We start from the raw sequence: 63,482 nt of genomic DNA, 5'->3' as shown, positions 1-63,482 counted from the left end.
AAGATTAACATTAGATAATAATCAGAAAGGTGTACGAGAAAAAATGCATATTTTTAATAAAAGCGAACCAAATAAACGATCAATCAGGTCTATCCCACACGACTCCGTGGAAAAGACCAGCACAAAAATATAATGCGAGTACGGGTAACGATTAAAAAAAAAAAAAAAAAAAAACGTATATGTTTCCGTGGTAGAAGAAGCACTCGACCGCCACGGAAGATCTCCGATCCTCTTTTACAAATTCGCTTGATCTAATTAAATGCAATTATCGCTAACGTGTACTGTTTTTCAATCGTTTTATTACGTTCTAAAATGCTTGTACCAACTGTTTTCTATTGCGAAATCGATGCGCGAAAATTGTTCGATACGTCTTGCATATTTCGTGTGCTTTATTTTGTATCGTTGGTGTTGCATTTAATGCACGCATACGTGTATAACGTACATGGTTCTAGGCTGAAAAAGCGAAATAATCAATCGCGAATTGATAGTAGCGAAAATAAAAATTGCGAATTTTAAATTAAACGATCATGCATAATACCAAAACCGCGGTTTTTTGTAATTTCTATTTCGAATACTATAAGTTTTAATATAATACTCGGGTATGTTTCAAAACTTATAAAACTATAACAATTAGTATTTTTAATAATATAATAAATATACTTTAGAGGGAAGCCACCCTATTATACATTGTACATGGAAATTTATTGATGTAATGGAAAAAAATTCGAAATTCAGAACAATTAAAACGAGAACAGTATAATTCTGAAGGACAACCAGAGATAAAAAAAAAGTTCAAAGACTGTGCTAAAAGATTTCATTTGTTGTTTACAAATTATAATACTAATGAATTTGTAAATGGTATAGCATATAATTTATCACTAAATGCCTAGTTGTTTTTTCAAAATTATTATCATTCTCAATGTCTAATTGTATATTTTCGCTCTTTTTTAAATTTTGCTGTTTCTATTTTCGTCATTATTAATTCGCGATTCTTACATTCGCGGTTATTGTTTCGCTATTTTGGTCGTATACCAACGTACCGTACGTTTCACTTCCGTGGCGTTAGCGGCCCATTGCCCATGCGAACTCGTTCTCGGGAACGCAAAATAATCCTCTTCGAACGATATTTTAGAACTTGGGGGTGCTAAGCGTCCCCTGGCACCACCCCCGTGTGTGCGTCATCGCAACTCGCCGACTACCGTTCGGCGAGAGCTTAATTATTATTCCGCGGAGACAAAATTCACCGTCTACTACATCCATTTGAGTGTCTCGGTACCGCCGTCCTGCGTCCACGCGTAATCTGCTCGATTATGTTTTTCCCGACCGAACGATTCGTTCACACCATCCGTTTTCAGGCGACCGAATACATTCGAGATCGTATTAATGTGCACGCGGCCGCGATAGAAGCGTGAAGCGAACGAAATTCGATGTACTCGAGAGCCCTCGAAGCACCGCTCGTGCGGAATCAGGGCGGCGTAAGCGCAATTTGGGGGGTGACTTGGGTGCGATTAGCACCCTTCTCATTTTCGAAATTATTACCCCCGAATTTGTTCATTTTAATTTACATTTAAACATTCATTACTCATCATGCATAGAAAAACAGAGTTTTTATTGTATAAATATATGAATTTATTATTTAAACAATGGCGGTGGAAGTTCGTTCTTCGTCTCTTCGGTCTTTGTTTCATTCGGCATCTAAAATAGTGTTGTTTGCAATTAACAACAATTATTAATTTATGATTTTAGATTAATCTGTACTTTTAAAATTTGATGATTATAGCCTATAACACATTTTTAGTATTTATAAATATTTATAATTTTATTTATATTTATAACCCTATAGACTATAAGAGACTATAAATAATATATTTGTTGTATCATTTAAATAAATTATTTTGAATAATGATGTGAAACTTCTAGATTTCACAATTTTTTTTTTTTTTACAGCTATTGTCAATACAAATACATTTATATCAATATTCAGTCAAATCAATAATACATTATAAATATACCAATATCAATGCATTAATTATTAAGTTTATGTTCACCACAGATATTATTGATATTTATACGTAAAATTTATATTTTGAAACGTATACTGTATTTTAAGTTATTCGTTTTATTTGTACGCCATACCTAGGTATATTGGAAGAAGTATGTAATTGTCTTACTTCATTTTCAATTGATTCATTTTCGGTCACAAAGGTTTTAAAAGGACTTTAATGAAGAGAAGGTTCTCTAACACAGTGCTTTTCAAAAATTTTTGTCATAAGGCTCCCTGAATTTAATGTAAAACGGTTAAGGCTCTCTCGATCAAAATTATTAATTATATATTAAGATTACATGAACTATATCACAAAGCTTAACTATTAATATGTATATTAAATTAATGTACTATAATACACTTTAAAAAAAAAAAATATTAGTATAGTATTAAACTTTGTACAAATACAATTAATTTAAAGCCCAGAGAAAATCGTTTAAATAAAATCAATTTTCCACAACCCTCCAGTAATATAGTTACGGCCTCCTAGAGGGTGACTCCTAGTTTGAGAAGTACTACTCTAACACATAAAATAAATTGCAAATCAAATATTGCAAATGGCATCATATAATTTAAGAGTTAGAGACCTTTGATTTAACTATTACACAATATTACAGAAAAATTGAATGTAAGATTTATTTGTTTAATGGGATCCGCCGAGAAAGTTAATTTGATGTAGTTTAAATTAGTGAATTCAATGTTTATTTCAACGTGTTACCAGAAATTACTTACTCCGTTACCACATTTTGTGTTCAGCGCGTCCCTGTCTTGCGGTATTTCGATCATCGCGCAGACCGTTTTAATTAACGTCGCGTTTGTCCGTTCGGTTGTCGTATTTTCATATTGTTGTGTATCATTTGTACTTCGTTTTCGACGCATTGCATCCAATTATTCGCAATCGTAGTTAGATACTAACTGCCGTTACTTTTGAAACCGTACGTGAACATATTTTAAAGTTGATAGCTAAACGCGTAGATTTCCTAAATATAAAATAATCTCTAAGCGTTTAGTCCATTACTTTTAAGGCGTTTATTTAAGAACAGGGAAAATGCGACCTTTACCTACACACATATTTTCCTTGAATATTTAGACACGTCCAGGGGCTACGCTTATATTTAGAGTATTAATACGGTCGTCACATATCTTGTAAGTTCAGTTATGGTTTTCAGTTATCTTGAACAGTTGATGTGTATGCGCTCGACCCTGCCAGTGTTTGTATCTCAGTAAATAAATTATATTATAAAGTAAAAGTGCTCAATTTAATTTCTTAAACAATCTTTATTCCCTCGGTCGTCAACGTTGGTAGCCCACTTTACTAGACATAGGCACGGCAGTTGAGTTGCCTACTCACACCACATTCAGGCACGTTATTATTATTTTAATTTTTATCATTCCATCGTCGAGACCGATCTTCCGTTGCTGCTGTCGTTTCCTTGTATAAAATATTGTACGCATTATTCTGAAATAACTGGAATAATTTTTTTATTTTATTGTATACTCTACGCGGTTTCATGATTGCAAATTTTGCAAAAATCTTAAAAGACCTAAAGTGGATTGTACACAAAGCGGTTCTAACGCGCGCGCGTCGGCGTTTCAAAATCGCAAAAATCGTTACAAAATATTAATGGGCTCTAGTAATAACCAAACCATGAGCCAATAGTAATTTTCACGCATTTTATACAAGTGTCTAGGAGGAGTGCCCTTGACTATAAAAAATATGCTTCGCACCAGATCCCTTGAATCCTTGAGCCGACACTGAGGAGAAGACGTGTTAATTAAAGGGGTCGTCTGTAACAGCCGTGTGACTCGACCGCTACGGAAAATATATGCGCTATTTCAAGTGTAACCTTAATTCAAGTTGTGCGTTTGTGTCAACACGTACGATTCGATCGGCGTACACGGCCAAGTGGTGCCCGCCGTGGGGCTCGAGCCCACGACCCCGAGATTAATATATAACATTATACAACAACGTATATTGTGTTTTATATGTCAGGACATAAAAAAAATTCTCATCACGCGGAGGCCCCTTTTCCCCGGATAAATCCAACCGTGGCCGTTGACATTGTCGTGGGCAGTTATGTAGATCGACTTCGCGCATTGTCGTTTCTAACTGGACTTCGATTCCAGAAGCTTGGCGTACGGGTGTGCTTGATGTAAGAGCACGTGATAATATTACATTATCACACAGTGCATATTATGTACTGCCGGCGATAGCGCGAAAAAAAACGAAAAAAACGCGCGTTTCCATTGACAACCGGGCCGAACGCACTATGTGTCTACGGGGCATTGTCGAGCACGCAGACGAATTTAGTACGGTATTTCAACGCGCTTGCACTCATAATATTCTTGCGTACCAGTTCTCGGGCCGCCAACGATTATCATATCACGTACACAGGCAGTTTACGAATATGTGCCTAATCATCAATTTTGTAGCGCCCTTAAAATGTGAGCCTCCCACGCCGTAGGGGCAAAAAGGTATCAAAAACGACCGGATTAATAAAATTACAATCGTCAATTAATGATGACAGCCTGAAAGCAGTATTGTGGAAGCACCACCCTCTGCAATTTCGGTTCGAGATAAAAAAACAAAAAGTATACCATCATGTACATGTCCATCACATATTTTCCTCGCTTCTTTGCACATATCATAAACTTACCCGATTAGACAGAAATCGTGTTTCCAACTCAAACTCGTTTTGGTAGGCAAATCGTTCATTATTTTCTATTCGTGTATACGTTGCAGTGATTTTGACGAGTATAATAATAATAGCTCATACACATTTGGTTATGTACGCGGGCAAGCTTCGGACGGCATTATAGCAGCTCTGAATTCTTATGCTTGAGCTCTTTTCAGGCATTCGTTTCGTATTTCAACGTCCCTTTGTCCAAAGCGTAGCCTATGTTTATTAATAATTTTGTCCAACGACGACAAATGACAGTAACAATCCGCGCCGATTTAAAATACGCGCTCAACAATAACTGCTCAGTTTTTCCATTGAAGTTTACGAAACCGTAAAATTCGGTGTTACTGGAATTCCAACGCGCCTAAACTATATAGTAATAACAGTAATATTAATATAAAATCTTCGTGTCCTATGACGTCTATATAAGGCTGTATTGTGTGTGTGTGTGTTATTTTATGATCTCGGAGACAGAAGACACGCGTGTTATAGGTACACGGAGTTGGACAGTCGTGTGTGGCCCGGTCTGCGGGTGTCGTGCACATGTGCACATTTCTATCGATTACGTTCATAATAGGTACTGAACTTGAGCCGCGGCACCGGCGACTCTACCGCGACGAGAACAGTGGTATCGCGCGACTGTTGTCGCAACATTTATATGCAATCGTTACTGTTTTTTTTTAATTCTAATACTGCAATATCAAATGTCGAACACTATTGTGTCGAAAGATGTTTATTTTTACCGGAACGCGAGGAAATACTCGTCGAAGAAGTTCGGCAAAATCCCCGTTTTATACTTCCTCCTCCTCTCCGAGCGAATTTATAACGATTTTGTAATTATTCGCAACGCACGCGATTTCAGACATCCTGAAATTGTATGGCTCGCCGTTACTCCGCAAAATTCAAAGTATTATTACAAAATACGTAAAATATGTTTAGAGACGCTGCGATTTCTATGTTTACGAAACCAGTCACGGTTCAGCGACTGGTCGCCGCGGTCAACCGCGCCTAGAAAACCTAGTGCACCTCTAGGGTACGATACAACGGTGGATAAGGGGCGTATTTTAGGAGGGCGAAGGGGGAGATCCCCCCTGAATCCGTATTTAAGGAATCGATTATACGAGTATGTGAGATACGCACTACAAATGTTTTTAATGTGGATAATTTTATATCGAAATCAAATTACGCGTGACTGTGAATACTGAATTAGGCTTTTTTTCGAGTCCATACTTAATGAAAAATTAAATAAAACACAAGTTTAACTTTCAAAACACAGACAGGTGCTGAAAAAGAACTACACAAAAGTCGATTCTAAGCGGATCCGACATTCTAAGTAGATTAAAAAAAATCAAAATTATTGAGGATTCACCCGATTTAAATATTACCAAAATTTAACTTGTACATTTTGAGCCTGGGCTGAAGAAAAAATTTAAGTTGCCTTCCCCACCCTAAAATTAAGTCTAAATACGCCCCTGTGGTGTATTGGATCGCGAAGCTCGACCAGACGCATAGGTGTGCGCAGAGGGTATGCAGAGTATGCAACTGCATACCCTAAACATAGAGCCTTCTTTCTAAAATTACAAAAAATAAATAAAAATTACGACTTATTTTGTATTACATAATGATTTTTATTATATTTTTATATTCAGTCCCTGACAGTTTATTTTTGAAACACAAATCATATGCTATAACAACGATTTAATGTGTTAATGAAATTAAGAAGTTTTAAGAATTTAAGCGAGATTAAATAGCTATCAAGAAATGACTATAAATTAAAATCCCGAAACCATTATTGGTGATTTAATAACTCAACGCAGAATCGTTTTATGATTAATTTTGATTATTTATCAAATTTATTTTGTTTTTCATTTAAGTATATAATTACGTTTTTATTTACTTACCCTATTTAAGCGTATTACTCAAACCATGTATTTAATTTTTTTTTTTTCGTAATTTATTTTAAATTTTAACTATGAAGACAGTTATAACGATCAAGAAATGGCTATTCCGTCACATTTTTCGGGGAAAAAAAATTAAAATTTTAAATTAAATAGTTGTTGTTAAGACCAGAGTTTCGAACGCTTGACTTGTTGTTACTATTAACGTTCGGTTTTAGGATGGTGGGGGGGGGGGAGGCAGCGGCAGCCTTTTGCATACACCGAAAAAGAGGTCGCCTATGACCAGGCGTCGGTGTGACGCGCGTCGTAAAATCGGTTTCACGCCGACCTACTGCCCGTTTAATGTCGCGTCGTACCGCCGTAAGACGTGCGAGAGTCAACGGCGAGCGTGCGTTGTGCATTGTGTCTGGTCGTTTCGTTATTATCATTTTTTCCCGGACGGTCCCCGATAAAACGTGCGCGCGAACACGCGCACACGTTTACACGTACCCGCGTCATTGTGTCGCGTGTAGCGCGTAAGGGTGTACGCGATGCTGCCCGGCCCTGGCGGGCGAACGCACCGAGACGACGTGACGACAGCCGCGGACCATATATTACGTTGCGCGCGCATTACCGGGTAGTGTTATAACGCACCCCGGTGGACAATGGAAAACACTCGTCTCGTCGTTATGCGTTCTGTTGTTGTGTACAACCCGACGTAACGGTTGGACGCATGTGCAACGCAACGAGAAACGTAATGTAATACGCGGCCGCATCGGGCGTTACGAGTGGGCGAGGAGAGAGAGAGAGAGAGACATCAATGACGATTGTGTTCGGACCCGACAAAGGTCCCCCGGCAGCGTCTCCGGCGTCCCTGACCCTACCCCGCAGGCTCCGGTCCCCGCCGATGACGTTCGTCACCGCACATAAAAACCCCGTGCATCGTCACGAGCTTAGGAGCACGATACAATGCGCATAGCAGTCCGTATCGAAACCTGTCCAATGAACTTGCACGGTCGTTGCGCAACACCGCTTTCTCGATCGGCCGGACATTGCGTTTGGCGAACGTTTCGAGTTTTGCGCCGCTAACTCCCCGTTTCTCGGATTTTTTTTTTACTTTTCTCTCTTTCGGCTCGACCCCTTTCTCCGCGAGTGTGCCCGTACTGACGGAACGTGCAAATATTATTATTACACCAAAGACGTTAGTCACGTTATCGAATTAACCGTGATCAGGTCGGACCGTCAACTCCCGTTAGCTACCGCGCGTACTAATGCCAACAGTCACATTCCGTTCGACTTGTAACGTTCAAGAATCAATTATCGTATAGTAATAGTATAATTTTATATAAAATTGTTCGTGCAAAACTGTGCGCGCTGCGAGTACCTACGCGCTGATTATATTATTGTAATTATATTGCTCCGACACACGGCCACGGTTAGCAGATAACGTAGCTGATAACGCACGGTCGCGAATCCCCCTCCGACATTACCACGATACTGAAAAAATTATAGATATTATCGGCCAATCAAATTATACTAGATAATTTGAAAAAGTTATTCGTGTCTCGGCGGGCTGCTAAGCTCCGGAGAGCGAATGAGTGTGTCCACCATCGTCCAACGGCCAACACATCCGTCAGCCCAGCGGCCCCCAGCCGTTACGGATGTCACTGTGGATTTGTGAAATTTCTGGCTGTTTTTCAATCCTCAAGATGTGTGGCTAAGGCCAATCAGTCCCCGTCGTTGGAAAACTTTTTTTCCCGAACGGTAAAAAATATTATGTAAACCTTGTGTTAAATCGTCTTGGCCGACAATATTTTTTTTTAGTATATTATTTATGTTAATCGTTATTTAATCTAAGCTTAAAATTATTTATAATAACCTGACTGACGTTCCTTGTGTCACTATGGCGTTCAATAACAATGATCATATATCTATAACTATTATTATTATAAATTCGCCCTGGGTGCTTATCCGTATATTTATCCCAAACTCGTCGGGTTATGTGGTAGGCCAAACTACGGACTTTTGTTAAATAACAGATCTGTAGTCGTTATTTAACGACATCCCCTTATTGAAATATATTTGATAATAAATGGCGTGGCAAACCATTTTCCCGACGGAGTCTCCGAAAATAAAAATAAAAAATAAATACTTGTGAAAATTACGATCCGTATTTTCACCGTCCGTCTCTCCGGTTGGAACCCGAGAAAAAAAAAAAAAAAGAAAAAAAAACGATTGATTTTTTTTTTAGTTAAATAATCTTACAACAAATTCTATTTTAAGTGTGAATGCGCCGATACTTCCCAAACTCCTTCCTTGAATATTCTTACATGTGATCTGTATTATATCTTGTGTATATTGTGACATAACGATAGTTCTATCTCGGTCGTGTCATTTGGATTATTGTTAATTATTTATATTGTATTGATACTTACTCGTATATACCATGCCTTTGTATTATCCCCCCCCTTCGATGTTTGACCGAAGTTTTTATGCCACACGGCTTTTCTTCGGTGTTAATTTAATTATATAATAAAAAGTTTTTTCTTCATCCCGTAACACCATGGTTATTCGTCCTTGACCATATATATATATTTATATATTTATTGTTACCTACATCCCCTTTTCAGGACTAGTATGTTTTTTTTTTTATGAAAAATGTAGGATAAAACCTTATAGCTCCGGCAGAAATGTCTCGGCTGTAAGTCGGCAGGTAACCACATAGGTATCTGTCGACGTGCGCTCGTCCCCGTGGAGCCTATTACTACGGCGCCACCACTCGATAGATGTTCCCTATATAGCATCTAACGGGCAAAGCGGGAGCGGGACGTCACAAACTGGATGCATGGCAGTTGGTGAAGTTAGTTTATAAGTTATTACCGATGATACGGTCAAAGCAGTTAAACTGTAAGCACAGCGCATAGATCGGTTTCGTACCAGTACGGTTACACGACAGACACGTGCGTGCGTTCAGACGTGGCTCTAGAGCGTGGAAGTGTTCCTTTGCGAATAATTCCCTAAAAAGAACAACCGCGAGTTGTAGTTGTTCTGGGTAAAACGCGATTCGTTAAAGCAATCATTTGGTATACCCAGTGCCGGGTTAAGAGGGGGGGGCAAAGGGGGCAGCTGCCCCGGGCGGCAAATTTTTATGGCGAAAACATAATATTTAAAGTGTTCTGAAATGAATGTATAAAATACTAATAGTGTGCTACAAAGTATGAATTGGAATGATCTTATAAAAGAGTTTGCGGCACAGAAAGCTAGAAAAAAAAAATATAAATTTCTAATATTAAATTTACAATTTGTATTTAAATGTTTATAAAATGTTTATAAACTGCACTGTAACCTTTATTAATAAAGTTTTATTAACCAAAAAGCTACTGGTGTTTTATGTTACTTTTTTAAAATTTATATATATTCATTTAACAATCTTAACGTTGTTGTGACATATTTTATTTTTTAGAATGAGTGCAAAGATACAAAGGGTATTGAGGGGCGGCATTTTAAAATCTGCCCCCAGGCGGAAAATTTCTTAACCCGGCACTGGGTATACCTATGTAGAGTTCTGATTCTCATTCATTAAGTTCTCTAACAGCACGAACAAGTTAGGTATTCCGTTGACCAAAGTCGAAAGTATCGATAAAAGAGTTCGAGCTCCCCGTCCGAAGGTTTAAGTTATCCAAGAGAGATAAAAATCATTAATAACAACGCTCGAACGTGTTCTTATTATCGAAGTAGTGTTTGTATACATTTAAAAAAAAAACACAACGGTTTGCGTTTCGTTTGGTCGAGCGCGGAAACAAACGCAACCGGAAGTTTGGAAAACTATTCTTATACGTCGTCAACAACAGGGACGGTTCAACCGGGGAAGAAGAAAAGATCAGAGTTCGGACGAAATGATGATATTCACTCGGTTCCGGCGTTTCCCCGAATCGGGATATCGTGTACCCGTGGCATTGTGTCGACATTGCGATCGGGCGTGACCGGATTGAATTTCAACAGCGTGACCAGCTGCGCGATGGAAATGTTCACGCGCGAAAAAAACACAGTTTTCACGGACGCCGCAGAAATGTTCGCGGAAAAGCGCGCGGTCGCCGTCGGGCGATTGTACCGCGTCGCGCAAATGATAACGCCGTACCTGAGGGGCGGCCGCGCCGAAAACGTTTGACCGTATCCGCCGCAGAATGCGTGTGCGCGACACGAACGACGGGTAAACGCGCCGGGGCTAGAAGACGAAGGGAGGAGAAAATCGTGGCGCGTAAGAAAAGAAATTCCGTTTGGCGATTATAGTTGCGTTCACAATACGTTACGTTTTCTGAGCGTCACACAATGGAAATAACACGTACGCCGCTGCAGGCGAAGGGCCGAAGGGCCGAGGTCCGGTCGATTTTTAGCCGACCGACAAACGGCCCCGCGCGCGCGTTCCAAACGCGTTGACCTTTGGCGCGCACACGCACACGCGCTCGCGTGAGAAGAACCGACGTCCCTTCGCGTGCGCGCGGACGGCCGCTGCCAGGAATTTCGTCGGGGGGGGGGGGGGGGGGGGCATTATATGCGCTGACTTTTGATGATTCGAGTTCAACGCGTAGACGTGTTTTTTTTTTTTCAAATTGTACGTGAAAAACCATTTCGGGTTTTTTTCGGCGGCTACGAAGCAACTGGACTGAAGTCATGGACTACTCTTGCCCGTCGATGTGCAAAATATCGCGGGGCGATAAAAACGCGTGCCGGTGTTGCCGTGCAGGGCCCGTTTCGCGTGGACGCGTGTCTCGCCGATCGGGTTTTGAAAAATATGGTTTTCGTCGAGCCGGTTGTACAATTTACCAGTTACTAATCCGTACGGCTTTATGGCGTTACTGAACACGTATACGTACGTCCTATAGCGGGATTGTTGAAGGTTGAAAGTCGAACCCGTTGCGTACAATATGCTCGCCATTAACTCGACGGACACGGGATTAATAACGATTGCGTTGCAAAAGCCAACCCTTAATCAGGATTACTAATACACGTTTGGAATCGTGCTAATGAACAGCACAAGGGTCGAGATTAAAATCCCGAGCGGACGTGACGCGACGCAGGGAGTAGCGTCAACACGTACGATATCGCTTCGACGCGATACGCGTCCGCAATGAATATATATATTTCTTCAGAAATGTAGATATTTTTTTTTTTTTTTTGTTATACTAAACATTTTATTTTTCGACAGCCTGGTACAAAAGAAGAGTTGTCGAGTATCGAGCGCCGCACGAAAACCATTATGATTATTAAAAAAAAAAAAAAATCATCACGCAGTGCGATGTCCATTTTCGTCGTGATTATAATCAATAAAAGAAATGCGTTTTGTCTCAATTTCATTTGTTTACTTTAGATTTAATATTAAAACGAGTAAAAAAAAAAAAAAAACAAATGCGTTTTGCCCGCGAACCTTTGACGTAAATACAGCCCGTCGGTAATTCGTGTTCGAGACCACTGGTGCGAACACCACCGCCACGCTGCGGTGTCGCGGGTTCGTCCGAATGCCATTCGTATTGTACAGTATTATGATTTATATTTCGACGGGCGACGGTCGTTCGTGTGCGAGGTCCATTTCACACGGAACACGCGGCCGAACATTGTGCACGTGTACAACGGATACACACGTCAAGCATTACACAATATAAACCCCACGACGTTATATTATTGTCGCGCGAGAGACAATATTATTATTATTAGAAGTACATCGGATACTGCCGAGGAACGTCGCCGAAGCCGTTTCCAACGCTGTTGTTTATTGTGTTTCAACAACTGAAAAGTCACTTTGTCGCACGTACCCGGGCCCCGGGTACTTAGGTAGGTAGACGCGTACGCGCCGTATACCTACATTATGCTACGTAGGTTAGCCTGACCCCGGCAACAATGCGATTAAACCAAAAATATTATCACCGTACGCAATAAATCATACGCGCCGCGCACGAGGAGATTACGTATTTCGTGTACATCGGACGTGGTCTATAAATATAACGTGCACAATGATCATAATAATACGTCTCGATCTACGGACGGTGTCGTTCAATAAAGAAATCGTGATATACGTGTCACCACCACCACCACCACCAAGTGACCGAATAATACGTACATGTACTCGCACGATCGGTGCCGCGCTTTCTGTTTGGACCGTTCGTCCGACCCTCGCCCACTAGCACGCACACACACACACCGATCCCTAACCGTCCAAGCGGATTCACAGAGAAAACGTTTTTATGTTAACTAACGAAACCCACAGAAAAATGTAATTCTTGAAAAATCAAAAGCTACAGGAGTTTATATAACAGGCCGAATTTATTTATTCCATGTATATTAAAAGTAAACGACTGGAATGGCCATGTTTGGAGAGTGGATGGACAAGCAATAAAAGAAGTTTTAGTCAACAAAATGAATAAAAAACGACAATTAGGAAGACCAAGAACCCGATGGATGGACGTTATAGCTCGAGATATCAAAAATATAAAAGAAGAGTCATCTTTTGACGATGCGTATGATAGAGAGAAATTGAGAGGTTTGGTGATGGCAGCGATGGCACTTAATGGGCCGATAAGCTGAGAAAGAAGAAGCGCGACAAAACCCAAAGCTTATGTGCACGCGGGACGGTTGTCGGTTACAATACCTACACAAATGGTCTATACGTATTGGGTACCATAGGAATAACCGCGAACGAGCTCCGACCCAGTGCCGCGGTGCATTCGAAGTGACATCATACTACATTATTGTACTACGAGTTATTGGTTTAACAATATTATAAAATTATATTACCGTGACTGAATAATAAATGGGCAGCAAGAATACTGTTTGAAGTATCCAATTTTATTCCTGTTTATAGAAATTTAATATCGACAGGCCTTAACCGATGAGCGGGGGAGTGGTGTTACGAGTACGGTTACCATTAACAGTAACTATTAACTTAGGTTAACCATTTTGTACATAGATTTTTACAAAGAGCTTTTGAAATATTAATACTGATTTTATTATTATTATTATTATTATTATTTTTTTTTAATATTGATTTTATTTTAAGTACAGAATGTTTAAAAAAAAATTAGTTTACAGAATTATTTTGGATTTTATGAAATTTTTGACGATACAATGGTTTTAATTACCTTATGGGAGGGAAGGAAGTGGGGATTTTTTAAGACCGTTGAAGTTTTTGGTAAGGGGACCCCATTTTATATTCGACTTTAGGGCCCCCCAACTGTCTAGTTGCGTCAGTGTCTTGGAATCGCTAGCTGTGCGGAGTACAAACTTCGATACGCGAATAAAATATTGACACACGCGAAGATAACGTATAAATAATAATAATAATAATAGATGATGGACTTCCGCGAAACACTCGACAAAACCGGAGGAGCGTTCATTATCTTCATAGTTGGCGATGAGACCTTCAAACCTAGACTAAAACCATTCTCAACCCGAGATATATTTTTAAAAGCTCACGAGGACCAACAAGAAAACTGAAATAATACCATTTTTCCTAATGGCCATTGTTCACTATTACCATAACATAAACTTTAAACTTGTAAATTCGTAAAATGTATTGCATTGTAAAAACTTTTAGTATGTTAAACCGTTGAAATTTAATAATAATTGAATAATGTTAATTTTGTACAAAGCGTTGTCACCGCATCCGGTAATGTTCTAAATCGGTTACCGGTGTAAAATAATGAATATCTCATCTGCAATCGGCATCTCGAAAGTCGATACAACTTATCAGCTGCATAATCGAATATTTGAAACGTAAAAGCGCACATGGAACTCCGCCGTTTCCAATTGGATAGATAAAAGCGCAAACACACACATTTTTCTGAAATTATACGTCTCGCGCTGCTAGCTGACTCTTAAGTGTTTCGTGAAAAAACATTAACAAATGGACGAATGATAATGTGCTTTCATCATGAATATTATATTTATGCATCTCCTTTAATACATGATAATACCACTGAAAACAATTAGCGAACGTGTTAAAACGTGTTTATAAATCAGATACGAAACTAATTATAATAAATGCATGTTAAAAGTGCGTACGAGTATATGCGGTACACTACATGTACATACGATGCATACGAACGTCTGCACGTTTAACGGTTAATTGTTTATCATACTCTTTAATGACTCACAGCAAGACGAATGCGTGAAAAAATTAAGACCTGCAGGTATTGTTCATTTGCATTCGTATCGTCTGATCCGAATATACTTTGTTACCTATAACGTAGTTTTTCGCAGACAAACATTATATTACACGACAATAATGTTCACTCTCGCCGAGACGTACTATTCGAGTTGATTAAATACAAAACTAAATGGTGGTCAGACACGACATATGTAAGTAAGTTTTTATTTAATCTAAATAAAATCGGTACAATATCTGTTATTATTTAAATCGGATGATAAAAGTAACGAAACACAACTGTTTGTTATAATAACTACGCGGATAGCGCTTAAGCCGATCAAAAGATGTATGTATAGTATGAATATAGAAGGAACGTATAATGCGATAATTATTATAATTTTTGTATTATTTTTTACAAGCATATTTTTATTTTGAATTGAATAAAACAGGTATAGTAAAAACCTATATATATATATATATATATCAGCAGATAAGCAACACTAAGACATAACGGTTCTAATAATAATACATGCATCGCGAATATACTGAAACGTTGTACATAGTTATTTTTATGATCATTATTTTTAAAAATATTACAGTATACTGGTAAATATTATTCATGTTTTATAGGTGTACTTTATATTAATGCGTTTTAACGTGGGCAGCGAAGTCCGTAAACAGACCTATTCCTACAGAGTATTTGGTTATAACGTTATCACAATTCGTGAGATTTTATTATTGATTTTTCTGGTTCGTATATGTTAAGTCTTCGGAGACGCGAAAATGCATGAGCAGTGGTACGATTCGCGTACGAAACTGGTAGGATAAATCCGAAGAATAGATTTGACGTAAATATGCATAATAGGTGATATTGCATACTAGAAACTTCGAAAGCGTTGAATGCGTATTATGCAATAGTTATGTATCGGTCAAGTTCAAAGGTCGTAAGATGAACCCTCGAGCATAATGCCCGGTAAAAGTTCAGTCCTCGTGGATCTGGACAACTGTTGGTTCAGCTCGTTTTTGAAATCCTTTGATCGTTTCACATTGTCCGAGGCTGGCTGCTCAGAATCTTTCGTCTTGTGTTGAATCACGTCCGATTGTTTACTGGCGTACATCCTGTTCGCAGTTGATCCGTCATCGCCGAAGTTTACACTCGAAGAATACTGTACGCTCCGGCCTTCCAACGACGGGCGTTTGTAGTTGGTTTTCTTCAGAATCGCCTACGAATAACAAGACGTGACGTAATTGCAAATTACATAAAAGTAAAAGATTTATACATTTATACATTTAATTATAATATTGGATTGCTCTGGAAGCTTAAAAATCGATCTAATTTATAAATTAGACTAACACCAATTCTTTTTAACTATTACGGTTCATTTTCTCAATTGAAAAATTCAATGCTTATTATTTTCAAACACATTATAAACTTTGTCTTAAAGTTCAATCAATTTTATTTTTCCTACTTGTATTTATTTACACGTCTTATATATCTATCTGCCATGTTTTTTGTTTAATCTAATGGAATACCTGAAAGTTGTACGGAGGATCGTCTTCATCTGCATCAACTGTCTGGTATTGTTTTCCTTTTAATTGAAGTTCGAGAACAGGATTTGATTTGTCTGTTGGTCTGAAATTGTATTATAGTTTCGGTTTTATATTTTTTTCTCAATGATATCGATGTATGTACTTACTTAGTTGTTTTCGGTTTGTTTACGATATTGGTCGGCTTCGGGTCCTGTCTTTCTTTTGCACTATATCTATTGTCGATCAAGGGCTGTCTTCTTGGTTTTTCTTCAAATTTCTGATATTTACGTTCGTTACCCTGAAGTGAATATTATATATAAAACACATCGATTATTTTGAACAAAATTCTTCTGCGCTTACGATTTGTGAACTGTTATTATCGATAATCCGTACTCCTTCGCTGAGATTAGCTTGAACACCTTGATCTATTTAAAGTAGGCCAAAATATATTATTACTGTTAATTAGAATATCGTTTTTACATTTTTTTTGCATACATTTATTTTACGTTACTTTAAATTAAGGGAATTGGGTAACTTTGTTAAAAAAAAAAGTCTTAATCATGATAAAAAAATTTATAAAATGTATCAAAATACTTATTATTAATTTTTTTTAAGCTTTTAAAGTTTCCCAAATGGGTAAAAAATATTTAAATTAACTGATAAATCATAAACTCAAGTATAAATAGAATCATCAATTACAATACATTTTAATGTAAAAATAATCAAAATTATTATTTTTCACTTAAGTTACAGGTGCATTTTGGTTATCTGTGAAAAACCTTTAGTTTATTCGCAATATCATACGAAAAAACATTTTTGTTAAAAATAGTTTGTGTTTTTAGTTATTTTAAAACGTGATATCTTAATTTGAATTTAGCTAATAGTGATAGTTTATAATAATAATTAGAACATTGACTCAATTTTAACGGTTTCTATTTTTGACATTTCATTTACTGTTGAACTATTAAGCGTTATGAATATTCACGGGATCTTTTCAAGATTTAAGTTCTAAAAAACCTTACTCATAGCATTATTTTATATTTATATACTGTTTATTAATTTTATAAAATCGATATAGTATTTTAAAAATATGCGGTTGGTCATACAATTTAAACGATACGTTCTGTTAAAAATTACCCCGGACAGCGAACGAATGTTTCAAAATCTTATAGGCATTACGAGATTCCGGAAAACGCCTTAATGGAGAATCCCAATTACAGTCGTCAATACTGCTTTTCATGCTGAAACCACACCAAATGTCTTATATTAGCAAGTATTATTTATAATGTAATTTATTCACTTGTCGTCCTATAAGTGTATCACTTTAGATTAGTCATTGTAAATTAATCGTAATTACGGTTTATATGACTATACATATTATATCGGTTCCAATACGGTTCTAATATATTTCAGAAAAAAAAATTATCAAATATATTTTGGAAATATTATTACAGGACTCCGTGCACGATTCACGCAACAGATTGATCAGCAATCAATCATTAAAAAGTTTTTACACAATTTGTAACATATCACTTGCATTTTATACAGCTGGAAATACGTTTTGTTATTTTAGCTGCGGAATTTAATATGTCAGAGAAATTAAAAGTTTTACATCGGTCTGTTTTTTGTCGGTAATCGGTACCCGTTTTTTTTTTCTCGAATGCTGTGAACTTATTATACTTATTATTATACAACAATTGTAAACAGAAAAGTACATTTAATCTGATAAAAATACAATAAAATAGCTACTCTTTTGAAATACTTATAAGACGTATCGGAAAGAAGAGAACAATGAAATTTTATTCATTCTTTAATGCGTTGTTGTACAGAAGGACTTTCGGGAACAACGTAACCTGATGCTATGAAGTTACAATACAATGAATCAATCGACGCAAAGCGTTGCAGGAAAACCGTGTTGGAAACGATATTCATTTGTTGCGGGAAAACTATTTTTTTGACGTTTGACGTCACCAATGGCGATGCGTTTCACGGACTAAATAACACATCACACTGTGTGTATAAGTCATAATCGATGATGTTATACACGCGTAACGCGTATTACAATAATATATTATCATAACACGTGCGCGTGTTTACGTTGTTTACTTACTTTTCGTCCGTTATGCCCTTCAGATGGATCGTGTTCATTCGATTTAGTTTGAACGGCAACTTGTACATATGGCACTTTTTAGGTCCTAAAAATTCGTTTACATTCGTCGTACTCATCAGTTTTGTCAACATAACCGGTCGGTCGATCATGTTTTTCAAGTCACTAATCACGTGTTGATTGTAAAAGTGCACCTGAATAATGACGGATACGCGGTATGATAAATTGTACATTAATATATTTTAACAGACCGTCAAAGACGGCGATCAGACAATGATGCACAGGAGGAGTAGGTTAGGTACATTTTCGAGAAGCTTTAGGTGCGTTAGTTGCCCCACAGAAATGGTTTTCGAGAACTTGAACGTGACACAAAAAGTTTTGCTCTGTCCAGAAACTGAACAAATCTTGAACTGTATAACCGCAAGTGCAAAAAATATAAAGCGTCGCCGAAACTCGCATTCGAATACATTTTTAAAACCAAGTCTCAGTAGGTAACGGAATCTTAGTTTTTCACAACGATTGTAATAAACACTATCAAACTTAAAATTACTAATCAATTGTTTAAATTGAATAATACACCAACAATTAAATAGTGCAATTATGCAAATTGATGCATATTGTAGCGTCATGTACATTTGAAACGATTTGGTATATAATAAAGTAAAATAAAGTTTTATGAATTTACATCTGGATAAGTTGAAAAGTAGTATTTAAGGTCCTTTCAGTTATATTTTATACAAATTTATCTAGTTATCGGTAGTTTGAATTGCACATAACTTTTCAAATCTTATATTGGTCAAATATTTGTATTTCAATATAGATATATTATTTGATACGGAACAAACTTTATACTATTGAACTTACTTGTAATGAGAAGTATACTACGTCTTGAAGTTTGTTCGCACGATCCATCAGTAAGACTTGATAAATTGATTTTCCTTTCCACTTATTGCAAAAAGTTTTCATTAATTTACGGGAAGCCGGGTCGATTTTACCTGGTAAAAAATTATAAGTATGAAACACTATTTTGTTTGGAATAAACATCTACTGTTAGAATTTTTCTTTTTAAATGTAAAAATTAAATGTGAAACGTCGTCAAACTAAGTAATCACTTAAAAGAGGTTTTATTTTTTATTAAAATTCTTTATATTTTTACTTGATACTTAATAAGTAATAAAATAATATTAATTTTAAAAGGGTTAACAACGACGAATATTTTATTATCGAAAGTAGGTATTATAAATTTAAATTTACCAATATCTTGTGAGCCGTGTGTTTTTCTTATTTGATATCCTCTATAGTCTATATGAAAATATAAAAATAAAATATATCAACTAATTATTAAACAGTGTCCTAATATACACAATTTAAGTATATATTAATTTAGAATACTGAAACATGCTCCTAACCGCAATCGCTGAACAAAGTTTCATCAATTTTACGAAAAGGATGTAATTGCATTTCTTATATAATGAAAATATACTATCATTTTCATGCGTTTTTACGATCAGCATATAATTAATAAAAAAAAAAAAAAACAAAGTTGTATTCATAAATAGGAATGGAGTAGGCCACATTTAGAAGTAACAATAAAAACTAATATTCGGAAAACCATTTAAGTAGTGAACTTCGTATTTGAGTGATTACAAAGTGTTCATATAATTGGTTGTTCCGTTTGAACTCTTAAGAAATTACAGTTTAATTAAATTTGCATAGAAATTTTTACTCGTTCAAAACCAAAAATTAATTAAATATATAAAAATAATCGATTCGACTCGTAGAAATAATCGATAACACAAACATAGGATGCTCAGTATTTTTTCTGAAATAAATAGTCGTCAGAGAATATAAAGTAGTTCGTGAGAGAAGGTCAATAATTATAATCAAGAAACCCACTACGACACAGTTGGTGCCCGGAATGATATCGATTTGGTCGATTGGCTTAGAAAATTGGCTTTCAATGTTAAAATAATGTCTTTATTGTAAACTATATTGCACACAAATCGCACAAATGCGTACAAAGTGTAACACAATTGCATACTCACGTTTTTGTATGACAGTAGCCGCCTCTTCTTCTTCGGATGTCGCGCTTGCTAATTTTTTCCTCGCGACTGAAAAACATAATAGCGATTTAGAAATATTATTCGGTCATCGATAAACGTACATAGTATATTTGTATATACTATATGTGTTTGATCGGTAAAAGTATATAATATAAAATTGACATGAAACGTGAACCTCGATTAAAGTGCATGGTGAAATAATATTATAATAATTATCAATTGTATGTTCTATACTTTGTACGTAAGTTTACAATATAATCATTTACAAATATTAATATTAACGGTTTGTCACACAATCGCACGCTGTAATCGTGATTTATATTATTTTACGCAGTTAAAACGATGTATGGCAAAAAAAAAAAATAAAAATATAATTTCATTCACTAAAATAAAAATGTAAACAAATAATGTGATTGTTTAGTTACCTCACAAATCACATTTTTTTTCTCCAATTATTTCACCATATGTAAATGATAAAATAGTTAAAAGTTAATAGTTAACTCTCAAATATTTATACAACGTGCATTATTTACGTTTAGTATTACCATTTAAATACCCACAGTTAATCGTATGTTAAAACTGTATAATCACAATTGATTTAGATGGAGAAAAATGTATTTCACTATTTTAACAAACGATAACACATTTAAAAATGAAAACAATAAACACTTGGTTTTTAAAAACTACGCTTTCTCGACCTACGAATATATTCAATACACTTATAGTATTAAAACAACGATAAAAAATGTTATGAAACCTATTAAAATCAATTTAATTGAATTTTAACGTTGTTAGGTGATTATTCGAAACCTGAGAAACCAAACACGTACATTTTGAGTATTAATGGATGATTTACAAAGACGAATATAGGATATGTACAATGCAAACCAAATGACTACAGTGATTTGAATACCGTTCTCTTTTTGGGGGATATATAGTTGGTATGTATTTTACGAACTAAAATTTGAAATCGAAAACATTTCGATAAGTATTCGAAACGAAAATTGGTTGCTACTATTATGAATTATACTGTATCCATGTTTCGAGGAAGTGTTACGATACATGTAATCACGTCTAAATTTGCACGTCTACGAATGAAATGTAATAATCATAAAAGTAATTAATTTTTAAAATTTTACTTCCACTATTGGAAATCAAATCGATTCGGTTTGAGGATCGCACGGGAAATTATGAATACAAAAGTCATTTATTTTGCAAATGATTCGTTGAACAAAATCAAATTAGAACTCAGATGTCTTGCAATAGAAACTTGCAACATTAAACACTACTACACCGGTTGTTACCGATTCGAACAAAAAAACGGACCGAATTCGTGAAGATCGAGAAAGCCAACTAAAGATGTATGTAATTACAAGTGTAGTGATACATTATGCAGGTACAGTTACATAAATAACTAAACAAACACAAGAGTACGACTAAGATTAAGAAAATCATGCACAAATATATAGCAGGTATGGAATTAGCGAGTAAAAAACGTTTATACTGACCTATGCGGGAGCAGAAGACCCGGCAGTGCTGTCCACATTTCCACTAACTTGTGATATCGAATTTCGTGCAAGTGTATTACAATATTATGTATCGATGCTGTTGCTGCTCTTATTACTATTGTTGTTGGAATGCATAAATTAGTGTTAGGCTTATAAAACGGCATAATGTACATAATAGCGCAACGTAGGTGATGACATAAACCGTGTCAATGGTTCTCAGATTTCGAATAAAAAAAAATGACAATGACTCGACGGGAGACTCGTGTGAGACGGAAAAATAACCTGGACAAATTGAACATCTATCACGCGGGTAACCGTAAATATTTTATCGTGATACATAATATGTATTGCATATGTATTTGTAATAGTACTATTTATTACGCCGGATTAAATACAACAAAATCGTTCGTGCACCAGTGTAAAAAGAGTTCAATATAATATGGTAAACAACAAAAACATTAAAAAAAAAAACCGTTTCATAAAACCATGATTATTGTAATCGGACGAATCGATCACTGCAGGGTTAAAAGTTAAGATGTTGTTACGCGATTGTAGGGAACAATTTTTTAAATCGGTACATATATTTTTGTAGTATACCACGAAACACTTTCAAAATAATATTGTTTCTTATCTCAGCTTATGCACTATTGTAATATTGATTACCTAGTTCGCAATGTCAAGGCTTGTACCTATTAATTCAGATGAGCGAAACACTTTGTTTCTTATACCGATTTCTAAATTGAGTTAATGTTTATGATAACAACTTGACTTTTTAATTACCGAGTCGTTGTAAAAATTGAAAACGATTAAGCAAGGAGAAATTATGTTTGGCGATGGCTCCTCTGCTTTCCGGGTTCGGTGGTGATTAGCAGCCCATACACGAAAGGTTTTCCCGTCAGTTTTGGAATGGCATTCCAAAACTGCCGATCAGGTCGTCAGTTCTAGTCCGTCGCGGTACAGAACTTTTGATACCCATTTACTGGCATTCCAGATCTGCCGAATTATACCGCCCCTTTGGAATGTAACGACTAGATATGTAGGTGTATGTTCAAAACTGTCAATTTTCCTGCGGTTATGATGTGTCACTAGATCTTTTGTCATGTTAGAAATATTTTTTGCCATTCCTACGGAACAGTACCTAGTATGTAGTTTGCTTAGTAGTGTGTTCCCGATATAATTATACATATATATATATATATAATATAATTAGACGTTATACCTGACTTATCCATATAAAATGTATAAAAATAAAAAAAATAAAATTGCAATTATATGTGCTATGGCAATTGTTGCGCACGAAACTTCAAAAAAAAAGATAAACAGAAAAACATGGGTAAAAAAAATGAATAGAACAGAGAAGTGAACAAAGTAATGTAACTCTACTAAAGGATTTAAAAGAAAATAATCTAGACGACTTTAAAAATTATTTATGAATGGATGATACAGATTTTACTAATTTACTAGGTAAGTAATTAAACCTAATATAGCTATAAAAATATGTATAAGTGACTATTGTGATTGTCAGTAAATAAATCAAAATTACTAAATAATTTATAATTTACTGGTGTTTATGATAAGTACTTGAATAATTTTATATATTTGTAAATAATACGTTTATATTAAAAGTAAAAATTTTAATTTTAAAATAATTATAAAAATCAACGACACCACTAGGCGCGTGTAGTTAGTGTTTACAACTAAAACTGTGGACTGTAGACTGTGACCGTCCATACACGTACAAGTCAAATAACAATATTTATCTTCCAAAAATATCTTTAGCGATAACGTTCGATTCGCGGTCTGTGATATTTTTATCCCATATACGTACAAATCAACTTGAGCGATTTGGTCGGTCAAGGGACAAATCCGACAGACAAACCTTTCGTGTATGGCCTGCTATTGAGATGCCAACTGCCATTTGGATTTCGAATCGATCAAAGATATTTTTAAGTTTCGACAGCGAAAATTCACCACTACACGAAAAATGGTCTAGAAAATCTACTGTACCAAACACGCGGAAACGCATCGTGGTGTAAAAGGTAACATGTGTCACGGTACGTGTTAACAGAGAACCACTTTTGCGTGTTTTTATTTTAATTTTTTTTTTCGGTCTCGAAAACGCTCGCCCACTCCAGACCCGAGAAGAGATTCTTTTTTGTTTTTCATTTCATTTTTTCCGTATTTCGAAAATGTTGTTAACCGTGATCGCGTACATTTAAACCCGATGTAATTTCTTCCCTACACGGTTTTCGTACCGCAAACGTACACACACACACCCACACTTATGTACACGAAAGTCGTATGGAGAACGGCAAATAGCTGTCTAGGCCGCGTAGGAGGGTAAATCCCTTTGTGTGCACTACGGCCCCTCGGCGGCGCAGTCCCGACCTTTGATCCGTTTGGACCGACATCAAAGGGTACGTGCAATTAAAAAGCCACCCCGTGGGCCCCGCGGGCTCGAGCGAAATAATCTCTGCCCACTTATTCTGAGTAGCCGACTCACCCTTCCCCCGTGTACCACCATCCTTAACCGTTGCGCAGGGACGACAACAGCAGAATTTCGAACACGAGTTCTCAACACTATATTATACTACAGCCTTTGCGCTTACCCTTTGACCGTGCACAAGTAGCGTTGTGTAGATAATTTATAACATATGCGCGAGAAAACAGTACATAATTTAACGTCTATAATAATATAATTATTGTTATTTTCAGGTTTAGCGAGACTTATAGTACTATGGACTTTGTTGAGTCGAACAGAATAACGAAAACGAAATATAAAAGAAAACTGATAACATTTATTTTATGATCGACTGGCCGAGGCATGATCGTATACGTAACGCCGCAGATGTTTGGCACGATTATTTTAATTTTTTTAATTAACAAACCGTTTTTACATTTTCCATCAATATTTATTGAGGAAAATTATATCAAGTCTGCGTAACGATATTTTCTATTTTAACTCACGACGCTTTAAAGTCATACTACACTCGGTACGGATCAATAAATATGCTATAAGTCTCGAACAATGTTTATTATTATTACCGAAATATGATATTGTTGTACCCATATAGCGGCAAAATAGTTTATAGTCGATCGGAACAAACCTAAATCACAATAATAATAATAATAACAATAATAGTAATATTAATAATAACTAAAATTCCTCGGGTTTTTCGACACGGTCGTGCTTATCATATTGTAACCGGACAAGGGTGAAAAATTTCTTTCCGTGTACATTGTTATGACGTGAATTTTTTTTTTTTTTTTTTTGCCAGGTCGAGTCCGAATATCAAAGTCTTTTGATCGAGACTTTCTCTTCGCAACCGCACAATTCGTTCCATGTAACCGAAACGGCCATTTTAAACGTTAAACAGGTCGTTACAGACTCCGGTGCGGTATATTGTTCGAACGTCGCGTTCTAAGTAAACAAATAGATTTATATGTTTTCGACCTGTGTGTTGGTCTAGCGAGTAAGTCGACATTCCTAGCGAGTCTTATACCTGCTGGTTCCGGAATCCCTTTACGTTTCCGTCTCCATTTAAACTGCGGAAAATGTCCGAAACGAAATCGCATGTGACCCGAAAAATGTGCTCGGTCTTAAATCAATATCGAGCCCAAAGAGTGCAATAATTCGTGATGGGACATCGAACATGATTTCTAAGTTTCTGTGTTACCTGTGGCTAATTTCGGACAGGTTTTACCGTGGTTACACGTCTTTATTGATAACACGCGCATATGCAATGATTTTAACGAACCGGCGGTCAAATACGGCGTATTAAATTGAACCAAACGTTTTGATCTAATACGTTTCGCTCGATGAAATTTGTCGTCAAAGAACATGCTATTTTTATTTCGGTATTTTTTTCAATGAGCTATTGTTTGCGACCCTCTTCGGACACTGCGCGAAAACGCATTCATCCATTAGCTAATGCCCAGTGAGGTACTTTGAAATTATCCGTAAGGGTTAATTTACATTTCGTATTGAGGGCACCGTTTGAAGGACAATCTCGTTTCAAATAATTGAAAACATCGTGAGTATACATTGTATAAGTTCCAAACATTTATTTATTAAAATTTATATATGTGATTTGGGGATTAAAAAAAAAAATTAAATTAGCTTGACAAAATATCTAATAAATAAGTACGATAATAATAATATTGATGATAATAATAATAAAATTAATAATAATAGAATAATAAAAACGTGTAAGACGAGAAATCAATTGTAAAATCTATAAGTAATTGGTGTATATATATATTTAACCCGGTACTATATAGTGGTCATGTAAGAGTTTAAAAAAGAAACACAATTCATCATAATGTTCCGAACATTTGCATTATTACTACTCTATTATAAAAACGTAATTCATTATTTTAGTATATAGTTTATGTTCTCTTATTTATACTATATTTCCATCTAAACAATACAAGTCTACTACAATAGTAATTTAATGACTATAATAATAATGAATATTGTATAATAATAATATAACGTTAAAAAAAAATGTGTTATTTCAACGAACTAGTTAAAGAATATTAAGCTGGTATTAAGGTGTCGTCATTACCAGATTGTTGTTTCAGCAGTTGTGGGGCCATTTTTCTTTTAGTGATAAACGCTCGGAGCATTGACTGTACTTTTACGACTTTTTTCACTTGCGTCTCGTAGAGCCTGTAACAGTGCATTTAACGCAATTTATAGTTTTGACACGCGTTTCGCATTAGAATTTCGAGCAGTTTTATTTCTGACGACGTATTTTAAAATAATTATAAAAAGTGTACAGGTCACGGGTCGGTTTTTGGAGGAAAATTCCACATAAATGTATTACTTGTATAAATCACGTAGGCAATTTTCCGGATTAAGTCTTTTCTTCCACTACCGCAATACTTGGTTTTAGCTTAGCGTGCGAATAAAGTTCCAACTTTGAAAAGGTCAACGTGAAATCACGAGCAATATTTACGAAAAATATATATGTAACAATAAGAGCATTTTTATGTACCTAGTAGGTCACCGCAAGAACCGCTTAACCGGTCATTCTTGGTCACGGGTGTGTTGTCGATTTTTTTTGGGAAAAATAAAAGTTACCTAACAGATTTGTTTGTTTTGTTGTTGTATTTGTTTCGACGAACAACGTACAGCACGACGTATTATTATAAACGTACCTCGACAGATATTCTTCGTTGTAGTACCGCAGGAAAACTTTGCTTTTTCCGATCAACCAGCCTTCCATTTTCAAACGGATGAGCAACAGCCGACAATTTTCCTTGGTCACTTCTACGTTCTCGTAGAAATCGAACGCCAAAAACTTATACCTGCGTGAAGATTTCCATCGGTTAACTCGGTAAGAAATATTTTCTTTTTGCGCCGTTTCGAACGGGACGCGCGTTAACACGTCCGTTCGGTCAAAATCAATGCAAAAATATTGCATTATTATGGATTGTCAAAGTGCACGCAAAAAAAGTCACATACATTAGCGTCTTATTTATATTTTTTCGTCGTAAATCATTTCTTTCACCTAATTAAAGACAATTGAAATGTTTATGTTTTCTTAAATTATTGTCGAAAATGTTAATAAAAACTTGGTCGTTTGTTAAAAAGTCTTGAACATTTAATATCAATTTACGCATACTTATTTATTATTGATTAGAGAAAAAAAATTGAGCATAATTAAAAGAAAAAAAACGAGCATTTAAATGTTAAATTTTAAAAGAACGATAAAAATCACAAAAAAAAATTGTTGTAAAAAGTTCAAGAAATTTTCAATATTTATACTAAAGGTTGAATACAAAGTTTTTCAAATAATTTTCTTAGTAATAAAAAAAAAAAATAAATAAATAAATAATATTTGAGATTTGCAAAAAATGATTTATAAGCATAACAAAACGAAATGTTGACGAAATCGAATTCCAATTAAACGGTTTAAGTTATTTAATTACAGACATTTCGTAGTTTCGAAATATTTTAACACGTTTGTGCAGTTTATACCTGTGTATATACTTGTGATTTTAGATGTTTTTTTTTTTCTTTTTTGTTGCGAAAGTTAGAAATTTACTTGTTTGGGAAATCTGGAACTTTTCTACCGTATCAATCGCCTTTAGAAATCAAAACCGATCCACTCGACCTGTTCCGCTCGGAATCAATTTATCGAGAGCAATGGTTTCAACGGTCCGACACATCAGCAGTAACAATCGGTCGTTCTTTTATAGCTCACCCGACGGCCGGGTCACACCTGACGTAGGTGTTCCGCCATATTGTTTTTCTTTGTACTGCCCGCGAACGCTGCGGCACGGAAAACGATAGGCGACAAAGGGCGTCGTCCCTCGAACCGTCGATCGTCGTCGGACGTCGGATCGGGATGTTCGCGGGACAAACGGCGCGCGGTAAATCACAGCGCTACGTGTCGTACCGTACCTGTGTATGAACTCGCGGAACGATATGCGACACGAGTAGCCGTTCTGCCGGGCGGACACGGTCTCGACGACGGACAGCGCCTTCAGCTGCTGCCTGACCACGTCCGGTTGGAAGTCCAGCGGCCGGTCGGTCAACGTGGCCCGCACGCACCGGACGAAGTGGACGCCGTTCTTGTGCTCGGACGTGTCGGCCAGCGACCGCAGTATTTCCATGCACCCGGACCGGTACACCGCGGAGGCGGTGCGCACGCGCCGCGTCTGCGAATACTCTCCGCGCGATTCCGTGTTGTACTTCTGAGCGACCGAAAAAAAAAAAGCCAAAAACCATCGTGCCGTTTTTAGTTTTCTCGAGTCCGGACCAAGGAGGGCCCTTCGGAAACAACACTTTTCTCTCTCCCGACGGTCCGACCGACGTATTTTTTTTTTTTGAAATTCGAAATTCTAATCGCACTAATCGTTTATATTTCCAGAAGCGGGTCCCCCGATCGGGTTTATCGATCACTGTACGAACACGTTAGATAGATAATGCCATCGAATTTTTTCCGATTTTATATCGGTTCGCTAGACGGCTAAAGTCACGATTATGCAAACGGTAAAAGTTCAATAAAAATCCTCGAACGCCCTATAAACAGCATGAATACATCTTAATATCGGAAAAACGAAATACTACGAACGCCTTTAGGTTAGAATCGATATTTTCCATCTATAGAAAGGGGACGCTAAAATAAATTTCGAACAACTCTTTTCTTCGCGTACCAATACGGCAAAACGAATGTTTATCGAATTGTTATAGTATTTTTTTTTTTTTTTTTGATTGTTCTACTTTTACTCGAGTTTCATTGAACGGTAAGTATTTTGTAGCTCAATACTCACTCGAATCGGTGTTTTTTCGGCCATCAAAGCAGCGCCCCATCGACTAATTTTGGTGTTCTTAGTTTTAACCATCAATGACTTATCCTTGCACACGGTTAAATTTCCAGATTTTGTTAATCGGTTTGTGAACAGGTCCTTTATCACGTTGTCTTTAGACATGCGCATTGTCTCGACAACTTCGGGGGCTAGAAAATCACGGTTTTTCTCCAGTATGTCTTTCAGCTGATACGAAACGGTTCCACTGTAATGCGCCACACTGAAAGTTTTTGAACTTGGGACGTTGATGTATGGTTCTTTAGGGTTGTTCTCTAGTGCATCTACGTATATGAAAATTTATTAATTTTCGGCTTATTACACAACGCTCAATTTGCATGATTAATATATAATATATACTACGCACTATTATTGAACTGATTAATAAAAATCATGATTACGATTGTTTATTTGTAATCATCTATTACTTTATTAAATCGACAAATACTCAACTCTAATTATTTGTTTAATAGTTGATAAACTGTTAATATATTTTTAATTACGAATATTACTGATACACATATGTTAAAGTTGTACGCATTTACTTGTCACGTATAAACAGTTGTCTTCTCCGTTTTTGGTAGCATCATCAAAAATGTAAAGCAGCCCATCTGGATTATTTATAAGTGCGTCTATTATCGGTTTATTGTTCCGATACTGCATGCCATAATACTCTATGCCTTCTTCCTCCAAGTCTAGCTGTACAAATACGTCTGATCAGTATATTTTTTTAACCACGAAATCGTATAGATATTTCATAACTTATACAATAATATGGCCTATTTGGAACTAGAAAAATAAACGTAATAATAGAATGTTGATACAAAGTTAAGATGACGTCATACGAATGAAATGTAGTTGAAAGGATACTGTGGATCCAAAACATTTTATCTTTCTGGTATACGATTATTTAATAATAATCAGTAGTTTTACATTATATGTTTAGATGTCCTATGTTGTATGGGTATTTTAACGTATACATAACGTTTTACTCAAAAACATTATTCTAAATTATGATAATTTTTTTTACATCAACTGTTATACTGATTTACCACGTAGCATTCCACTAATAGAGTATTACACTCACCATTTCCCATGCGAACATACGTTGGTTGTAATGATACTGCAGTTGTTCGTTCAAGCAATTGACGAACAATTGATCCATATTATTCTGATGGAAACACTCGAATCCAAACGTGTCCAGCAAATACACCACGTGCGAGTCTCCGCTAAAACAGTGGATATTTTATTTTCCACGAGTAGGCAATAGTATAATATTACGGTGTTCACTTACAATATTGCCCTGGTAAACGACAGTTTCAGATTGATCACGTTCACTATCCAATCGAACAACCTGGCGTACAACGTTTCGGCGAAAACCCGAATGGACTCGTACACTCCGGAGACCGTCTGCTTGCGGCGGACCGCTGTACCGTTGACCACTACGCAGTAGTTTAACAACGACCAGTTAAGTTTCTTCTCGTCTACTTCTAATAATTCGGCAACTGAAAAACAAGATTGCGACGCATAAAAACGTGGACCCGGCCATATCCATTAGAGATACAATAGCGTCTGCGTGTGGGTATAGATTCTGTATAGGTCAATTGCGCGTGTTTGGGTCGGTCAATTGTTAGCGTACAATTATTAATTGGTATTAGTGGTCGAAGCTGGGAGCAATACGAAAGAACAACGTCACTCTGTCTTTAAGAGTAGATATTTATCACTGTTTCTGTTCAAAAAGCACATTTGTAATTATATAAAACAAAAAAATATTTATTATTTTATTATATTTATATCTCAAAACAAGCGGAGAGATGTCAACATTTTTATACTTCTCGTATCGATCATTTTTATAAGTATATAAGTAAAACGTAGTTAATATTTTGGGAAGACTTACATTATTTAACATAAATTCCATACCAAAACGAACAAGAAAAACCCTTCTATTGAAAAATTACTTACACTTAATGTTTAATTAATATTTTTAACTTAATTTAATTTTTAATAATTTTTTATAAAATAATCGAACTCTGCGATCTTTTTTATTTGCGAACTCGAATCTGCGAGTCAGAAGATTAATTTACTACCAAGGTGGAGGTTTCGGAAAATGATTATATTAAATCTATTATAGTGTGTTTGAAATATATATATATATATATATATATTGTTACATATATCGAACTGTAATGTCTCCTTTAAAAGTATTGTAGGCGTTGTTTGTCTGGAGCGATTAAGATTTTGAAACGGTTCGTGCGGAAAAATTGTTTATAATCTGATTGATATCTTTTCCTCTCTCGGGCTCTTGCTTGTATAATTATATTGTTTACACCGCATTAGTATTCATATAATAAACACGTTCAGTGTTTCGATGTCGTGTTTGAGCAACAAGAACGTGGGCGATAAGATGGTAATCATAATTTAATGAAATCGATGTTTTCGGTCAAGAGACTGGTAACGAAATATTATCGCGTTGTAAAGTGTGATTTATAATACGTAAAACTGTATATAAAACTTAATAAATATGATTTATGCACACCTACGAGTCGTATACAAACATCGATTTGTCATTGATATATATATATATATATATATACATAAAAAGATATAATGTTGCTTGAACTTTGACAGAGTACTGCAGTAGAGTTTTCCTCGTGTATTTGAAACAATAATAATTGTTACGTTATATTTTTTCGGTTTTGTCAGAACAAAAAACCAGACAAAAAAAAAAAATATAAACAAAAGAAAATCCCGAACCGGAATGCGAGCGCCTAATAACCGGGGAGTTGTTACACTATGCTCACTGTTCGCGATGCGGTCCGTGTCTTCGATCGTCGTCTCGCCCTCCTCGTCAGACACACTGAGTTCGCCAACGTTGAGTATGGCAGCCAAAATATGCCATATCGTGTTCAACTGGCCGTCCGTGAACTCCAACGTGTCTTTCATGCAGACCAACAGTTTGTTGAAGTTCTTCACGTTAGACATGGTCTGCTTCCGCTGCTCGTCCGCGTCGTCGGCGGTCAAGTACCGGTACCGCTGATTGTCGTCCAATTTGTACTGCTGGAGAACACCGTCGGCACTGGCCGCATCCAAAAAGTCGTAAAAAACGTGGAAATTCTTTTGTCCATTGGTCCTACAAAAATTTGAATATTGTATATGTGTTTATGTGTGTTGTTTACTTGTGTTTATGAACGTTCGAAATACGTTATCATAATGTAAAAATATTTCATGATATGTACAGAATATGTTCGGTACGTGTATTTGATTTCGTGTTACCGTAAAACAGTGGTGTATATATAGGGGAACCTAGTGCCCTCCTCCCCCGGAATGTTTCAAAAAACTAATAAATTATTTTAAGCGTTTTTTATATTTTAATGGTGCTCTATGCTTATTTAGAAATAATTTTATAAAAAAAAAAAAAAAAAAAAAAAAATAGAAAAATGATTTTAACCTGGTGGCATTTATTTTATTCAATTGTACTTCAATAGTTTATTAAAATGTTATAAGGTTTTCAATTTATGGTTGAATGCTTATTATTAAAAATTAATTATATAATAAACAAATAAATTATAATTGTATAATACGAGTACATTTTATTCGTAGTATATTGTAAAAATAGTCCAATAGACATTTATACGAGTATATATATTAAATAATCAAGTACCACATCATATATCCTTTGTTCATAAACATAGGATTATACTTACTATAGGAAATACGTAAATAATGTGATAAATTGAGACAATTTTTATTGCCTTTGTCAAATAGTTTTGGGAAATTTTGTAAATGAAATGTAGATTAGTACCTATTGTGTCATGTTAGTAATTCTTAGATAGCAGTGACAATTTAATTCTGTCCATAGTAGCCCCTACCGAAAATATTTTCTGTATACGCCACTGCCGTAAAATGTTAATTTTAAATTTATGTATAACAACTAGAACAAATTGGTACGAATATATTATACAAATTTTCTTCTAAAAAAATGAACTATCGTTGTCGTCAATATAGGTACGATGAGTGATTTGATAAATAACTAATCTATTTGCAGTACATGTGGAGGTATATAAATATTTTTTATGTCATGCGATTCTAAGGTAAAGCTAATCCATTGTAATATTGTTTACTTGTTATTCACTGACGTATGAAAATATGTTTTTTTTATTCGTTTCGCATTCCTGTTCAAAGAATTAAATTATATTATTATAATTAAAATCAGTATACACCTGAACAAAAAAAACGACTTTTATTTACCGAGACGTAGTTTTTATGTCATAAAATGGAAACCACAAACAGTACAACGGAAACATTGCTGGGAACACACGTCTGAGACAACGTTTCTCGTCAGGTCTGCACGTGATTTTTTACGGACAGGTATTTTAAGACGTTATCTACGTAGCAACATTAATTATAGTATTATAACTTTATACATATTATACATTTGTACCCACGCAACGAAACGATCGGCTTGAATGTATAAACATGTATATAGCAAGCAGGGTAAAATTTCAAGGTGGGGGTTTGAATTTTGATAAATAGCATGCTTTATTATTATTATATATATTATTTGTAAGTTTCATAAGAAAATTTGAAATAACTATTAATTGTGTGGATCAGGTAATTTTTTATAACATTTTTTCTGATATTTCGAGGGAGTTTGAACCCTTACTCCTTGCTTTGGCACCTGATAGCTAGCGAACAACGTGAATGTGTATAACTATGTACTTACTTGGGGTTTGTCACTCTCCACTTTTCTAATTGGTAAACGAAAAATATTGCGCCACTGAGCTTGCCGGTGGACGAGTACGTAATTTGCGTCTGATTCACGTGCCGAGTAGAGTTCATGTGATACTTGTTGGCCGCGTTTCCGAAAGCTTGAATCACGTCTATAGCGGACTTTATTTTCAAACCGATGTCGTTAACTTTGACATGGGTTTGCTTGATATTGTAAATGAAACAATAAATAAAAATAATAGGGTTTTCATTGATTTGCAATCATTTTGATACAAATAAAATACATTATTTCGACTAATTACTGTCCACTTTTCATAAAGTTCTTTTTAATCATTAGCGCTTGAAAATTTTACGTTTTTTGAAATTTTTTTGTAAAATCCAATCAAAAAAAAAAAAATCAGTTTTCCATATTACGATCGGGTTTAGAAAATATAATTAATTCGTTTCTAGTCGTCACTGCAGGATAATCCTGGGTTGGTAATTGATACGCTATGGGTACTATATTTACTGCCTACGATTCCGTTTGTAACAACTATGCAAACTATGCAAAAAAAATAAAAAACGTAACCCGAATTATAAAAATATAAACACTAACCTCGCCCAAGAATAGCAAGTGTTCGACTAACTTGCCGTAGTTCAACGATTTCCCAGATTTGGTTTCGCCCGACATCAGAATGTGTTGTGGCTGTTCGTGGTGTAGCATGTCCTGATAGGCCGCGTCGGCCACGCTAAATATGTGGGGCGCGTTGTCCGATCGGCATTTGTATTGATAACGATAATGATGCTGAAACGTAAATAGACAGAGTTATGATTGAGTTGTTTGGAAATCGAGCCTCATGTATAATTACTTTTAAACAGTACGACTATTATGGACAGGGCCGAATGATTAGAAGTTTGTCGATTAGTGATTTTGGAACGTACGGAGGGAGAAAATCGTTTTCAATACAAGAACAGTAGTTCATAGTACACAATATCACGTTTCAGTACCTATATTTGATGTAGTTGATTTCGTAAACGGCAAAAGGTTACGGTGTACGGGACGATTTATCATACCCCGTAATATATAACCTACCCCAGTCGTATTTTAACTAACCAGTTTATAATTAATCAATACCAGTGAATACCGAAAGAAAAAAAATATACGAACGTTGTTTCATGATTAAACTTCCTTCGATTTAATCCACACCCGTTTTAGTACTACTATAGTCAAACACGAATATTAATACTAATATTAATCAACTTATCGACGTACCATTACGTTCTACGGAATCAATCTAGAAGACGTGTTGCTATTTCGGAATGCTGTTTAACGTGAGCTTATTTATGCCTATTGATATTTTTTCAATTATGTACTATAAAAGCGATAAACAACAACATCAACGAAAACAGCAAAAAATTTAAAAATAAACTGAATAAATCAAACAAATCGAAACTAAACGCCGGTATTGTCATAAAAATAAACGTATCGCAGTGTATTACAATGTTAATAAATAAATAAAACGATTTACTTTTTTCTCGTAGAGGTCTTCGTCCCGGTTCGGGTTCACGTACAGCAGCACGTCGCCGACAAACGTATAGCTCAGGCCGTCGAAATGGCGGGCTTGTAGCTCTTCGAGAACCGCATCCTCGGACACTTCCTTCAGCGCGGCCAAGTCCTCGAGAAGCATGGGTTTGGCCGTTTCCTTTTGATTCGACTGCGCGTGAAACGTAAATCACGACAGGATTATTAAAATAACATCGAAGTCAATCAACATTAACGTATGCAATTGTCATCGGAATGCGATAGAATAATATTCACCTTGTACGTGTACCGCTTGTGTTATCGCACGCTTATTAACAATAATTATAATAACTTAACGAAAACAATGGACGGTCGTGAGTATCGCGACAGACGTGCGGTTTTTTCAGATCGTATTAGATCGTATTCACCTCCCTTATTGGTCGGACGGAACCACACATATTTTCAATATTCTTTGTAGGTAAAAATGTTATTAAAAAAAAAAAAAAAACAGCTTGTTCCCCGACGTCTAAACGCGCTCAAAAGTAATAAATAATAAAACGAAACTCCAGTAAAATTGTTTTTTATTTTTTTATATTTTTGTTTTATACGCGCAACTGTTGTACTTCGATTAAATCTATATTTTTTTTTCAATTTACTAATACCGAGTATGTATTTGCATTAATTATAGAATCATTTGTCAAACAAAATACTAATTTTGTTGAAACTAAATATTATCTAGAAACGGTACAGTAATTAATGTGTATATTTCATGGAGAAAGGGACGTTTGATGTAAATAAGTCATTTTAATCAGTATTAATGCTCTTGAATTTCAGATTTTATAAGAGTTCATTTATATAAAACTATACACATTGTAATTTAATCGATAATCAATGAAAATACGCATTGAACCCGTCTAAGAAACTTTAAAATAATATTCCATCGTAAGAGTATTATGAAAATAATGAACATCATCATAATTGTATCTCCCATAGCTATTAGTCAAGAAATAATGAAATTATTCATTAAAAAATGAATAACATAAGAATAATTCCAAATTAAACGTGACGATAAAGAGGTAATATAGGTTCATTACCAATCAATTTGTTTATGTTGCAACTATCAAATTTTTAATGTGATGTATAACACGTTTTAATTTCAATTGTTAATTTATTTTTTATTACTGTTTTAATTAAATTTAAATAAGAGTAATATCTTTATTTATTTATTTATTTTTGCCGAAATTCTAATAAAATATTTAAGTTTAGTTTTTAAATTTTATCATAGGTAGTTTGAAAATATTTTTAAATAATTATACTTTAAGTTAAAAATGGTTTTAATAAATTTAATTGGAAAATATATCATTTTATGAAATAATAATAAAAAAAAAAAATAATTCATTATGTTTCGAGGCACTTTTAACTGCTAACGTACTTTTAACTTTAACGTACCTAGTATGAATAAACATTTTTCCGAAATTTTGTTTTTAATACTGTTGGACATTAAAATAATTATGAAAAATCTTAAAGTATAAATTTGTAATAATAAAAAATGTTTTATATTTTGAATGGGAAGTTTGGTATTGTAAACTATATTTATTTTAATAATATCACTTGCCTTTAAATATCCATTTTTTATAATCCTGACTTCTGGTTTTCGAATTGACGTTACGTCGTTAACAATTGATTCCATCACCGATTTTATTTCATCTTGTACCTGAAATAATTAAAAAAAAAAAGAAAAAACTAGCATGTCTAAATACCACTGATAATCTTGAGTCAAATACAAAAGTTTCGGTTTCTCAGTACAACTTTCAAGTGGAGAATAATTTCGTTTGTACATTATTTTCTTAAATTAAATATATTACAGATAAACAAATTCTCGTATGTGTATATTGCACACAAAATAATATTATAATTTATTTGAAATTATGAAATAATTTTAAATACATATAGACGTATAAACGTATTATATAATTATGTAAAATGTACGCATTTAATGCAATATAAAATATTGAACAATTATAAAAAATTATAGATTAATAGAAAATTATAGAAAAAATAATAGAATAATTAAAAATTAAAAATGTATATATTAAATATTATAAATTAAAAATTACAGAACAAGTACAATAACACCATAATGATTTTTTTTTCGTATATTTTGATGTATAAAATTTACATACATTTTTTACGTTTATTTATATACGTATAGACAAATAAAAAAATATATAAAAATGAGTAGAATACTTAATTAACTTACATTATCCGGCACCTGTGTTATAAACGGATGTTCTAGCAATTCTTCCATGAACGGGCGGTGATCTGCATTTTTTTCCAAACATCTAAATTTTTTAATAATTTTAAATTTAAGTTCAATACAAGGGGATAGTTATATTAGAATTTTATCATAAATGTGTATTAAATCATTATAAATACTAATTTGAAGAATCAAAAACAACATTTCTTATTTCGTCTGAATATCAAATACTTGATGTCTACAACATTTAATATTAAAATTTTCATTTAATACACGTATCATTCATGATTTAATCAACCATAGCGATTAGTATGATATTATTATTATTATTATCTTAAAACGAAACGTATTCATTTTTTTAGAAAATTATTACAAATTTAGTTTTCAATTAATGATGAATCATTAATGGATATGACGCTAAGTAAAAGGAATAATAACGTGGGTTCGAGGAATGGTATTTCTAAATTAATTAGCCGAGTGTATAAGCTTAAGGCGGTTTTCTGATTGCGTTCTTCCAATTCAGGAATATTCGACTACAGTATTAATTTACTATATAAAATTAATATTTGCTTTTTTAGGAAAAGAAACAAAAAATCGGTAAAAATCCCGATTTATAAAATATCTTTTTTATCGAATAAATGGTATGAAAAAAAAAAAAAAAGTCCAGCATTTATAAACACGTTGTAACATCTCAAGTGCTTTAAAACAATTGATCACATACAATACTTTTGTTCGTGTTAAACAAAAGTACTTATTAGTACGTCAAACTAATTACTGCAATCCCCTTGATCTGGATTTTCATTCTTTCGCAGTTTTATTTGCGAATGACACGTCGGCATAACCACTCGTGAACACAAATCGCCCTTATTCTTTCCTTTGTGTTCAGCGGAGTCAATAATATGCCGAGAATATTAGGCACTTGATGTATTTCAGTATTTTTTATTACTCGTATCGCACTATATAACCTGACTTTGTACGCCACGAACGCATGGACTCTATATTAATTTTTTTTTCTGTTTGATGCGCATTGTAATATTACATTCGTACGTACATAAAATATGCGATCCATTGTTATTGTAAAGCGCACGTGCGAATCGTTTAAGTTAGCGTTAGAAAACCGACCACTGGCGTGGTAAGACGCGTGTAGTTAAGTGAAAACAATACCATAATGTTCACTGAGTGGTATCTCAATACAAGTTACGGTATAGTTTTCGGAATTTAAAATTCGAAAGCATTCATACGAGTCCGTCACACAATAAAAACGATTTTAATCATAACCACTTGCCGTTTGCAATACTGTAGTACTTTCGATTTCAGGGATATTGTAAATACCAAGTCGGCGATGTTCAATATTTATTAACGTTAGAGCGCTAAGTATTTAACATGGTGAATACTGTCATATATACCAACTGGCATGTGTACGGCACGTGTGAATGGCGTCTGTATTGACCATAAAATAGTATCAATTAAATCCGTCGAATTAATAGTGATGAGTGATGTGACAAGTGTAACCGTGTGATTTCGTCGATACTATTATAATCGTTATAATGGTTTCGATGAAATCACACGGTACACTTGTCACATATCAATAACCATATCACGTATCAATTATAATTACGATCACATTTTGCCGAAGGGGTATGTAAGAAATAAAAAATCAATTTCCAACCAAATCGAAAGTGTTTAGTAATTATCAAGTGTATAGTATTGTTATTGATTTCGGATCTCGTCAAACCCCGTAAACCACGCCTATATAACACAGTATATACGACCCGTGCAATTCGGTACCACCTATGAAGAAGACACTATTACGTTTTAAAATTACGTACGGAAACTATTCCGTGTTTCAATAACGTAACCTATCACTTATCGAACACATTTGATTAGAATAGTACGTGGAAAATTAATTTCGAAGCGGCCACCTGTACAAACTACTAATCGATCATTTTCGAATGTGCAGCGCATAGAATATTATAGCACACACACACACACACACACACAGTGTGTATAGTAGATAGGACTCTCCGACGCGCTCGAGCATAATAATATATGGGTACCGCGTGGTATTAACCACAACGTGCTACCTCCCCTTACTCCTCCCACACATTAACTGGGCTCGCTTACTCGGCAATGAAGTCATTAAACAATTGCGACCAGTTTGATGGTTTGGATAGTCCTGGGGGCGGATTTCTAACGATTTGGAACAACGCCCTTGTCGGATGAATGTCCAAATACGGCGGTTTACCATCGCCCAGCTCGATAGCGGTGATCCCTGAAAACGAAAACATTCGTTAACTTATAATAAACATATACTTATGTTGTGATAAGCTTTTTCGAAATAATAATATAAAATATTTTAATAAAAATAAATTAAAAAGTCTAAAATGTTGAAAAACTGTGCCACACATTCGCAGATAACTGCGTTGTGAATCTGTGCGACGCAGGCTGACAATATTGGTATACTATATACCAGTACTGCGCTGCACTATCCTACTCATTTATTTTACGCTCTTCAATTTGAACCAGTAGATCCCAAAAAACTGTAATGCGCTATGTTGCGTTGCATTCCGTCACCTGCGTCTCAATTTGCGGCCGACCTCGGTATCTCATATACTCTTCATAGGAATCGAATATAATTACCCAAAGAAGGATGCACGAGAAGTTATCCTGTTTATAAGTAATATAAAGGGTTTGTCTGAAATTTACGAGGTCAGTGATATATGTGTGATTCATTGTGATTGCATAATGAAAATTTCCTTGAAAAATGTTTCCTATCTTTAAAATCTTAGCTTAATCAAATTATTTTTAGAATACTATCTTAACTGTAAAAATAAACAGTGTAGTTGTATTTTTTGCGAAATTCTCATATGAATCAAGGCGCCACACCGTCTTTGCGCTTATTGCGCGTTTTTTACGCTCGTACATTTCAGATAATATTCTAAAAAAAATTTGAATAAACTTAGAGTTTGGAGATAGCAAAAAAAAAAAAAAAAATTTTCATTGGGCCATCACATTATACAGTACACATATATTATAGAAGTGACCTCATCCAGAAACACCCTGTATATATATATATATATATTAACAATTAGATAATTTAATGTCGTAGGATAACGATCGTTTTACTGAACAATATTATTCAAGGGGCACACGTTCCCTTCACTAGAGTCCGTCCTTAGAACTACGAATAAAAGTTTATCTGTTTCGTTTTCCCGTGAATATCGAACACGGCGTTTTTATAGATATTAAGGATTTTCTAAGTCGTTCTAGTCGTGTTCACTGAATGAAAGTCTGCGAAGGCATAAAGATCTACAGCAAAATGTAAATCCTTGTTTATCGGAAACGATATTAATGAAATAGTGTAACGTGAGGTATCAAAATCATTTCCAACCGATGATTTTGTTTTGTGACGGACTTACCGACAGACCAGACGTCGATTTTCTTATCATAGAACGGGGTTTGACCCGAACTGTCTTTGTACTCGGCTAAGACTACTTCGGGCGCCATCCACGCCGGCGATCCGACTCCCGTGTTAGTCTTATACTCCGGACCCTGTAACTCCCTGTAAGATATAATATAAAGTGTACAGTAAACAATCGTGGTGGCGTTTTAGATTGACAACAATAAACATATTATGCAGTGCTGTAAAGTATTTGAGTAAAAGTATTCAAATACTTTTTTTAAGTATAGAATAATTTTTTAAATACTTTCAGAACGAAATATTTTCAATGGTATTTTAAATACTTTTTTTTCTATTGAATACTTATTTGTATTGAATACTTAGTTTTTTTTTTTCGAACATTTTATTTTTATTCAAAATATTTGGTTGGAAAAATATTGCCAATTATAATCAAAGCCTGGAGGTTTGTGAAACCAAGTTTCTAAAAATAGATATTCAATTAAAATATTTCTTTTTGTATTTTTAGATAGGTAAATGTTAATATCAGATACGATATCTGTCTGGTTATATGGGATTATGAGAATAACATAGATTTTTCCACAAATCACTATATATCTGCAAGCCTAAACCATTTTTATTTATTAATTTAAAGACTTGTATAGTTGTGTTTATAACTTACTGGCTAAAATTACTTCAAGTTTTAATATGAGTAATTCTAACCATAATACTGATGATGAAAGTGATTCAGAACCGCATAATGCATCTCTTTCGACTATTTCTCAGCAAAATGTTAGTTTACCTTAACCTAATTACTCCAAATATTTTTTACAAAAGTATTTGAAAATTATTCCAAAGACTTTTAAAGTATTTGAGTAGTATTTGAAATACTATACAATTAAAATATTTGAGTAGTATCTTAAATACTTGAAAAAAAATGTATTTGAGTATTTACTTAAATACTTTTTAAAAGTATTCTTTACAGCTCTGATATTATGTTATAATAAGCACGTAATAAGATGTATTACATGCTCCAACGAGCACGTATAATTATTATTTTTAATAATTATTAATAATCAAATATGCTTATTGGATTATTGGAGTGCTATCAATATTTAATAAATTATTACCGGCCATGGTATCCGAATGGAAATTTTAACACTATTTTCCCCCGTCCGTTTTGACAGAATATTATTGAATAATATATTTAAATAATTATAATTAAATTTAATTAAATTATTAAAATTATTCTATTCGAATCATATTCGATACAGTGATGTATACAAAAATATAATAGAACATGTTGATTAACAGGTCTACAGGTTTCTAGAAAAAGCTCATCCATGCCATTAAACGAATCATCTAGATCGTTTAAGATTTTAATAAAACTGTCTACTCTTCATAATTTCGAAGATAATAAATTCGCCGCGTAATTGTTGTTATTCAACGTAATCACATTAATCGAAACGTATTTCGTTAAGATGTCATCGCGGTGTCGTATAAATATGTATATAAAAATTATTACTCGGCATACCGATATTTTTAAAATAATTATACGTCTTTTATTAACTGTGATATAATTATAATATCGTTATCACAATCAAGAATCGTTTATTGATTATTGTTTGTCTACACACGCATGCCTACGAAGTGCGCACTCGTACGACTTGCAGTAAATCAATATTTACATGTACTGCGGTATTTAATATGAATCGACGCGACATACGGCACGAACGTAATACGCATTGGGGGAGCTGTACCTGTTCAGCAATAAAACTGTAAATTACCCAGTAACATTGATTTTAGTGCAATGAGCGAATGGCGAGCGATTTGTTAAAAAAAAAAAAAAAAAACAATTAAAAGAAAAAAACAATTTAACATGCATTAGATCTCTTGTAAACCCGTAACAGTAACAATAATTCTTCGTAATGTTGTTGTAATGTTGTAATCTGTTGCGCGCAACAGAATGCACACGGATATTGTTATAGGTATTTGTGAACCGTATTATAACGCACGTCGTTCTTATCCGCGTGTACGTTATATTAATATTACACACACACTACTCGTCCGTACGGTTAATAATAACGGTCGGCCGGAGAGAAAACGTATAAACTCATGTACAATACCCTATGTTTGTTGCGTCATTATGTTGTGTGATTCTTCCCCCGAGACGTCGTCGTAACAGATTTCCATTGTGTTTTCGAGAAATTACGAATTAACAAATCACAAATCGACTTCAGGCGGTACTATATTTCGGTGATAAAAGTGTGTGCCTATCGCACGGGTGGGATCGTTCGTGTTATTATTACGAGCGTCACATGCACACATGAGCACATCGTACATCATGAAGTGCACCAGTTAAGCACACACACGCGCATACGCACGTATATTATACGGACTCGAGACACATAGCACGACCGCTAAAGCCTTGTAATAAAAGTAACGACGTACGGTTGTAAGCCCACAATTACCCGTGAACAAGTAAAAAATATTAAAAAATATTAAAAAATAAATAAATAAATAAAAATCCCGTAATAAGTCATAACTCACACGGTATATGATGGACCGTATAAGAGGTTATGATAAAATTACGCGCTGCATTAGAGGGGCGAACACTGTACATAAACTCTTTGCCGGATCTCGCAAAACGACGCGTGAGATATGTCTGCTAATACTAATAATGGTTAGTGTATGCCTCAGAGGTCTCTAACCTTTTTTCACGGTGGACCAAATCTAAGATACGCTTTGGCATTGGGGGCAACATTTTTTATAGACATAAAAAAGGTAATGAGATTTAAGAACAAATTAGAATAGATAACATTTATACAGATTTTAGAAAAATGTATGTTTATTTTTATTTTTTTAATTCAAAATTCGTTTTGTTGAGATACGAGTAAGTTACTTAACGAGAAGTTTAGAGTTGATTGTGTTTAAAATTTTTTGATAGTTTGCATCAAATTTTTTTGTTCCAATCAACAACTTTCTTCGTAAATGTTCGTCGCTTAAGTTATTTATACTTAGGTACATTACTAACTTACTTGGATACACTTAAATTTGATGTATTTCATTTTTTGAAAATGTCTGTTCACATAAATAAGTGGAGCTAAGTATTGAAATAATTTCACGTGCTCATTTTTTTGTATTTGAAATAATATTAACAAATGTTAGTTAATTTGGCGGGCCGAAACCGGACTGCGAGCCATAGGTTGGAGACCCCCCTTGGTGTACCCCATCCGCTGGGTGACATTTATGCCTCAGAGGTTATTATGTGTTTTCTCGTAGACTTGAGTAGATACAATATGGGTGGAATATATTGTATATTACGTTTAAGTTAATTCTAAATCATGTTTCTATGTTTAGATACGTTGTATACCTAGATAAACCGAAATCCACCAACTTCACTTCGCCATTCTTTGTTAACAGTAAGTTTGAGCCACGTATGTCTCTGTGAATCACTTGATTATTATGTAAAAAGCACAAGGCCTGCGGAATAAAAAAAAAAAAACATCAGTTTAAAAAAATAAAATGTAATGTTATTTTTTTAAATCAATATGCATTCGCGCCGATTGTATATTATAATAAAACTGTCAGAATGTGATTATACAAAATGTGACGAATAAAAATTTACATATTCCGAATGATTTGGTTACACTAACGAGGAGAGCTACATTGAAATACGATCAAACTCAATATTATCAAGTTGAAAATTTTCAAAAGACATGTGACGCTGTTTTTGGTTTATAGGTTATTGGTTATATTGGTTAAATATTTCATAACTACAAAAATTAATAGTGTGTACAACAATATTTTTGTTCGAATTACAATCGTTTATATTTCGCACATAAACGCAGATTAACATCATAGTGAAATAATTTCACATATAAAATATGATTATTTAGTTGATTCAATTTTATTCAAATGTATGTGTGCATTTCAAAAATTAATCATATTCCTTATACTTACACAAACATCAATATAATTTAAGTTTATACATATATATATATTTTACGCAAGAATTTAGTTATTTATCAAGGATACACGTGAGTAAAAATAACATTTTAGGAAACTAAACGTTTGTTTTAAATATACAAACCAATCATCATGACGCGTCATTTGTAAATATCAACCTGCTAAAGATAGTTTTTGTCTCATTTTAGTATATTTTAATTTTAAACTACTTAGAGTAGCTGATTGAGGGTTGCCATACGTTGTAACAAATTATATTAAATTTAACCAAACGGTTTTTACAGCGTATTTTTATTCAAAATTAGATTCATCCTCATCTACTCGCAGTTTCAAACACACTAAGGTTTAACTTACAAAGGATATTCATTAAAGGATATAAGGTTTTAAAATATATTATTTAGAATACATACTCTGATCAGTTCCCTGAGTATATATCCAATGTGTTCTTCTTTCATTTTTTTATTTTGTAATAAAATACTATTGACCAAGTCAACAACGGTTCCTCCTTCACACATCTGCAATAATTGATTAAGATTTTTAACAATATGTATGATATAGCTTATATCTGCTCGGGGACGTTTATTCGATTTGAAGAAACAATATACACATTATTTTATTAGTGCATACCCATTGCAAACCGAGTTCGACGTTTGGTTATATGGGCGTTGTATAGGCGTTGTAAAGGCGTTGTATATAATGTATAGACGAGTAATAAATACCGTATGATTAATGTTGGAGATGTATTCATAGAAGCATTTAAATTAAGTCAGTTTTCCTAATGCAATTATCATAATGCACCTATCCGACAGCCATAAATATTTAATAACATAACACTGATTAATCATTGTTAGTATACATTCAGTTAAGACCAGAAGTATGAAAATTATGGAGGTCTGTAGGTACTCATAATGATTTTATAATATTAGATCCATTATATTGAAAAAGTATTATATGTTATTTATATGAAAGATAAGAAAAAAAAAGTTGACTTTTATTTATGGGATTCCAACGATTAGTCCGTAATCCCGTATATACTTATTGTCTAGGATATTTTTAACGTCGATCCGCTCATTTTTAAAAAAGTACACATATACCACTGAATTATATTTGATTATACATAATATTTGAAGTCACATATTTTCAATGCGTGATTTATTAATTTAATTAAAAATATCGAATTAGAAATATATTTTTCTCAAGAACAATATATATATATATTATTGATATTAGTTATTAGGCGATGGATATATAAATACGTGTATTCACTTTACAACATACCTCCATGACAAACCACAGTTCAATGCCATTTTTGTTCGTAAAAGCGCCGTAAAAGTCCGGCAGGTTCGAGTGCGACGAAAGATCCCTCAAAACTCGGTACTCTTCATTTATGTCTTTTTCGATGTTTGAGATTTCTTTTAGGTTTTGAATTTTGATCGCCACAGTTTTTCCTAAATCAAGAGACATACACATTTATAATAATTAATCATTTAAATATCACAATAAGTGAAAACAATTTTTTAACAAATCTATACGACTTAAAAGTAATAAGTTTGTTATAAATTGTGCTTATTTTAAATGCATTTTCTAAATCTACACTGATTAATATGATTTTTGTAATAATATTTTTTCTGAACCATAATTTTATGAACATTGAAGTGTTCAATGTTTTTTAAATTAAAAATACTAAAATTTATTTATTTATTTTTATTAATTTTTTATTTATTTATTTGAAATACACGCCTGAAGGCAATCAGTACAGAATTATTAAATACTTATAATACTAGTTTGACAGAAAATATACATAAATTATTAGTCAACATTATATACAACAATATTAAGTTAATCTATTTGCTCACTGGTTGAATTAGTTAGTATACAATTTATTGGAATAGAAAAAATGGTTAAAAAGAAAATATATTAATTTGTATCGCTTTTTGAGAGGAAAGAAAAATATCCAATTTGTGTTGTAAGTTATTACAGGAGACTAGTGCTTCTTGAATTAAAAGTGGATCTGATAAATTAATGTTGCTGAGCAGAAAACTGTCTTTAATTGTACCATTTAAGATTTTGTAAATAAATATGACGTCCTAAAATTTATTATAATATTGACGTAATAAGTATTAAATAAATCATAAATAAAATAATAACAATATTTACCAACTTTATAAAGATGAAATGAAAAATTATAACTATTTTATATATCAAGCAAATGAAAAAAAGAACTAGTTTATAAAATATTAAGACTATCAATTAAAACTAAACAATTTTAAATTAAAAAACAGCTATGGCGATGTGTAGAAATTGTTTTTAATATATTTATGTATCTCACAAATAAAAAAATTCTCCCAATCGTGAAATTAGTTTTTTTTTTTCGTTCATGAATTTGTTTTTTATGCAAAAGTTAGATAGTCGATTATCAATTGTATGATGTTTAAACGCTTTTGATATAAAATTTACAAGATTAGCACAAATTGTAAATATTAATTAAGGTTTTGATTTGTTTAGAATTTTCTTTTTTTTTTTCATCAGTCAGTTTTCTAAACTTACAAGAAACTTAATGCTCTGGACGATCCATAAAAAAATGTGGTTAGAGATTTTATTCCTTACATTTACGGGAATGTTCTATGATGTAAAAATGCATCACGCGTGCTATTTTATCGATTATATTTGTAACACGGCCATTGGTAATATATTTTGTTAAGCCAAGCATTATTTTTATCATTATAGAATTAAATGAATGAATAGTATAAAATCGTTTAAAATACACATATACACACACACACGAGTTTATAATCAAGTATTTTAACGTTTAGAGCACAATCAACTCTGCCAAAATAAATGTATTTTAATTTTTACATTAATATATCTTTGTGTATCCATTCAAATCGGCATTATGGTGGCCATAAATAAATTGCAAGGTCAAAGTTTCTCCAAGGTAATTTCTCTCTTTTTCTCCCTTTGAAAGCAGCTCTTTTATCGGATCGAATTATATCCTATTTCACATACACATACCCGTAATAAAGTTCCGACTAAACGAAATGAACGCAATAAATATGTTTTTGATAGCATTATTAGTAAACGATCGTTTAATATACGCGTACACATAGTAGCGTTGGAAGTTAATTTATTGATCTGATTCGCGAAAACATTAAGGCTTCGTGCAATAGCTATGTTTTCGTAAATGATTATTTTTAGAGTTAATTGCGATTATCTGATGTTCTCGTGATAAAAAAAATATATTGTTACGATCCAAAACAAGTATTCAATTTACAACGGCATACGGCCGTTATGGTTTTATTTTTTCCGTTGCAAATATTGTACATTAAACGCGTTTTATGCAAACATTATACCGAGTTAGTTGTCTCAAATTTATTTCTACGCTATAAACAATAGGTCGCATTCGATAGTTGACGTTTTTAAAATTTTTAACTGGACTCGAGAACATCGAACATCACACCGTTCTGGTTATAAAATCGAAGAATGGACAATAAAGCAAATAAAAAATTAACGTTACATACATAAATGTAATAAAATTATAAAAACCCACGACGAACGTTAAACGCGTTGGTGTATATTGAACTTATTTTTAATTTTCCATTTACGATTTACCACGTATGGTTTACAGCGGAAAAGCTTTTTGACGATATAAATCGTGCAACGTATGTGTTCACACCGAGACTATAATATTGTATTGTTTTTTGAGGTACGAAAAAAATTGAACATACAACTTTAATCCTGTCGACCATTTGTTCTGCAAAAATATATTCCGATTAAATTTTTAACAGATTTTTAGAAGTGTACATTTTTATTCAGATGCATTAGTCATATATACATATGAAATTGTAAAAAATACGTTTTACGATGAAAATATGTAGACAGCTGCAAACTCGAAATGCTTGAAATGCTGGTTGGTCATTCGAATTTCAGTGAAATTGGTGACTGTCTTTTTTTTTTATCATAAGCCAAAACGTAGAACATAGAATTTTACAGAGATATAAAACTAAAAAAAAAAAATTACCAACAAGTATACATTTTTCATTGAATTCGATTTAATTTTCGATGCAGATTCCATCAAGTAAGCTTTTATGAACTACTTAAAGCTCACGAACAATCCGTTTTACCGATAGATGTCTAATTGAATGCGGGTGGTTTTCTGCGATCAGGGTATTGTGCACGGTTCGCAGTTTATACAAAAACGATAAACGTTATGAGAAAAATAAAAAACGGGCTGGCTTTCGATTTGGAAACGTCTGATTGAAAAAAAAAAAGTGGATTGGTAACGCGCGTCGATGGTACATAAATTACGATGGAGTATGATTAGAGTGTAGTTCTACGGAAAAGGAAACAAAACGTACGATAAATTCAAATGTGTATCTACGCTACATAGTAAGTTTATAGAAACTTTTACAGAGAATATGAACGCAATATTATTATTAATCACGTGGCGAACCGGCCGGAGGCTCGTAGTGGGCTACGTTGAATTTAACACTATGAGCCCCGCCTGCACCGACACCGCGCCCGAGCGCGTACACTACACAGTAGTCGATAAATTAATGATTTATTAACTAACGGTAGTTAATAATGTCACGTGAACCATCCGGTGATCGGTACACTATCGCTGTGGGATTCGCGCGCGTATACGTATCGTATGCGAACACATGATCGTTTCGGTGCACCAGCAGCAGCAGCGAATACTTTGAGGGGTGAAATTGTGAATTAATTTCATGTCGACCGACCGACACAAGTCTAACAGTTCCAGCTTCCGTGGACAAAACAAAGACAGTTCCCGAGATCTCGTTAGAAAATTCGGAAAGTTCGATTGGATTTCTACGAACAAGGGTCGGTCGGTCCTTATCCGTTTGTTGACGTTCTCGAGTGCATTCTTCATTCGATCGTCGATTAGGGAATATGCGATTATATCGGAACGATAAAACGTGCGCCAAGTATGTATTGGCCAACGGTAGACGGGCAGTTTTGAATGTGACTCGCGAAAAAAATGTAAAAAAAAAATACGTCCGCGGGCAAAGGTTAATCGGCGGCGGGTCCTCCGCACGATTTCGACGCGCGCCCGTTGCACCGGTACAAAGAAGAAGTTTGTGCGGCGGCCGGACATCACTTTGGGTGCGGTTCTCGTCCATGGCAAAGTCCACGGAAAACGATTCTGAAGACCGTCGAACGACCACCTCCACGGTACCAACAACACAGACTGTGTTAAACGCGCACGGCTCGCTCGGGGATGATAAACGATCCACGTGATCCACGTTTATCAGCGCAACGAAATCGGTGCGCCCGCAATCAAGGCGTACGATTTCGTCGTGTTATCCTAGTATTTTGTTGCTGTTCGTCTGATTTCCGCGTGACTCATTCGTACGATTTCAATTATTTTTTTAGTCAACAATTTAGAGCGGTGCTACAACATTTTTAAAAATTATCAGTGAATAACTGGAATGCGTTGCTCCGTACGGCATTGCAAAAGTAAAACAAATACCAGGAATACTACTCATTTCCAACATCCAAAAGACTGTAACGTAAACTGTAATACAGAAAACCACCTGGCCAAAGCGTTGCCTAAAACAAATAGTAATAGGGTTTGACCCCTTTTTGAAAGTTCGATGTTTTTGAACTTTACAACCGAAAATCGACCGGTTTTCGAGTTCAATTCCAACGATATTTGACGGCAAGTAAACGGTGTGGTCACATCGAAACATGATTAGAATTATTTCATAAACCAATTCTGATCTCGACAGGTCTGCCGCTCGTTCGTTCTTTAATTGATAATTTTGGATTGAACGACCTCGTCCACCGCGTTTCGACGTGACGGTGAGTGGCAAACACGCTTTGATCATAACCAATAGGAAAACGAAAACGAACGAAGTGCAACTATTGTCCGTATCGTATCGAAACGGACTCGCGCGGTCGCGCTCAACGGGAGATGCTAATTTTTCCACCCTTGGTGCTACCCCGTTCCGGTGACGACGGTCGTCGGCGGGTGTGTCGCGCGCGCGGATCCTAACCCGTCTCGCGGTCCACGGCTCCGTACACGTTGCTGCATATGCCCGTGCCCAACAGCTCGCCCAGCTCGAAACGGTCGCCGCCGGCCTCCGGCAACTCGTTCACGTCCAGCTGCGCGTCGCCCAGTCTCGCGTCGTCGCCGTCGCCCATGCCGCCGCAGTGGCGATCGTCGCGTGTAACGGCCGACCGGTGTTTCGCTTCGCGGCGGTGTGACCGGAGGGGTACGCAAACGCGATCGAGACGGGGACGTCGGTCGGAACGGTTTCGCGGTCGTGTCCGGCGTCGGACTGAATGGCCCGCGAGCCGACGGTTCGCGTTCACGAGCTGCGGAACGCTAAGACCCTGCCGACGGATTATGTGTCGTGTGCCGGCGGAAACCGTACAAACGGTACCGTCGACGTTGCCGTAATTCGATTATACGTTTTTTTTTTTCTTAATACGGGGCACCGGGTAACGTTACGTTCGACGCGATCCACATTATTATCCGTATCACTATCGCAGGTTGTAGTTGTCGCGTTTTTTTTTTTTTTTTATTAGTGGACGCGCGGTCGCCCGTTACGCGTCGCTGCGATCGTTGCTGGTCGTACTCGGTTTTCGGGCGCTAGGAAAACCTCAAACGTTCTTGTCTCCGCGAAACGGCGTACGTCGCGTTCCAAAACCGACTTCGTGACCGATGTTCGACTTGGCAAAACTAAAGAAGGGGGACTCTGTTTGCTTTAAAAAAAAAAAAAAAGAGCGTCCCCAAAACCTGTTAAGCGTGTTATGGTTATAACGTTATCGTAGCGGGGAGACGCTAAAACTTCTGAAAATTAGTTGGGGTACTCCGTGCCCCTGCGTCCCCCCCTCGAATCGAGCACTTTTCATAACCGTACTGCGCGCACCTCTCAGTTCTCAGGTGGCCTAGAAGTGCTTTTCGAGCGTTTCGAACGTTTGTCGTTCTCGTGATAATCATTACGGTTAGGTAACACAAATGAATAATACAATCGTAACGTCCCCTCGAAAGCCTGTGGCTATGCTCGATGAGGGAGTAACTAAATAGAGGATACAAAAGTTAGACGGTTGGTGATTACAGAGTCATTACGTTTACGTCTTAGTTTCTATAATGCGTATACGCATTTGTAAGGTGGAGTGGCTGCGTTAATACAACTTTAACAATAATCGTGCGCGCATTAATCTAGGAAATCTTTACCCGTGAGACCGTAGTACACAGTTGTACGAAAATAAGTTCAAATATTGAATTATGTAAAAATAATTATATTACACCGTGGCGATTGATCGTCGTTCACTGTTCCGTTGGATTTTATTTAAATTCACTGGCTAGTGAACTGTATGTTGAATTTGTACGCATGATTTATTACAATACCTTCAAATCGGTTTAACTCATCTGAAAATCAGAATTAATTTATTTGATTTTCGACCATAAAACGTGTTTTTTCAAAATATACTATAATGACGGGCCATTGGATAGAGATTTTGAACATAATACCAACTACATCGGTAAACACTTAATAGCTCAATAGCTTTTATAATAATAATTAGTAATATGTAAATTTACGATTTCTTGACAATTCTCAACATTATCGTTTTGTTCTACCCACAAAATAAGATTCTACAGTAGTAAGACAACGGATGTGAAATTCGTTTTCAGAATCGAACCAGATGAATATTTTTATACACACATCGCTCGGATGGCCGGACAAAATAATTCGATGAGCGTTATATTGTTTGAAAAGGTATTGTCAACAAAGTACCCGCAATACACAAGTAACATTATCCGACCATACGAGTATAGTCGTGTTTCTTCCACACGGTTGTCGTTAAATTCATTCTGATCTTTTAAGCAAATACAGCATGACAGTAGTTGACTTAGGCTGTATTCGGCTTTCGTTTCATTTAGCATGGCATTTCACATAATATTATCTAACCTTCCTGTCCACTTGTATATACGCGCGCACCACACTCGCCCGGTATTCACCACAACCGGGTTTTTGATTTATTTATTTATTTATTATTTTTTTTTTTTTTTGCTCCCCCTGTCGCTCCCTTCCCACCGTTACCGTCGCCGCTGCAACCGAATGAGTTATGAGTCAACAGAAGAAGAAATAAAACAAAAATCATTCTCTACGCATCCTATACATTAAGTAACATAAATAGCATACGACAACTTCACACAGATATCGTTGCTTGCGGAGACGATCAAGTATTGAATTATGTATAAGTACCGTTTTCGTATATTAAACCCTAGTACCGTCAATTCAACAACATACTGCAATATTATTTACAAAATTTCTCGGGTTGTACGCACATCAAATGCATATAAGTTCAAAAACGATCTGATCTCGTTTTGGTCTTGATCGTTTGAATTTTCGTATTGACATAATGTATATATTTTTAATACTCGTATTTTTACGTTTTCGAAAACTTACCATCGCATCTCCTTTATTGAGACGGGATAAGAATTCGATTTGAATTACGTGTACGGTACGAATACGATAAGATGTTACGAAAAGAACAAACATTATTTGCGGCATTCAAGTCAACTTAAAAGTGTGCATAATCAATTAATGTCACTGCATATCGTTTTGGTATGACGTGTGGCTTGAAAAGTTTATTAAATTATTTTCTCGCATTCTCATTCCAAGGACAGTTTAAAGGAGTTTTTTTATTTTGTTAAATAAATTATATTAAACCAAAAAATATTATAACAAAAAAAAATAACATTACACAAAAATTGTTTTTTTTTATCTATTGGTTTGGTGAAAATGACCACCAAGCTATAAACGAAAAATCGAATAGCCAATAAAATATATAGTAGTGTTCTTGCATACCGCTATAACATAATATTATGGTAGTTAATGTACTCAGCAGAAAAATATTTCACTCAACTCTTGTGGGGTTCGACTTATTTTATAATCTATAACAATATAATAGCCGATAATATTTTATGACATAATAACATTATGATTTCTTTTTATTGCGTCCCATACGAGTTTACGACACTTGACCGTTTTTCCGTTGTACCTGGGAATCGAATAATAATGGTTTTGTGCAACACTTATTTCACGATATTTTGAAAGGACGAGATTACTTCCAAATAAACCCTTATTTTTGAACATTGACATTTACCACACATATTATTTATACGGTCAATGCCTACTACCTGTGTGGACAAGTGAACGTTTTAAAGAGGATGAATCGAGAAAAAAGCATTCATAATTCGTCATGTTATTGTGTCATCCTGCATACGAGTATATAATATAATATGGTGTCTTGTGAGAATATAATATAATATTGCGTAGGAATGTTAAAGCAGTAAGACACGAAATAAATATAAACTGCTATATACGTCTTACAATATTTTTAGTATTTATTTAATTTAAAATATTTCAGCAAATTAATGATTTTACAAGCTTGTAGCTTTTAATATAATACAGTGTATCACATTTATGTAAATTCTATTCTAATATTTACAAAAGAGTTGAAGATTTAAGTTATTTCATATATAATATAGCGAGAAAATTAAATGTTGTAGATAATAATAATTATAATTAAATTTGTGGATAAGAGATTCAATATTGAAATTACTGACTTATATGGGAAGTTTGCTGTAAGTTTTTTTTTTTTGAAAAACGGCAAGTAGAAAAGTTGAAGAGTTTAAAAACGTTTTGAATTCGTTCAAAATTCTTGATATTGAATCGGAAATATTGGATGTTGGTTTGGCGGCATTATACTGATACTATTACTATTATATGTATATTCAAAATTATTTTTAATATCAAAATTTCGCAATATTACCGTAGAGTACAAAAAATATGGTATACGATTTTGTCATATCTTAAATATAATCGTTTTCATATTATTTATTAATAGCGTCGATCGTAACATGTTAAAAGAAACATTAACATTATACGGTGAAATATTTAACGCAACAAATATTTCGTACACAAAAGCTTATTTCAAAATAAATATCACAGATTCACAAGTTTCAACCATCTACCTCGTTTTTATCGTCACACACCGGATGATTTAAATAACAGGTTGATGTATTGCCGTGTATTATAATTCGTTCGCCCGTTCGTTTTAAATTAAATATCGGAATCTGTGAACACTGTTATCTATATATGTATGCAATACGTATGCGTGGAGACGAACATTACAGCGTACTTAAGTGTATGGTATGCCTACAGTGTCCATAATACGCAGTGTATACACCCTGATGAATATATGCACAATGATAATAAACGTCTAGCAAACGTTAGTGTTTGGACAATAATACACATATGTGCATAAATGCGCACGTTTTGCATACCATTGTAACCGGTGCGCGTGTGTGTGCGTGTGAGTGTATAACATCGGTATGCATTGAGAACGATTTGCTGTACAATCGGAACATTTGAATGAAATAGTTTGCAGTTCGAGATATTATGGACAATCGTCAGTACGCGCATACACGCATTACGTTTCGTTATTAACGACCAACGTTACGTACGATAATATTATTGCTACGATTGTGTCTGTTTACGTGCATACTATTAAGTGCGGGTAGTTCATTTCTTTGAAAAATATTCATTTGGTTGCCGTTTAAATAGCAAAACAAAACTGTATAGGTGTAAAACATTTATTTCGAGTTGAACGAATTCATTTTTAAGTCTAGATATATTTTAATAAAGATTCGATGTCGAAACAATCACTACGCATAGTTGAAGACAAAACAGAACATTTCGGAATAGTTTCGATTTTGTTTTACAGAAAACACGAATATTTAAACGTTTAATTTTCCATGACGAAAAAGACAATATTTAAACGGAAAACGAAACATATCGTGAAAACATTTTATTTTCTTATAGATTAAACATGAATAATCTTCGAATAAATGTTTTGAAACATACACCTCTAGCTGTGATTTCTTTGTTTCTGTATGGCTTTCGATAAAAGAACGTGGTTTAATGACAAAACGCAAATAAACCGTTCAAAAATAGGGCTTCGGATAAATCCGTAGCACGCAACGTGTGATATCATCGCGATCGTTTATGGACACCACACTCTGCGCGTAACCGTATTAGACGTTCAATTGGCTCACGACGCCGGCGAAGGGTTTACGCGCACCGCCGTCTGTGTGCGGGATCGACGTCGGAGAACCGCTCTCGTCTGCACTGGCAAACGAAGGGAGGTTTTCAGCAGCGCCGGTGGGAGGTTTTACGGGGCCCGGGACAGATTTTGTTACGTGGCCCTAGACATTTTTTTCGTGAAGTCAAAATATATTTCATTAGACGCTCTAGTACTCGTATGCCATATTTTTCAATTACACATAAATTATGTAAAAATGGATATTATACCTTATCGTCAAAGCGTCAGTAATATATTATTATTTATTAATTTATTATTATCATACTATTTATACTACAGTAAAGGTACCAACTAAACATAATATTGAAGTTAGGGATTAAAATACCATGTACATTTTCACATGACAGGGGGAATGAGTAATTTAATTTTAAAAACGATATTAAATGGTAGGCTTACAAATTGTTAAATTCCATGTAAGGCGCGGGGCCCTGAGCAGCTGACCCTTTTGCCCTGCTCTTCCACCGGCGCTGGTTTTCTGCGGGAAAAGTTCGGTTCACGTGACGTGTGCGATCAAAACGGACGTTTAGAACGGTTCAGCGTTTCGCGGCCCACGCCCACCACGATAGCCCCGAGGACTTTAACGGGAGTTCGCGACCGCTCGATTACCCCACACCGCGGGTCGCGGGACCGTATCTCCGCAGTGTGGTGTACAACGGTCCTGCGAACGTATAAAGGCGACGCGGTTTGTTCACCAGGACCACGGGTACGGTTACTGTCGTTCGACGATCGTTTGTGCGAGCGCTTTTCGTTTAAGTCAAACCTCACCTCACTGAGGTATCATATCATATCTACCCGTAGCGCGTGCAAAAAAAAAAATCGATTTCCCTGACCGACGAAACGTTGTGATACAAATACACCATGCATTTTGTCCGTCGAAACCCGTCCACATGGGTTGTTTCAATTTTATATCGTCATATTTTCATTACGTGTTCTCGAAACTATGCGTTATCGCTTGAAACGGTTACAATAAATGTTGCGAAAAAATAATGGGCGAGCTCAGTTAAAAAGTTCCACCGCGCACGTAAACAAAGAACACTGTTGATTTTCGATTCCCCACACGTTCACCGGGCTGAACTGTAAAACGGGTTGGACAATTTGATCGTTCCTGTACAAGGGCGCCATTTCAGTTTTTTTTTAAGGGTTTGCAAGCAATTAAAGAGGCCAATTTTTTCCCACCACCAGGCCAACATTTATGATTAGCAGTGATCCGCGGTGCATGCACATTATTAAAGATTAGAAAACTGAAGGCCAATGCGGCAAGGCCGAGTATCAGTGACGCCTAGGCCAATAACCAACAATTGGAGATGAAAAATATTCAGGGTGTGCGAGTGCGCACCCTGCTCCCCCTAAATGGCGCCCCTGTTCCTGTATAGTTTATAATACGAGAATACCAAAAAAATATGCTGCGAATCAAAAGTAACATAGCGCGTATCCATCGCACGAAAACCGAATAAAACATATTGCACGAAAATATGGAGCGTAGTAATTAATCACAATTAACCAACAGTGGCCGTAGTATGCGGTGAGACATCTGCGGGAACCGAAAGCCCACCCTGCCAGGGCTTCCACCCCAAATACGGGCCCGGACAATTCGATTAAGTCCGTACGGGATTGTTCGCACGCACATTTTCAGCATCGATTACGTAGGTTATTGCTTCGCGCATTTCGGACGGCCATTGTACCTGCTCGGCTGGAGGGCGCTCCTAAATTATACACGCGTTAACGTACTCCGTATTCCACGTACACGTGTGAGACCGGATACGAAGTTATTTTCAAGCGGATAATGCCCCCCAAGTGATTTGAACATTGTGCGTCAACCTGTGCGTGTACACCTGTACACATTTTTCTCCCGTGCACTGGGGTTCTTTCGAATTATACGCGTGACAGTCCACGAGGATCGACGTGCACAAAAGCTACACGTTGACCACGATCAACAAAAATAGGTTCTAATTATTACGCGTTACCGTTGCGTGTTTTATATATTTTTTCTTCCGAATTTAAAAATGTAATTTCGAACCTACCGTGCAGTTTTAACCGTCCGCCGTCGTTTCTGTATTAGATTATTCAACGTGAAAATATTATGCTTAAAATCTGAACGGTGTTTTACGCACGGTTTGAATATTGAACTTACATGTTTCGTAATCACAACAACGATATACTCGTACGAACACCAACGACGTGTGTGCACACGACGCGAATGTTTGAAATACGTTTTTGATTGAACATAATAACCAAACGTGATACTGAAAAGTATGGCGTATTATTACCTCGCTTCGGTACACAATATCATTGTTTTGTAAGGTAAACACAAAAAGAAAAGAGACCAAGACAAAGCTATAACTATCGACAATCAATTACTGTACAATCGGAGTGCCTATCGGATGTACACGCGGTGACAAAGGGTAAGCGTATTCCACAGCAGAAGCTATACATTACCAGCAAGTCTGTGAGTGAGCGCGTACGATTTATCGTTAAACATGTACGGGGATATAATATGTGTTTTCCTTGACGTCCGTTCTTATTGACGCTCTCGGCCGTATTTGCGTTTCGTGTGATTGTTCGAAACCGGACCTCGGTCTAAATAATTGACGTGCTCGTACGCGCCCGATCAATTAAATTAAATATATGCGTGTACAGATATTGGCACATAATGCGTTCGTAAAAAACACACGCGCGCGCGCGCGCGCACACACACACACACACACACACACCAGCAAATGTATTAACACTTGGTTGTGCTCTCGTAAATCCTTGCGATTTGCCAGTACGCGCGCACGTCGCTACAATACGAATAGGCATTTAAAACAGTGCGTTCATGATTGTTGTCTCCGTATCCTATTAATAATATAAATGTACGCATATAATACATTGTACGATAGACGCGAGTTGTTAAATCGTTCCGTTCTCAAAACAATCGACGTGAATACACGTTAATATTATTTGTTTATCGATTTTAACCGTTGATAGTAATGATTGTGGGTCGCGGGCAGTGTTGGCCATTGTCTAGATAAATTAATTGTTTATGATTTATTTATTTTATTTACACATATATGTTTAACGGTCCTGACCGTATTAATATACAGTCGGATCGGTGATTGCAGAAACGTCACGAGTCACATATTTTATGAAATTAAGATATTAGTAAAAACGTGTACTGGTCATGTGCTTCTATGCTACTAACCTATTTTGGGTAAAAAATGTGTTTTTTTAATATAACATCGCTCTACAATCTTCTGCACCGGTAAAGAAACTATTCGGTAGTGGGTTTCAACACCACGAAGAAATAGGCTCAAAGATAAGACTTTTAAAATTTTGCTTTGACGTGGTAGTTAAAGGAAACAATAGTTTATATGTTACTCGACTATATATTTTACTAATTTAATATTTATCAATAAAATTAATTCAATTTTGTTAAATAAAATTATGAATATTGTATTACTGTTTTCTCGTGAAGGTTAAAAATATTGAAACATACAGATTTTCTGCGGATATATTGTTTTAAACGGAGTATTTTATTTTTTTATTAGGTTTCCAGAAAATTTATCGATATTCTAGAGTTATATTCTGCAGTTTGTATCGAAAAAAAAAAACGTTTCGTCAAACTAAATCGTTTACTAGTATGATTTCTTAATTATTTTTATTCTGTTAAGCTTGAAACGTGAGTGTACGCAACAAAGATATATTACGTAAATTATATTCCGCAACTAGTTATTATATTTAGAGCCGTGTGATAACTGGTAAATATAGTACATAATATAAATATAAAACATTAATAAAATAATTGTTTTTTGAAATTGTTCTATCTTAACCATTTATAAATAATTTATGATGTCATCTACATCATTAAAGCACTGAAACGACTGCAGTTTCATATTTACGCATAAATTAAATTCTCTAATAATATATTATTATTTATAGTAACATTTTATTAGTATATATAGATATCTAATATTTAAATTTTGACTGCAGCAGAATCGTCGATAACTCACTTAGTCTGAGAAAATATCGTAACTGTCGATAACGTTGATATTATATAATAATATTAAGTTTATCGAGCTGTTCGAGCTATCGACAATAATTAAGCTATAATAACGTAACCACTTCATTACCAAGGTTAATGCACTAATAAGTACTCCAGGGGGGGAATGGAAAAACAACTTGAGTTTATAAGTTTAATTGTTTTTATTTTTGACCAACGCTCTTGGTGCATCTGTAACTGCCAAAAACTGCATTATTTTTATAATTGAGTTTTTATTCTAAAGTACAGACATTTTAGATTTAAAAATAATCTTATAAAAACAAATCTATACTAAATGGTTAGTCAATGCATTATTTGTTTGGTTAGTTATCAATGTATAAAATTAGTAAATCGAATGTCTCCAAAAACAGTTTATAAAACAAGTTATACTAGAACTCATATGTTGACATTTTTTCCGATAGGAAAAGCTTTTAAACATGTTTTTTCTTTTAAGAAAAAGTTATAACATATCACAGGATATTTATTTGTCTATTTAGTATATAATACTATAATATAATAATATAAATCTAAATAATGTAATACTATATTAAAATAAATATATCTAATATTTACATAATATTGAAAATATTTTATAAAGCATTACGTTTATATTATAATATCAAACTATTTCACAGGTAAATGACGAACGCCAATGTGGGCCCTTATATTCAGGATTCATTTTATTTTTCTAATTAATTGTATTATATGTCTTAATCATTCATGTTTCAAGTGTACCATTATACAATTATGTAAAATCATACACTTTACGTAAAATAGGGCTTCTCCCGTTAAATAATTAAATTAAAAAAATAAATAAATTACTTAATATTTGAAAAGTTTTTGAATAAATTATTTTTCGTGTTTATAGACCATGTATACGATACAATGTTAAAAAGTACTAACACTGGATGACTACATTATATCACTAAGAATACATTTTATTTTAGAGGGTACTATTAAATGGATTCCAATTATAAAGATTATATAATCGATCGGATTATATGTTTATAATTGAATTGTACATAATTCAATTACTGGTAGACTACGAATAGTTTTATTAATGAATATACGAACTATTATATATGTAGTGTATATTATTTCATTTTAGACGAAAATCGCTTACTGAGAATTATTATACTTGAGTTATAGTTACAATAAATAATACTGTATCTACTATTTCGCGTGGTAAAAGGGAAGATTCAAAATATTTTCTAATCGTACCTACTCCATCGGAAATTATAAAAAAACCTGCTAGGTATAGTAACCAAATATAATTATTAAAAACAGTAATTTTGTTTACATCATTAGTAAAACATACGTATCACAATATAAATAAATTTAAAAAAAAGGATGTCTGCACAACACTATTGTGACTTCACATCGTTACCGTTTTATTACCGTTAATAGGGAATAAGTGGAAATAAGGAGTAGGGGTGAGACTTAGAACTTTCAAATATTTTTCGAGAATAAAATATCAAAAGTATATGGATATACGTCATCATAATTATACAACCACAATGCGAACTCATAATAACTCGAAGATATATACCCGGCATTATCGCCGTGATTCTTGCAACGCCACCGCAATTAGAGATGACATTTTCGCGGTACTAAAACACCTAATTCGCCCTCTAAGACATTTGAGATATTCATGTAAAAAATTAATTGCCATCAGAACATGATTAAATGAAATTAAAATAATAAAATTCGTTCAGTGTTCGGATAGATACTAAGTTTAATAAAATCTATACAAATGAAATGTGATGTCATCGCAAAGTTTAAATAAATGTATTGTATTGAAATATAACACTATGTATGTTATATAACCCCTTAACACCCATGCTTCCTAAACTTGCACTGTTGCAGCTATAACTGGTACGTATAACCAAAGAAGCCGTTTTCGGACTCGTCGGTCATCATTGGTTTGATCATTTTAGATCGATAAGAACATTTAAGAACATAAAATGATTTGTTTCTAGTTTTTTTCCCCTCGAAAACTAAACAAATTAGATAATTTAAAGAACATTTTTAGAACCATAAAATATTATTAAATCAGATGTAAACGTTGATGAGATTAATTATTATTATTATATCCTCATCGTTTAAACACTATATTTTAATTTCGATTTTGTTAATTCTACTCGCAAGATGACGACGTATCTCCACCGTCTACCCCGCTTTCGTTCGAATCCACACGATAAATTATGTGTGTAACAAAAATAAACAGGATACCTTGCAACAGAACAACCAATGTTTTCAATCTGCGTAAAAAATGTTTTGTGTGCAACAACGCGAACGGTGGCGACTTCGATTGCATCGCTACGAGGCTTTCCGTGTCAGGGTGAAAACAACTAATGGGTGCGAACATCATCTCGTATACTACGTTATAATATATGTTATTATTATAACCGTATAAGTACTGATATTATAATTAATATAATACGTACACCAATAGGTTGAACATGTACTATTGTTAGTTTGTACGACACGAGAACACTGGAACATACATTTAGATACTGATTATGGCCTTTGAAGCGAATATGTTATGCAGTTTACGTATTGAAGTTGGCAGGGGAAAAAAATCCATGTGGGGAAAAATGATGAAAAATTGAAATAATGATGGGTTGATAATTGTTCAGGATTTTTAAGATTATTTTTATCCGCGATCAAGCTAAAAAATAAAAATAAAATAGCCTATTTTTAAACGTTTTACTTTAAAAATGTACAACTTAGTTTTGACAAAACGTTTAAATGAAAATCGTATTAAATAAGACACAAATTTACCTGAATATTTTATTACTTAGGCAATTGCGTCGCTAAAAATATCTTTTGGTGTAATGGTAAATTATTTCATTTTTTTCTTACCAATTAATAACTCTATACGAAATCTCGTTTTCGTTTTTCAAAAACGTCGTGTAACAAAATCGTGACATGTTTGATACATTCTATACAAATGTTTGTGATTCAACTATTAATCTAAATTACATGCATTAAAAATATTCACAAGATTCTACACACACGGTGTTTTTTACCGTGTATTGAAATATTTCAATTAAAACTCGATAAATTGAAATAATCATTATTTTATTGATTTCAAATAAATAAAAATTGTCAAATAGGTAATGAACTTTGAACCCTTCTGTAATACAGGCATCAAATCGTATACAGTCAGGAGTTATATCTAATTTTATTTTATCACCTAATTAGAA

The 63,482-nt window shown here is 34.6% G+C and overlaps 1 protein-coding gene across 1 annotated transcript; it reads right to left on the bottom strand.

Moving 5' to 3' along the window:
* Window positions 1–14,951: 14,951 nt before the first annotated feature.
* On the bottom strand, window positions 14,952–51,456 carry LOC112682835 (neither inactivation nor afterpotential protein C). The gene is made up of 28 exons (XM_025553618.1): window positions 51,131–51,456; window positions 46,395–46,564; window positions 45,527–45,631; window positions 44,524–44,633; window positions 41,173–41,315; window positions 39,878–40,025; window positions 37,757–37,838; window positions 37,112–37,210; window positions 35,504–35,689; window positions 34,591–34,779; window positions 33,991–34,199; window positions 32,069–32,397; window positions 30,562–30,772; window positions 30,355–30,496; window positions 29,813–29,966; window positions 29,235–29,551; window positions 28,363–28,655; window positions 27,114–27,263; window positions 26,519–26,622; window positions 20,425–20,490; window positions 19,634–19,681; window positions 19,244–19,374; window positions 18,383–18,573; window positions 17,410–17,513; window positions 16,633–16,697; window positions 16,440–16,570; window positions 16,276–16,375; window positions 14,952–15,965 (listed from the first exon to the last, which is right to left on the bottom strand). The coding sequence occupies exons 1-28, from the start codon at window positions 51,276–51,278 to the stop codon at window positions 15,678–15,680; spliced, it is 4,413 nt and encodes a 1,470-aa protein (XP_025409403.1). The 5' UTR covers window positions 51,279–51,456; the 3' UTR covers window positions 14,952–15,677.
* Window positions 51,457–63,482: the final 12,026 nt, after the last annotated feature.

This window comes from Sipha flava, unplaced genomic scaffold (genome assembly GCF_003268045.1).
Source record: "Sipha flava isolate LNK unplaced genomic scaffold, YSA_version1 0_pilon_pilon, whole genome shotgun sequence".
Classification (NCBI taxonomy): domain Eukaryota; kingdom Metazoa; phylum Arthropoda; class Insecta; order Hemiptera; family Aphididae; genus Sipha; species Sipha flava.
This window is presented reverse-complemented; position numbering and strand designations above follow the sequence as displayed.

Coding starts and splice junctions, on each gene's coding strand:
- LOC112682835 (XM_025553618.1), bottom strand. CDS start 51,278: ATGGGCGACGGCGACGACGCGAGACTGGGCGACGCGCAGCTGGACGTG. Junction 34,780..35,503: donor AAGACCTCTACGAGAAAAAA/GTAAATCGTTTT, acceptor TTTACGTTTCAG/CATCATTATCGTTATCAATA. Junction 26,623..27,113: donor AACGAAGAATATCTGTCGAG/GTACGTTTATAA, acceptor GCACTGTTACAG/GCTCTACGAGACGCAAGTGA.